General features: G+C 40.7%; 1 protein-coding gene across 2 annotated transcripts; it reads right to left on the bottom strand.

Moving 5' to 3' along the window:
* Positions 1-6,751: 6,751 nt before the first annotated feature.
* Positions 6,752-62,726, bottom strand: GRAMD2B (GRAM domain containing 2B). Of its 2 annotated transcripts, none has more exons than XM_010980868.3 (14): positions 62,186-62,726; positions 31,772-31,891; positions 28,779-28,890; positions 26,347-26,413; positions 24,931-25,034; positions 21,482-21,577; positions 19,090-19,161; positions 18,910-18,990; positions 16,416-16,527; positions 15,652-15,774; positions 14,964-15,051; positions 13,967-14,071; positions 11,009-11,102; positions 6,752-7,998 (listed from the first exon to the last, which is right to left on the bottom strand). In XM_010980868.3, the coding sequence occupies exons 1-14, from the start codon at positions 62,266-62,268 to the stop codon at positions 7,957-7,959; spliced, it is 1,299 nt and encodes a 432-aa protein (XP_010979170.1). In that variant the 5' UTR covers positions 62,269-62,726; the 3' UTR covers positions 6,752-7,956. The 2 variants fall into 2 exon arrangements, with proteins under 2 accessions (XP_010979170.1, XP_010979163.1); XM_010980861.3 differs by having other exon boundaries at positions 14,964-15,054; positions 62,186-62,411.
* Positions 62,727-66,433: the final 3,707 nt, after the last annotated feature.

Raw genomic sequence — 66,433 nt, 5'->3', positions numbered from 1 at the left:
TCTGTCCCAGCTGGAAGCCGGCGCTTCTAGACTCTGCTTTGTGATGCTAATGTTGAGACTTCAAACCATATTTCTGTTTTGCCAGTTGCTCCCTGTTAGATTCTGCTAACAGGAGGCCTTAGGGAGAGCCCATGAGGCTGGAAGTGGTGAAAGGGATCGCTCGGTCCTGTTCGCCCCCTCAGAACTTCCTAACTTCTTGTTCCATTGAGTGTCCCCCTATCCTCACATCTTCAGCCTGGCAATGGCAGTGCGCTTCTGGAGCGGCAGCTGGATCCAATTTGCAGTTTTCCTAGTTTGCAGAACCAGCCTCTTTACACCCCCTCCGCGACGTCAGTGCCACCTGGTGCCCCCTCTGCCGGGTAGTGGGGGCTGGCTTTCAGCCCCGGGAGCCCCTCCTGAACTTCTAAGCTTTGAAAGTTTCAGCCACTTCTCTCCTGTTCTCCCCACACTTGGGGTTGTTTCTTCCATGGTATCTTAGTGTTCTGTTTCCCCTTTCTGTCAGCAAATTGACAGTTCTTTTTTTCAAGGACTGATTCAGAGTCCTTGACTTTAAAGTTTCTCTGGTGTGGGAATTCTATTTCCATCCAAGATGGAGTAACAGGACTAGATTAGACTTCAGGTGTGTCAAAAGTTGAACAACAGCTGAAGTAAAACCAATAAATCACTGCAGTGATAGAATTTTATCATGCACACACCAAAAAGACAGTTCATGATCCAGGAGCACTCAAACCAAACAAGGAATGAGGCTCTGCTTTGAGGCTCGGGTGTATATTGTTACAGAGCAGCTTACACAGTGGGAAGGCAGTGACTCTTTGTCATAGTGATTGGTTATAATATTTAAATTTTCTTAAATGATAGAACTGGTCAGTGTTGACCTCACATCATCCTTGAGAAACAGTTTAACTTTTGCTTATAATTTCCAGAGGCATAAACAAGAAATGACCCAGGGCAAGTGAGTCTTGTAGAATAAACTAAATTGAGCTTTGCTACTATGACTAAACATTTTTTTGCCTGCTCAAGGAATTTTCAAGGCAATCCAAATTTGTTTTTAACACCTGAAACAAACAAAAATCCAGACAAAATATATAAACAGTATTTTTCAAGACGCTCAAGATCAGGTTATGAAGGACAGTTAAAGCCTGAGAGAAGAGAAACAATTGAGGTGAGCCCTCCGATTGCCCCATCTGACTTCCTGGAGAGAGCGTTCAGGCTGTGGCGCAGGGAGGGAGCCCACGGAGAAGGGGGCTGCAGAGGTGGAGGTGGGAGAAAGCCCAGGTGACTAGAGTTTGCAGAGCAGAGTATTCAGGAGGAGGGAAGCTCTCTTTGAAAGACACGGAGAGTGAAAGGACAGGCCACAGTCTGGGAGAAAGTATTTGCAAATCCCATCTCTGATGAAAGACTTTTATCTAGAATATATAATAAACCCTCAAAGCTCAGTAATAAGGAAATAGTCCAATAAAACAATGGGCAAAAAATGTGAACAGGCCCCTTGCCAAAGAAGGTATACAGATGCTGTCAAACAGCACGTGAAAAGATGCTCAACATCAGTAGTCATTAGGGAAACACAACTTACAGCTACAATGAGATACCACAGCACACCTAGAGCGGAAACTCTAAAATTTAAATGACTGATCATATCAAGTTGGTGAGGACAGAGAGGAACTGGCACCTCATACACTGCTGGTGGGAATGTTAGATGGTACACTTTGGAAAAATAGCTTGACAGTTTCTTAACAAGTTAAACATATACCTGCCCTATGACCCAGCCATTCCTCTCATAGGTGTTTACCCAAGAGAAATGAAAGTGTATGTCCAGAAAGAGGCTTGTACAGAAGTGTTCATAGCAGCCTTATTTGTAATAAACAAAAACTAGAAACAGCCTACACGTTCATCCACAGGCTGATGAGTAAACAATTTGCAGTGTATATATACAATGGAATACTGTTCAGAAATAAAAAAGAATAAATTATTGAAAGGGGCAAGAAGTAGATAAATCTGACAAGAATTATTCAGAATGAAAGAATCCAGACAAGAAAATAGATACTGTTTGGTTCCATTAATATAAAATTCTAGAAAATGCAGATATATATAGACAGAAAGCAGATCTGGGGTTGCTTGAGGATGGGGGCTGTCAAGGGGGCACAAGAGAGAACTTGCAGAGGAATTGCTTTTCTGGGTGATGGGTGTGTTTTTAATCTTGAGTCTGGTGATGGTTTCACAAGAACATATTTATGTCAAAAACTGTACATTTTAAACGTGTGTACATTATTGTATATACATTTTACTTAATAGAGGTGTTAAAGATTAGAAAAAAACAAATCGGAATGCTATTAGGACAATGTTTGTTAGACAAAACTGCAGATACATTTCTTTTGGCAGCTAACAAACCTATCCCTCTCCTATTTCTACTGCTTTGGACTGCACTCTAACTAAAGTAGCTTTCATCCTAGGGCAGGCAATCCCCAGCTCTGAGTTCTGGGGAAGATTTTTGTTACTTCCTACTGGCCCATGCCTGTGCAGACAAGAAGGAATAGGAGGCGCAGTCATAATCTTTGAATGGAGAAGGGGCGAAGGGGTAAAGGGATCAGTGCCTGACCAGGGCCCAAGGATAAGGAAGGACAAGAGCCTGCACTGCGTAGGTCCAGAGATGATGACTATTCATAATTTCACCATTTTAACAAGCATTTTTGTTACTTTGTATTCCCTTCCAGGGATTTGTCCTTAAGGCTGAATATTTTTACCTAGAAGTTACCGTATAATTTTTTGCTCATCCATTTTACTATTATAACATTATATATATCTTTGCTGCTTTAAAAAATGTTCTTTGAGGAAATATTCTTCCCAAGAAGACAGAATTAGACCTAGAGCAGCCACTTAGAAGATTAAAAGCAAACACTGAGAATTTTTCCTTAGCAGGAGCAGCTAAAAGCAAATTCTTTTTTTCTTTTCTTATTTAAAACTTGAAGTATAATTGACATATAACATCATATTAATTTCAGGTGTACAACATAATGATTTAATACTTGTGTATATGCTAAATGATGACCACAGTTAGTCTAGTTAACATCACCATACAGTTACAATTTTTTTCCTTGTAATGAGAACTTTTTAAAGATCTGTTCTGTTAGCAACTTTCAAGTATGCAATACAGTATTATCACTATAGTCATCATGCTGAACATTACATAACCATGACTTATTTATTTTATAACTGAATGTTTGTACCTTTTTAACCTCTTCACCCATTCCCACCCCTGCCACTTCCACTCCCTGCCTTTTGCAACCACCAAACTATTCTCTGTATCTGTATTGTTGTTACTTTTTTAAGATTCTATATATATATGAGATCATAGGATATTTCTTTCTCTGTCTGATTTATTCCACTAAGCATAGTGCCCTCAAGGTCTATCCATATTGTCACAAATGGCAAATTTTCATTCTTTTTTATGGCTGAATAATATTCCATTGTGTATATTTTGTGTGTGTGTGTGTATACATATATATATATATATTTATGTGTGTGTGTGTATATATCTTTATTCATTCATCCATCTATAGACAATTAGGTTGTTTCCCTATCTTGGCTATTGTAAATAATGATGCAGTGAACATGGGGGTGTATATATCTTTTTGAGTTAGTGTTTTCATTTTCTTCAGATAAATACCCAGAAGTGATATTGCTGGATTGTATGGTAGTTCTACTTTTAATTTTTTGAGAAAACTTCATAGTGATTTCCATAGTGGCTGTACCAATTTATATTCCCACCAACAGTGCACAAGGGTTCTCTTTTCTCCATCCTCACCAACATTTGTTATTTCTTTTTCATAACAGCCATTTTAACAGTGTGAAATATGGTTTTGATTTGCATTTCCCTAATGATTAGTGATTTTGAGCATCTTTTCATGTGCCTGTTGGCCATCTGTATATCTTCCTTGGAAAAATGTCTGTTCAGATACTCTGCCCATTTTTTAAACAGATTGTTTTTTTTTTTTTTTTGGCTATTGAATTGTATGAGTTCTTTATATATCATTTATATATATTAATTAGCCCCATCAGATATATGGTTTGCAAATATTTTCTCCTATTCTGTAGGTTGCTTTTTCATTTTGTTTCCTTTGCTAAAAAGCAGAAGCTTTTTGTTTGATATAGTCCCACTTAGTTTTGCTTTTAGTATCTTTGCTTGTGATATCAGATCCAAAAAATCATTGCCAAGACTGATGTCAAGGAGTTTACTGCTTATGTTTTTCTTTTAGGAGTTTTGTGGTTTCAGGTCTTAGCTTCAAGTCTTTAATCCATTTTGAGTTAGTTTTTGTGTATGATGTAAGATAGATGTCCAGTTTCATTCTTTTGCATGTGGCTTTCTAGTTTTCCCAACACCATTTATTGATGACGCTGTCCTTTCTCCATTGTATATTCTTGCTTCCTTTGTCATAAATTGACCATATCTGTGTGGGTTTATTTCTGAGCTCTCTGTTCTGTTCCATTGACCTATGTGTCTGTTTTTATGTCAGGATCATTTCTGTTTTGATTCCTATGGCTTGGTGATAAAGTTTGAAATCAGGGAATGTGTTGCTGCCTCCTTTGTTCCTCTTTCTCAAGTTTGCTTTGTTTGGCTATTTGGGTCTTTTGTGATTTCATACAAATTTTAGGAGTTTGCTCTATTTTTGTGAAAAATGGCATTGTAATTTTGATCAGGATGGCACTGAATCTGCAGATTGCTTTGGGTGAAGCTTAGCATCTGGAAAAAAATGAAAGTGTTATAAACCTAGTGGTCAAAGATGCTCCATTTAATGTCTCATTTTTTTTTTTAAAGTCAAGAAGTGGTAGTTTCATCATTATTAGCAGGGATAGGTTTAAAAGAAGTGTATGAAAAGAATATTGTATCACTGAGCTCCTTTGTAGGAAGATCCCAAATGACAGAATTAACTGTTACTGATGAGTAGAATTTTGACTTTGAGAAAATGCTTGAGAGCAAAAATCACCTGGGTGCTCCTTAACATGTTAGTGTCCACGACCTTTAGATCACCAGAAACAAATAAATAAGGAAAGTATCAACTGGATTTAACTGTTCAGGATACATAAAGCAAACCAGCATACAACACAGTTCACATCTAAGTGGGAAACTTTCAGTCTGACTCCAGTGAATTTATGAATTGAGATGAGTTGTGGAAGGTAAGGAAAAGGCATTTTAAAAATGTGTCTGGGATGGTTTCAAAGAATTTCATAAATGAATACCTAGGAAATGCCTTGGAGTGTTGGCGGCATGTATTTTGGAAAGTATCTTAGAGGCTTGAGAGGGCAGTAATAATATTTCTCATTTATATTTGTAAGACTCGTAATTTCTGTTTACTAAAATAGAATGTATTTAAAGTTTTGTTTGTTTTTCTGACTCTAGGAAGGTAACATTCAGTTTTAAAGGGCAAGGTGTATGGTAGGCATTTGCTATTGTTTTGGCCACTCGGCATCTGAAACTCCTTCCTGTGTTGGAATTTCCTGCTTTTGTGTCTAGAAGGTGGAGGGTGAAAAATCCTAGATGCTTGCTTTCTCCTTTGTAGTTAATATGCAGACATGTGACCTGCTGTCACCATTCAGATCTACCTGCACTCGATTTTGACTAGGAGCTAGTAACACAAAAATAAAATAGGCAGCAACATCCCCAAAGCAAAAATAATAACTAAATCTAGAAACGATGAAGTGTTTTCTCTCTTTTTTGGAAGAGTCAGCGGTAGCAGCTGTTGGAAAAAACCTCTAAAAAAAAGTGCCTCTTGGTGCAGGACTAGCGGCAGTGTTGTTTATGGGGGGCAGGACAGGGGGAAGTGCAGTTATAAGATCTGATTCCACTTAATATTTTTAATCAATTTATCTGATTAAAAAGTAGCAGCTGGTCATTATACAAAATTTAGGAACTATAGAAAGTTAATGTATATGTGCTTCCGTGTGTGTGTGTGTATGTGTACACAACACATATGTAGGAGTTTCTTTACTGCATTGGATCATACCCTATAGTTTTATGTTTACTCTTTTAATGCTATTTTCTATGCCATTTTTGGACAATTCTAAATAGTGACATACTTTAACTGCTCAGCTATTGAATAGAGTCTCTAATATTTTGCTGTTAAAGCTTCAAAGAATATTCTTATATATAAATCTTTGACTAGATCTCTGCTTATTCCTTTGGGATACATTCCTGGATAGCAGATTATGAATTCAGTAAAATTTGAAGCTTTTAAAGGCTCTTCATACAGTTGTAAAATTTCTCTCCAGAGGTGGCTGATCCACTGTTGAATCTCTAATGGATTTTAACTATAAAGCACTGACAGAACTTTCATAAGACTGGATTGTCAGACTGCAAACATTTAAAAGAATGAACGTGGTTCCTGTTAGGAGTGTACTACTTGCCTCACATGGCGACGTGCTTTAGAGACATTATCACATTTAATCCTCACAATGGCACTTTCATTGGTACCTTTATCTCATCAATAAAATGGGGGAAAATGACCAGATATTTTGCTTAAGATCACATAACTCATAAAATGACGACTCAGGAATCAAGCATTGGTTTTCTGATTTCAAAGTTCATTTTCATTCCCTTATATCATTGCAACCCAAGACCTTAAATCATTTTGTTTTAAATGAATACTTGGGAGGAAAGATGTATGGGCCAATTGGAAGCAGGAAAAAGGAGGTGAGAAGCAGTTAAAAGGCATGTTGTCTTAGTTAAAGGGATTTACAAACTGACAAAACACAGTGCTGGCTGGGCATTTTAGCCAATGAGCATTTATTCAAAGCCAGGGGTGCACCAGGCACAGTTCTTGTGCAGCAGGCTAGCAAATACAAATGATGTAGCCAATTCACTTGTTAGTTTATCTGATTAAACAAAATACATTTCATAGAAATGATTATAAAATGCATTGTAGATAAACGGAATATCTTTTATATTACAGATCTTAGGGTACCTAAATAATTATTAATAAAAACCAGCCAACCCACATGGTAAATAGACGTTAGCAAACCACCAGTTACATATTTTAGTCAGCAAAAGAGAAAAACATGCTATCATCATGCTGCACTGGGTTTCAGCATTAATTATGGACATCCTGTTCTGAAATGAACATAGTCCATGTACATTCTTAAAAATTCAATGTTTTTCATCCAGTTTCAAATCAGTATTATACTTGTTGTTTTAAAGATTAGTTCTGGTTTCAAAGTAAGTTTAATTTAGTGCTTTACTCTCATGTCTCACAGATTCGTGATCTGGGGAGAATCAGTCCTATTAAGTATTAGTTAGAGGAACAAAACATAAAACGGGATAGTTTAATCTGCTTTGCTTGATATTTTTGCCAATATTCAACTGAGAAGATACAAGGTGACTTAAACCAGAACATAATAGCAGAAGGAAAAAGACCCCAAAACTAAAAATGTTATTTGTTTGAATCAAATCTATCCATTAAGAGCTTTTTTTTTTTTTCTTCACTTTTTTGGCAAGTCATGGCAAATTCTTTCAAGGACCATATCAAGTTTGTTGGCACATGATATATCCTTTAGTTTGAAGGCTGGTTAAGCGGGCTATACGGGGAGAAGAGGAACGTGGGTAGGACTTAAAAGGCACGGAGTGGAGTGTGTTTGCTGACACAGTCACAATAACCAACTGAATCACACTCATCCAAGAGTGTCCACTGGGCCCTTCCTGAGACCTCCAGAGATGGGTCTGTTTTCTTCAGGCAGCAATACTGAAAACGTCCTCAGAGAGTCAAGGTCCACTTTTATTGCACAGGAACCAAAATTGTCCCCCTTTCCCCCTGTCCTGAGCCAGAGACCTCCAGGGGCAAGCATGGCTGGGGTTGCCCGTCCGCTCGCTCCTCCGGCCAGCAGGGAGCGCTCCACCAGAACACCTCGGGGAGCACCTACTTCAAAGGGAAGTGCGAGGTATTCCATTAGCCCAAGCAGTCTGGCCGGTCAGTCCCCATTCTCAAGTAGCTTTTGTAAGTTGTTTTGTATCTTGAAATAATAAGAGAAAAGCTCCTGTTATTAAATAGAATGGAGTATATTAAGGTCATATTTGCTATGGCCTATATAATGCTTCAGATTAATCTATTCTGCCTTGAATAAAAAGCTACACATGGGTTAAATTTAGACCAAGCAAATAAATGCATTGTCATGGAATAGAATTCTATTTGACAATCCACTTTAAAATGAAAAGAGACAAGGTGAAAAATGAAAGAGTGGAACAAAGATGAAAATGTCAGGAGAGACGAAAAGAAACAGAACAAAAGCTCAGGCAACACCAGGTGTGACCCAGATGCATTCAGTGACAATGGGAAGCTGGTTTTGACAAAGTCCATCTGATGGTCTGAATCAGACAAAACACCACAAATAATGAACACCCCCGTCAGATACAACATTTCCCAGAAGACTGAGAATTTCACAGGGACCATGCAATCTTTGGATCTCAAGACCACAGTACAGTGTTGGGGATTGAAAATATGCTTGGTAAATGTTTGTTGGGTAAACGAACTAGGAATTCCCAAGAACCAATATTGTGATGGGAGTAGGGAACCCCGTGGAACAAAAGAAAGAGAACATAGTCTTCTTTTGGGAGGACAGGCACACACAGGGTAAGTGAAGAGGAAGAGATCTAATCAGCATGTGCCGGGAACATGTGTGCCCACCATAACCACACACCACCACCCAGGGGCGGGTTTTATACATGAATCAAAGGGCCAGAGAATTTATGTAACAAGACCAGTCACACAGTGCATAAGCGGCAGAGTAGGGAAAAGAACAGACATCCGACTCCAGAGTTTATGCTCTTTCCTCTGCACTGTTCCACCAGTAATGCCATTTCCAGTGCTAAGAAAGTATTTACTTCTTTACCTGTAGAATGCACTGCCTTTATCACCCACATTCCTACTTCATGTCTTCCCTACCCATACCTCAGGACCAAAGATAAATGAAAAAGCAGAAAAGGAAAGGTAGAAAAAAAAATGAAATAAAAGACATCCAAAATATTTAAAACACCTACAAAGACAACAACCCCAAAAATAAAACAAAGGAGATAAATGGGCAATTTATAGAAGAAAATCCATATGGCCAACAAATACATCAAAACATGCTCAAGTGCAGTAATAATCAGGAAAGTGCAAACAAAAACCATACTGAAATCTGATTTCACACTATCAGACTGGCAGGAGGGGCCGGAACGGAGAATTTGAGGAGACACTGGTAGCTAGATTGTACAGGACTTGTCAACTAATTGGTCTATCAGTGACAAGTGAAAAAGCCCGGAGTTAAAAATTATTCTTAAATTTCCCACGAGGACTGAAAGGACAGTGATGCCATGGACAGAAATCGAGATATTACATGCAGGGCAGGTCATGGGGCTGAGACGTGAGCAGTCCCTGCCGGAGCAGGAGTGGCTGGTATTGAGTAGGCAGAGCCGAGACTTGGCTCCAGCTTCCCACAGCTGCTGTCCGCCCACCGTGCTGGGCTCCTGCGGCACCGCCAGACCGCCTGAGGCGGGTGGGCGTGAGCAGACCCAGCAACAAGAACACTGTGGCCTGTTTTTATGCCAAGATCCCTGTGAGCAATGTGTGCAGCTAAGGACTTTTTACAGCTTCAACAGGTGCATTTTGACCCTAAATCCACTCTTCTGCTTCGGGACCAAGGTTTCTGTTGGTCCTGCCCGCCTCCTAGCTGAGCAGCTGGGCTCCGTCTGAAGCCCTGCACAAGATGGAGCCAGCTGCCTGCCTGCAGTGGACAAGCTTTCCTGTTTTCCAGTCCCTCATTGTGGAATGTGGTGTCCCCACCAGGCCCAGCAGGAGAGTGGGAAGTGCAAAAGAGAGCAGCAGGGTTCCGGGTGCTTCCGGTCCAAAGAACACCACCGCATGCCAGAGTGAGCGAAAGAGAAAACTAACACCACCCTGTTCTCTAGGTCAGCATGGAAGCCAAACATTTCATCAAAGAATTTTTTTTTTTTAATCCTCAATTCTTAGCAACTAACATTTTCCAAAGGGAAACAATTTTGGTTGCCACCCCGTACCTTCTCTAGGTTGATTCTGGATTTCAAAGAGAAAAAATTTCCAAGGTTACCCACAGATACAGTGATTCAGTGGGAATGATCTGTCATGCTTTGGTTTAGAACAGAAGTTTGCCAACTCCTTTGCTCTACATACTTAACTGGTTACATGCTAGATACCATTCAGTATCGAAGGACAAGTATAACTTGACTCATTTGTATTTCATGTTCTCAAGTGAGCTTAACTGCACTATTAAGGAAAGCCACCAGATACTGGGCTTTGGTGCCAACGATGTGAACAATTCACTGTAAACCTTTCCTTCAGGGTTAAGGGTCAAGACAAAGCCTCAGATGGAAAGGGACAGACATGCTGAAAGGAGAAGTAAGCGATGTTAACTTCGTTTAGCTTTGGAATATTTCTGGCATGCCTACATACTCCTGTTCACCCCACTGTTCAGTGGCCTTATTCTCAGAGCCGGAGGTTGGGTTCTGAGGAGCAGTAAAAGCAGAGGGCTTCTAAGCACAACGTTGGAGTCAGAGCTGGTTCAAATTTCCAGGTCTGCCAGCTTTTGAGGTGTGTCTCCTTGAGCAAGTTAACTTGAAACTTTGGTTCTTTTGTCAGATGGAAATAATGACACGTATGGTATAGAGACTGCATGCAATATTCTGTGTGTGGCACCAGTCAGCCTGGGTGGAGCTGGGGCTGTCCTCTCTGGTCGGGACACTCCCTGCTGTGTCCCTCCCCTGAGCCTTGGGTCAGCTGTCACTTCCTGCTGGGCCCTGTGGTGCAGAGCATTATTTCTAACCGATGCGGAAAACCACAAGATCAACCAACACGGAAAATAATCTTGAAAGCTATTTGTGGAAAATTCCCTGGCTGGGTTTAGTCATTTACCCTACCTGCTTGCACACCAGTGAGTGTGTAACCCCTGACCTACGGCCACGGACAGGTACTACTGCGACTGTCCCCAGCACGGGAAAGAAAGCCGTCACCTTTTCTAATCTCATTATGTTAGCTGTGAGCTCTTGGCAGAGGACCTCCACATTCAGCTGTACTTGTGACCCCAGGCCGGATGGTGCTGTCTGTCTGTAAGAACAAAGAGAAGAACTATTGTGGGCAGGGAAGGCAAAGAAAGAAGTGGGATGAACACAATTTAAATTGATTCGAACAGAAACCTAGGTTAAAATAGAAGACAGTAAGCATTTAACGTCTTAACATCTGAAAGGCCCTGCAGTAATCCACAAGTCCAGATGAGATGTTTAGGGGACTAATTCTTCAAAGCTCAGCTGGAAATCCGTCAAGCTATTTTTGTTTAAGTGGCGGTGTTGTGCGATCAGACAATTATTCTCAAGCACGCGGTTTCTTAGATCCTATTTATTAACTCCTGGTATCCTCTCTCTGCCCACAACAGCACACGTTTGCAAGGATTTTGATCTTCTCAGTCATATACACAGTGCTTATGGGGGAAGCAACCATTTACACTAGAACTTTCATAACATTTAAGAATGTCTTTATCTAATCAAATGTCTATTGACCTGTGAGACATTTGTAGTTCCTTCTTTGAGACCTGCTGTACAAACAGAATCGCCCTTGTAATATAACTGATGTACTCACTATTTGCCATTTGACTCTTACTCTGGGGTGCACTGAAGTCCTATGCCTGCTAAAACTAGGAAATTTAGAGATGTGTGTACTTTTTCCTGGAGAGTTGGTCTAAAACCCTGTATTAGATTTTCTTTTTTTAGGGGGGAGGGTAGTTAGGTTTATTTATTTACGTACTTATTTTATTTTATTTATTTTTAGAGGAGATACTGGAGATTGAACCCAGGACCTTGTGTATGCTTAAAAAATAAGCACATGCTCTACCACTGAGCTAGACCCTGCTCCCCTTTATTAGATTTTCATTTTATGGTTAAGAACCATGGTCTGTATCTCCTCTGTATTTCTCAGTTGTAATTTAATTTTAGCTGTCAAATTTTTAGATGGCAATGACTGGTCTAATTTATTTTACATATGATCTGTTTTTAAGATATAGGCACTTGGCAACTTACTGTTGATTATCTTAACTGTGAAGACAGTGGTCAGATGTGTTTCATTGTGTAGTACCAAGACAGTTTTTTCCTTTATCCTTGATCTATAGCATCAAAACCTTAGATTCCAAGAAGGAAACTGAATCTAAATCTTCTGGTGTCTAGATGAGGGATCTGAGACCCAGAGTACTAATTTATCTACATGAAATTCTGACGGACTCTGACGGTCTGTAGGCTGTGAACGTACTAACAAAGCTAGTACCCTGTATGTATTCAGACAGATGTCTCTGCCTCTGCAGTAACAAAACCACCAGATTACAACTGTGGCTTCAGCTACCTGGGCAACATGAGTGGATGACCCTGGATGAAGTAAGATACTGAGGAAGCTCGAGTCCTGTTAAATTACTTTATTAACAGACCTTATCATCAATATGCCCTGACCTCCTGTCATATGTGACATTTGTGATCTTTTTCTTTTCAATGCTGTTTTTCTTGTACCCCCTCCTGGGCTGATTATTTAAAGAGCAGAAGAAATAGTCCATTTGCCTTCCATTAGTGGAATTTCCTCCTCCTCATCACCAAGTTAATTAATTAACAGGACATGAGGTACGTTTTCCTAATAAAATCCACCCCTTAAATGATAGTGAACTAAAAGTCTGCAATAATGTAGTCACCTTCTAGATCTAAGTCTATTAACATTATGAACAAGATGGCAGAAAGTAAGGGCAGGGTATGGATTTATTCCAAACCATTCTTTAGAGTTGGGTATTACTGCCTCAGATACATATTTGTGGTTCAAAAATAACCTGTGCACCAGCATACTCATAAGTCACAAAAGAAGACTTTACGATAACTGTTAAAGAATGTAAAAAGGCCCTAGAATGGTATAGTATAATAGTTATCAAAGCATAGACCCCAGGACAGCACCAGAAACCGGGGACTGGCCCTGCTGTCTGTTTTAAAAAGCCGTTCAGATGTTTGCCATGCACACTGAAAAGATCCTGACCCAGTTCTAGGCCGTTCCTCACAAGCAGGGAACCACTGGTAGACTAGAAAGCCCAGGGTCTTCATAGTCATAGAGATCTGCATTTGAATCCTAATTCCATCACAAAAGAATTCTTTCTCTGAGTCTGTTTCCTCATCTGTAAAATGGGAATAATTGCTATCTTATAACATTATGATGAAGATATAATGAGAAAAAATTGTTTGTATTGGTGTATGAACGTGTCTTTTCTAATACAGTCTCTAAGTTATGGTATATACTCTGTAAAGAATTATATCTAATTTTGAAACTTGGGCTAAAAGTATGCTTTTAACATGAAATTATTTTACCTTTTAGGGAATGTGTCAAAATCCTAATGTAGATAGGTTTAAAAGAACGACCTTTGTCAATAGATTTAATTAGGTTAGGCATGTTAAAAATACTGTGGTAGAAAATCTTCACAGACACATTTACCTAATTACTAGTCACAAGGATATTTACGGTGATCAAGAGTTTTGTAAATAAATGAGTTTATATAAAGAGCTATATAGGATGAAATGTGCTGAGTTGCATGAATTGTTTTTTTTCTATAACTGTCTTGACTCACTGCCATTTTATGAAGATAAACTTGAATACTTTAATAAATGGGCCAAGGTCACAACCAAGTCTTAGGATAAAAGAACAAGATACTGTCAAATTAGGCTTGTTTCTTGCCTTATCACTGGCAACACTATAGCAACTCAAGAACATGGAGAGTCAGGTCACTCATTTTTTTTGGACCCTCCTGCCTCTTAACTTCCCATATACACAGTTAACAAAATGTCTCATGCAGAATGTATCCTCAATTAATGTTTGCTAAGAAGGATGCTAAGCTTAGGTTGAATTTTATACTAACGTGAAGAGCACGCAGATGACAGCACAGGAGAGAACTGTCTTACTCAGTCTGATGAGTGTCCACGATGGAGGTCAGTGAGCCCAGCCGCTCCTCCAGAGTATTAATTCTGTATCTCATGTAGAAGGTCGAGATGATTAGCGCACAGACACTGGAAAGGGATAAAAGAAATTCTCCATAGGTTAATGGCCAGGACCTGATGGTCATAAAACAATAAATTCAGAGGCAACATTATACATTTGAGGCAAGATATTTTTCCAAAATAACTTGGCTAAAGAGACTTTAAAAAGGTTTTTTTTTTTTCAACAAACAGAAGCTTGTCACAAAAGTTTAGAACTAGAGGGATATTACTGAAAATTCTCTAATTCCTCAGTTTACAAATAATGGCCATTCAGCAGCATCACTTGAGGCCAGGCAGGGTAGAGGACTGAGCTGGTGCCCCTCCTCCCACCAGGTACTGTGGGAGGCCCTGGCCAGTGCGGGTCCAGTCTTGTGACTCCCCAGATCCCTGCTTTATCTGGAAACCAAACTGGTGCATCCTCCTTGGTTGTGAGGAACAGCCTAGAACTGGGTCAGGCTATTTTCAGAAGAACAATTGGTTATAGACTGGAAGCTGAGGAGGAAGTTAAAGTCTATGCCTAAGCTTTCAATAAAAGTGGGTGACATTTTAAAGTTGTTTTGGTCTCTACCCAGAGGACATGGGAGAGACGGAAAACAACAGGAACAAAGATGCTTCATAATTCAGGACCCGATTTCCCACCTGAGAGTATCCACCCAGAACTTAGTCCTCTGCTGGGTCTGGCATAGTTTGCTTTTCCTTCCTCCCTTCTCACTATTTATTTAAATAAGAAGGGGACAAATATGAAAATGTGACCCAAGTTTTAGAAAAAAGATGTTGAAACAGGAGACAAAAGTTGCCCCCAGAAGATTTGGGTCACATTAGAGACAACTGAGATTCACAGTGACTCTTGGTAATGTGAGATTATTCTGTAAGTGAAATGAATCATGTTCTTAAGGCACTCATAGTAAATTCATTTACTTACACAACTGCATAGAATATAAGAATATGGTGGAGAGTTGGACATTTCTGAGACTTAACTCTGTGTACGATTCCAATGGTTTCTGGCTGACCTGCTGGGTGGAAAACAAAAAGTTTTAAACTGTTTTAAAATGTTAACACATTTCTTCATGCAGCAGCACTCCTATAGGGAAGAAGCACTGGAGAGACAGAATTAATTCCAGGTAATAGAAATCAGAGAAAATACTAACTGAAGCATGCCGGTTCTCATTTTAACTGGTTACAATTCCTTCCCACGTGTTTCATTCAATAGATATTTGTTGGGAGCTTTCTGTGTCAGGCATTGTGATGGAGGGCTGGTGAACAATACAGACACCATCCTTGATTTCCTACTGGTACAGCTGGTAACCAGTTATTAGACTAATCAGTAAATAATAATTAAATAATTTGAATTTTACTAGTAAGTTTTGAATCACAGTCTCAAAGTATTCAGAACAATGAAGGATCCTCCATGAAGGCTCTTCACCTTTGTATCCCTCATAGTAAAGCAGAGAACTGGGTACTGTTTGCTGAGTGAATAACTGAATTAATATGCCAAGACCTACAGCAGGAAGGGAGGGAATAGGAAAGGCAGTCATAAAGTGAAACCTGGGGACCCTTTCAAAGTTACAAGCAGATGCTCCTGCCACCCCCTAAAACAATCTATTCCTTACCATGCGCAGGGAGGCTCTTGGCTTTTCCTTCAGGTACTCTGTTCACGAGGGCATCTGCCCGAGTTGGTTTTGCTTCTCCCTTGGAGACATTCAGAACTGTCTGGGATTCTGTCACATGGAAATCTATCAAAACAGGGCTGGGTAAGTTTTCTCCCCAGTGTATTTAAACACATAGCATCAACCACAAAGCAAATCAGTCCCTCAATGTGCACAATGGCCAAGAATATAAACGGATGCCCTCACCAGCTGGTTGAGTGTTTTGGGGTTGAAATCCAATTCTCAAGCAAATAAGGAATGAAAAGATATAAGGGCAATCTGTCCTTACCCACTGACTCATGGGGACGATTCAGCTATAGCACCTTATAATAGTACTAAAGAAGAGGTCAGAAAATAGTACGTTTCTCTCTTTCAACCACTGCAATAGTATGTCTATCCAAGAGATGTTTCTTAAATGTGTATAAAGGGAAGTGAGTTTTTTCTTTTTTTAACCACAGAGGCAATCCCTTTTCCTTGAACTTTCAAACTAGCCTTTCTTGAGAGTCCCTTCTTAGTTGCTAACTCGGAAGATGTTTTGTTTTGGGTTGGTTTTTTGTTTTTGTTTTTCAGGGGTGAGATAAGGACGTTTTGTGGAGAATTAATTTTTTTAATGGAAGTACTGGGGATTCAACCCAGAACCTTGTGCATGTTAAGCATATGCTCTACCACTGAGCTATACCCTCCCCCCAAGAATTAAATTTCAGTAAAGATACACAAATCTCCCAGACCTCGCGAGTTCTCAGATTCAGGGGTCTGAGATCCAGAACTGCTGTATCCTTCCATGTCTTGCCTTCTTTGCCGAACCACTCCGTCCAGATCTGAGAATTCATCGTTGAAATCCTGAGCGGAAATAATGAAATGGTGAAAGGCCCATTTTCCCTTATTCAACAGGCAGGCCTTTGTAACTCCTGGCCCTGTCTCTTAGGTCTGACTTGTAACATACGGGCAAGAAAGAAGGATTACCCCACACTACTGGGTTTTCCCAGCACATCACAGAGTGTCTGGTTACTGCAACAGATTTTTCTGGGCAATGAGAATTCTGTCAAGAAACAGTGGCCAACTTGTTTGAAACAAGTGTGTAGAAAAAACTTGGAACACTGATGATTGAAAAGCTTCCAGGGTAAAGCTGGAGAAGTCTCCTGAGCACTTTGTAAGGAGAAAACGTGACTGAAATAGACATATGCAAGAGAAAAAAGGAGCTAGAAAGCTCTAAATGCATGTTCTAAATGCAGAGAAAGGTATTCTCAAATAAGAGCTTAAAAAACGGTATTGGAAACAGAAAAGGGAAAATTAGATACTGGAAGGAAAGTTGTAGCTTTCTTCTTCCCACAACCAGATCAAAATGGGGTCAGTGACATTGCTTCTAAGTGGCAAAAGGGTGACAGAGGAATGGGGGGTGGGGAAAAAAGCAGGGGTGTTCTACTTTGTCACCCAGTGTTGCCCCAAATTACTTAAGAACTGGGAAACACAAGAGGCAACATTAAAGTGTCCCAGTGAAGGTACAGTTAGGCTGAGTTTGTCACTGTTTAGTTAGCAGCCAAGTGAAGAAGAGTGGACTCATCTTGTAAGTAAGTTACCAGCCTTTCACCTTCAACTAGCTGTCACTTGACCACTTCAACAGTCTTTTCAATTTCGTGCAAGAACTTATAGGGAGAGGCAAGTCAAAAAATGCAGGTCTCTTCAATTAAATAATTATTCCTTGAATGCCTGTTACATAGCAGGCAGGAGGCAAAGCTGCACACATGTGACTGCACCTGCTCTTCGCAGGCACGTCAAGAGGCTGGCATTTTACTGGATGAAGAAACTAAGTCAGAGCAGTTAGAGAGCTTGCCCGACGGCATGGCTCAGCTGGGTGGGACCCAGTTTGAAACCAGGTTTGTGGGATTCCAAATCATACGTGTCTCATTCTATTTTGTATCGCTTCCCACTATTTTTTTTAAGATAGGTTTTTTTTTTTTAAATGAGATGAAACTCGCCATTTTAAGTATACAGTTTAGTGGTTTTTAGAATCATCACATGGTTGTACAACCATCACCACTGTCTTACTTCAGGATATTTCCACTCCACCGCCCCTCACCAAAATGAAACGCTTTACCCATTAGCAGTCACTCTCAATTTCTCCCTCCTCCTGTCCCTTGGCAACCACTAATTCATTTTCTGACCCCATGAATTTGTTCAGGACATTTCATATAAATGGAGTCATACAATATGTGCCCTTTTATGTCTGGCTTCTTTCATTTAGCAGAACATTTCCAAGGTTCATCCATGTTGTATTATTATCTGTCAGTAGTTCCTCCTTTTTATGGTCAAATAATGTTTCATTGTATGGATACATTACATTTTAGTTAGCCATTTATCAGTTGATGGATATGAGGGTTATTTCCACTTTTTGGTTATAATGAATAAAGCAGCTATGAACATTCTTGTATAAGTTTTGTGTGAACATGTTTTCACCTTTCAATCCCTGTACTACCACTCTCAAAAAAGATTTGTAGATGTTGAAACTGTGGGCTCATACTGCTTTACCAAAGGTATTAAAACACTGAACAGTAGTCAGTTTGGGAACAACCATTTGAAAAATATGGCTAGGACTCTCTTGGGCCTACATTATACCATCATGGGTATAAATCTTGCACAAATAGGAAGAGCTACTTTCCATTAGAGATTTACTCTGTGCTCAACAAAGTCTAAAGGAATCAAAGAATCTCTACCTTTGACGGGCATTATAGCTTTCTTCTTTTACAGTTATCTCTGGGTATCCCTCATCTTCTCTACTAAGCTGTAAAGTCTTTGAAGGCAAATAACTAGTTTTGTTTCCTCCTGGTGTCCTAGGGGTACACCAGCATGGTGCCTTGACCATCAAAGACATTTGACGACTTGTGGAATGAAAGATGCCCTACCCCAGAAAGATTGGTGAATGCCTCTAAAACAACACTGACAAAAAGACCAAGATTTTGTGAATACCTCCATGGACCAGTAACTCGCCAAGACAGCCTGCTATCATGTTTCTTTCCTTTTGCAGGATGACTCTTCTATTACTTGAAAAAGTTTATGGCCTCTTTGATCCCCTTTTCTTTAGGACAGAAATGTCCTGTTTCTTCAACTTTGCCTGATATCGTGGTCCTAAGTTCCTCCCGCACCCCGGTCGAGGCGTAAGAAGAAGTATAATTGTGAGACATTCTCACTTTCTCTTGCATTTAGATAGTTGTGTAGGCAACTCACCAGAGGCAGAGATGAAGGGCGGTCTGCCCGGAAACTGTTTTCAAGAGGAGATGGATTGGGACTGTTGCCAATACTTGTGTTCTGAAATTAGTGAAACAAAATGAAAAAAACCAGATCAACTATGAAACCGTAAGAATCACAGAAGAGACAGCAACTGAGGCTCAGGGATGTTGTACTCACTTCTAAGTGTCCACAGACAGATTTTAGTAGTTTGTAAGTTGAATCTCTGGAGAGTAAGGAGACAAATATGTACTGAAAAACAAAATAACAATTATTAACAGATACTGCCTGATGAGAAGTGAGAGTCCAGAGTTCAAAAATTTATCTGTATATGTATTTTTCATTTTCAAACAACATAGACTACATTCTTTTTAAAAATTTTATCTTTTACTGAAGTGTAGTTGATTTAGAATGTTTCAGGTGTACAGCAAAGCGACTCAGTTATACATATACATACATATATATATTTTTTCAGATTCTTTTCCATTATAGCTTATTATAAGAAATTGAATATAGCTCCCTGTGATATACCGTAGATCCTTGTTGTTTATGTATTTTATGTATAGTAATGTGTATCTGTTCATCCCAAACTCCTAATTTATCCCTCCCTCCCTTTTCCCCTTTGGTAACTATAGTTTGTTTTCTATGTCCGTGAGTCTATTTTTGGTTTGTAAATAAAATTTGTATCTTTTTTTTTTGATTCCACATGTAAGTGATATATAATATTTGTCTTTGTCTGTCTGATTTTACTTAATATGATAATCCCTAGGTCTATCTGACATAGACTATATTCTATACAGAGTCTATATTCTTATTCTGCTCACCCACACCCACACCTTTTTATTCCATTCCCGGAATAAAACAAATATATCCCATAATAGCAACAAAACCCTAAAATACAATTTAAATAATACAGAAATGTAGGACAGAATGAAGCCCCAATACCCTGACACTGGTTCCCTAAACAAGCATTGATAGAAAAAGACCTGGACATGAAAAAAAAAAGGCTAGTGGTATCTGCCAGGTCCTCTTTAAAGTCTCTCTCCCTCCCTTCCTACGCCCACCCCTTTTTAAAGGTATTTAACGATTCCCGAGGTCAGCTTTGTCTGCTCTGACCTAGATTTCCATTGACAGTTTCCCAGCAGCTCTAATAGGCTCATTCTTTTTCAAGCCACTTCCAGATTCCTTCTTGTACAAATATGGAGACTTTCTAGTGGATGCTTCTAAGTAAGTTATGGGAAAAAAGTAAAATCAGAGCTAGATAAGTCATTTGGAGACAAATAACGTAAGGAAAAATGACTTTACCATAAACCATATGCTGAGAAAATATAAAAGCTCATTCTTTTCCATCTATTTGAGCCACGGGATCTTTTCACACCCCTTTTCCAAAGTTTGTAATTACCCTCTCGCTCACCCATGACAGAACTTGATACACTTTCCAAGCAAATACTGTATTCCAAAGTAGTTAACATTATGGATTCTGGCATTAGGCAGACTGACTTGCAGCTTTTGGCTCTGATACTTACCAAGTGGGTGACACTGGGCAAATGGCTTACTTAATCCCGCTTAGTTTCAGGTTTCTTAACAATTCCTATCCCCTTACAGCGTGGTAGTGTGGAAAGAATGTGTAAATGTAAGAAGAGCATTTTGTGCATGCCTGGTGAGAAGGACCTGATGCCCGTTAGCCATTAATATTTAAAAAACTAAAAAATCTCAGAATAGATATTAACATGTTTCTTAGCTCATCAGAATAGCCTCTTTTATCTTTCTTTCTCTCTCCTTCTTCAGTTATTCAGTGTGGTTAGCCATGAAATGTAGCTTTTATGCTTTCATAGAAATAGGAGGTAAAATATTTAAAAAATAATTTCAAGTCAAAAATGAGTAAGCAAACTATTTCACACCCTCTCTCTTGCCAAGCTGAAACAAACAGCACTCTCCAGGCAAATACTGCACATGTCTGGGGTAGCCCAACAGTCAACGACAACTCTCGAATTGCTGTATCGAAGAGTAGTTAAGGCAACCTGGAAGCAAAGAGGGGCTGGGAACTGGTCCTGAAGCTGCACGTGAATAGCAAGCACAAGTTTGATGCCTTTGGGTTGGCTGTGGAGAGGCTCCAACGAAGGTGGTGGGGCAGGATGGCCATGACACTTCAGGGACTCCTCAGTGTCACCCTGCCTCACCCTGAGAACAAGGTGGTGGTGGTGGTGTTTTAAATAATATGAAAGCAATGAAATATATCCTGTTAGCCTGACCTGACCTAATAGATGTTAGGGAAAGGGAAGTTGGGAAAGAATTTTATTTTTTTGACCCTAGTCAAGCAAGTATAATGAATTCAGCAGGAAATTCAAAATTGGCAACAATTATATTAGAATAAATCACCTTGTCGGGGAAGCAACACACACATCTCTAAGGGCTGTGATCTCATTAATTAGTTTTCATAGCATATCTCCTGATTCACCGTAGGAGATGATGGTATTTATGATTCAGAGTTTCAGTCCTTGGCAAGGGGCCCCTAAGGTAGTGAAACCCTGAGCAGGACAAAGGAAGGTGCCCTTGCCTGTTGTGTACTCACCCTGTCTGTGACCGTCGCTATAATCAGAGCATTTGGCACCAGAAGGGCAGTTTTGGTTTTCTTTATAAGGGTTACTGAGAAAGCCGGAATAGAGATCTGAAACAGAATCACTGAGTTAACACCGGTTTGGGCTTCACAGAGCAGCACTCCAAATCTTCACATAAAGGGAAAATAAAAAAAGATCAATCAAAACCAGGGGCAAGCTCTCCAGCCTCCATGAAGAAAAACGAATCTTAAAGAGTGGCACAGGTGTATCACTTGAGCTCCTCAACGTGGTGTTTACAAAGCTGGAGGATAAATCTGGATCATCAAGTCTACTGAAGGGCTTGGTGGGCAACCTTTATCTGTAGACATGGGAAGACAATGCAAAATGTACACTCATTTTAAAGGTAAGCCCAAGGCTCTAAAGAAGTTAAGTGCCTGTGGTCATCCACTTTGAGCTAATCTCCACATACGTGACTCCCCTCTGACCTTAGGGGAAAACGGTACAATGCCCTGGTGTAGTAGAACTGTTATTGGACAGGAAGTTGAGGACATGAATTCTCAGTTCTTTTACTTTCTACATGACCTACTCAAACTTAAGAGCTATCTTTCCTTGGCCTCAGTTTCCCAACTTGTAAAACAGAGATAGTCTTACCTACGTCCCATAATTGGCTGTGGATTAAATGAGATAATATATGGAAAATGCCTAACACTCAATAAAAATGTCATTCACTTCCTCATTTGTCTCATAAAAAAGAGGATCGGTGAAATGAAAGAAATAAAGATTAACAATGACAGTTATAGTAGCTACCACTGTCAATACCTGTTTACCAGATGACCATGTCCTTTAATTATGACATTCCTATAAAGTAGATATTCTACGAGATAAAGGAGTTTCTTTGGCGAGGTATAGGATTTGTTCAAGGTCATAAATATAATAAGTTACAAAGACAGAATGTGAACTAATCTGATCCAAAATATGGGTTCTTTTTAATACAGTGTGCTCCATGCCACAAAGAATGGACCACACTGTATCAGATACGACAAAGAATAGCAGATGTTCCTGATACTGTAATGCTATGTCCCTTCAACCATGTTTAGTCTCAAAACTGGATCTCATCACTTTGTCACACACCCCTCTCCTGGTGGCAGGAAAAGGACCTGAATCCCTCCGCAGGTGCACTCACTGACTTGAATGTATGTTTTGTAAAAAAGGGTTCACATACTCTGAAAGAGCTCAGCAAGGTCAGTGGGGACGAGGAGGGCCTTGTATTTGTACTGCCAGCTGGAAGGATGAAAACTGAGCTTTTAATTTTGAAAATCTTTAATTTTGAATATTTGCATTCCTATTTAGGTTTATGAGATAGAGTTATTTTACTGCTCCTCAAAGTACCAGATGGAAGACTATGGGAGAATGTGGGGCTAGTTTAAATTCTATGTTAAAGAGAAAAAAACTCTTTTGCCAAAGAACTCTACCCACAAAACTTGTGAAGTGTGGGAGACAGTTCAGAAGTTATAAATTGGGATCACTTTGGAAAGCTCTACCAAGATAGATGATAGTATAAAAATGAGTCTCATTTTATTTCTGAGCAGCAACACAAACAAACACAGTGACAAGGGGCTATAAATTTGGATTTTTGCATAATCTAAGGCATGGAACAAACACCCTTATGAAGTTCTCGATCAACTGCTTCATGAGTATAAAAATGACAACTAGATAACATTTGAGAAATAAAGCATGAATCACTTCTCAGTTTGAGCCTGGATGGAATGGGATGTGTGCATTTAATTTTACTTGCATCTAAAAATACACACGGGCTGACTGAAAGGTCCTGATTGAATTAAGGTTTCACCTTATTAATACTTTTCCTGGGTAGGGAGCTTAGAAAATTCCCTTTCCTAGAGCAAATTGTTGGGTTGCTTTTAGTTCATATTGGATCACACTGGACTAAGTCCTGTTGGCAGTGAGGAAATTTGGCCACTGAGCTGAAGCCCAAGTCTCCCTGACACCATCCTCAGTGGGGAAGGAATGTGCAAGTCACCATCGTGGTTCACATTGTCCCACTCACTTTTGTCTCTTAGATTAGATGCAGCACATGCAAGAGCAATTCCAGCACGTCCATGCCTTTAAAAAACCAGCTCGCTCCTTTAAGCTTTTTGTGGTATGTTCTCTCTAAGGTAGAGGTAGGATTTTGAAACCACTGCTGCAATCATACTAGTTTGAAACTGCACTCACTGGCTTTGTGAATTCCTCATCCCTTAACAAAGACTAATTCTTTGTTCACTAATGTTTTCGACCCCTGCTGCTTTGGTTGGAGGTGTTGGCTCTCTGTATTCCTAAGAATTAATCTTAATCCCACTGGACTGGAGATGAGTACTACTCAGTCCCCTTCCCCACTCCCTGAACAAGTGCTTATAATCCAGAAATCTAGAAATACGGTGCAACACTACTCAATACTGCTTCGCATTATACTGATTCAAATAATACTGTGAATCAAAATGATGTTTACCTGCACATAACCCTACACAATAAAAATCACATGTTTGATGTTAGTCTGCTGATTCAACACCAACCAAAGTAAGGAACTGCCATCATATTTGTTAAGTGGTCTTAATGCATAAGGCTGCCAGTGGCTTTACGGAGAATATTTAAATAAAACATCTCCCATTCAAAACAATAAGAGTTTTTAAATCAGCTACTTCATGAGTAGAAAAGCTGCTTATTCAGAAGCATGAATCAAAATGATTAAAAACTCAGAGGTCCCACAAACCCTGGGTGTTTCTCTGACTCCTTATTCTGGTTGCCTGAATGAACTGTGTGATATCACAGTTCAAAGGGAAGGAATGTCAGTGGGATGGAAGCAGCTTTTTCTTTCTGGTGCCAAAGTCCGAGGTCCTTATTTTAGAAGGTGGTGCCCTGGGAAAGCTGCCGATTCCTTCAGACTATTCTCCTTAATGCAGGTGTCACAGGCCTTTGCGCCTCCAGATCTGTGTTTAGTGAGGATGAGAAGATGTCAATCAACGACCACAGGGGATTGTAGGTATGTGACTCTTCCAGACTCGACCTAAAATGCCTCAATTCCTGCTCATTTTGTGCTGGTGTTTCTTTAAAAAATTGTTTTGGGTTTAATGTATGTCTTTGAAACAAAGTAGGGCACACCCTCCATATGAAGAACTTTGAGAGTTTGCTGGTGACAGCTGGTAAAAAGGATTTAAGGTAGGGTTATGGGAGAGATGCCTGTATGTAAGGAAATGCATGAGAGAGTAGTGTTGAGGGAAAAAGGGAAGTTAGTGTCATCTGGAGGCATTTACAGCCTGTAGTATTTGGAACTACAGTAAAGGAAATTTGCTATAAAAGTATAATAATGACACAAATATTTAGAAACATTGCTGTATTTAAAACAAGTCAGATAAACAATATATTAAAAAATGTGGTTAGCTTTCTTTTAAAAAATAATTATACCAACCTTAGTGTCTTTCCCAAAGACCTTGGAATGAAAACAAATCCAGTTTTCAGATACAAAGAGCTTCCCTTGGTATAATATTTCTTTCTGTAGAGCACAAGTAAAACCTGGGAAAACAAATACACGTATAGCATCATTTAGAATTCCCATTTCAAATGAAAATTGTGTATATATGTTGGTGACCCAGGGATGGGCAGAGAGAATACACGCACATCCGCAAAAGATCTCTCACCTCTTGTTCAGTCCTCTAGTGGAACACAGCTACAGGGACGAGAGTTTGTTTTTAATTCAAAGTCTCACAAGCTTCAGTGTAAACATCAAAATGGAAAGGTAAGCCTGTCATTGTAAATGAGAGTTCAAGAATGATGTTTCAAAAGTCTCCTCTGTTTGGGAAGGTGTGTCACCCCTGTGCTAATCTGAGCAATGATGCCCCTCCTTCCCTGGGATGGCCACTAATGACTCCTTTTGAAATAGGCGGTCTCACTGTGGGATGAGCACGTGACCCACACTCTCCTGTTTGGAGATGGTGGTGGGAATCCAGCGTGTCGCCTGAACATTTGTAGACCGAGGGAGGCTGGGATGGAACCATGGGCCCTGATGCACCTCAGCGGAGCGGAGCAGGTGCTTATCTGGCCCACTGGCCAGACGTTTAGATGTGATCACTGAGCCCTGCAAAGCTCAAGGTTGACACATCTGTCCATCTAGGTCTATGTGGCCTTCTGGTGGCCTCTCTTGCTCTTATTTTGTTATCCTAAAACTCAGTACAATCCAATCACAACCCATTTCAGCAGTGAACATGGGAGGCGATCAATGATTCCATATCATGTAGAGAGATTCAGTTTCCCATTCTACTCCCTTACCTTTCAAGGTGTTTGGTGAAAGTTGAATGAATGAAGTTGGCATTACTGTTACACCATGACTTTCAGAAACCTATTCCCCTTCGTGATTAGGTCCCCAGGCTCTTCTCTCCCCAAATCAATGAGCATCTTTTCAAATAGGTAGCTTAAAAAGTCAAAAAGGGGGAGGGTATAGCTCAGTAGTAAAGTGCGTGCTTAGCATACATGGGGTCCTGGGTTCAACCCCCAGTACCTCTACTAAAAAAAAAATTAAATTAAAAATTAATTAAAAAATATATAAAGAAACCTAATTACACCCCCCCCCAAAAAAAACCCAAAACAAATTTGAGGGGGAGGGTGTAGCTCAATGGTAGAGTGTGTGCTTAGCATGTGCAAGGTCCTGGGTTCAATCCCTGGTACCTCCGTTTAAATAAATAAATAAATAAATAAATAAATAAATAAACAAACAAACAAACAAACAAACCTAATTAACTCCCCCCTAAAAATAAATAAAACAAACAAATCACCCTGTATTAACTCACACAGAAAATTTTTTTAAAAAGTCAAAAAGGTGAGCACTTACTCTGCCTCAGGGGTTCCTCGGTGGGGACGTCCAGAAACAACTTGTGGAAGTGCATGTTTGCCTTGTCCTACAAGAGGGACAGAACACAGGTACCACTGCTCTCGCTTGTGGAAATATCACAAACTGTAACTTCAGTTTAAATTATGTAACAAATTGCCCCTCCCTGAATAAAGTATCTTTAAGAATTCCTTCTCTCTGATCTGATCTCCTCCAACACAACCCTTCAGTGAACAACAGTGGAAGGCGAGGCACAAAGGTGTCATTTTCCAGCAAGATTAGTGACTTGCTGGTTGGACAGTCATCTATAACCATGATGCAGCTGGTGGTCAGCCTTCTGCCGAAGTGTCTGGACAAGGACGTCCCTAACAAGGAGTGAGATGGAATTGTAAGAAATCTCACCAGGTAGTGGATCCCAGGACACTAAAGATACAAGAGAGTACTCTTAGAAGAGGGTAGTGATTAAAAGCTCTGTTCTCAGATAACCCCGAGTTTAAGTCTTGGCCGCATCTCTTCTGTGGTATGTGATTGCGGCCTAGTTACTTAACCTCTCTGGGCCACAGGGTAAAACAGTACCTGCCTCAGAGGGATGCCGTAAGGCTTGAACAGGGTAAGACATCTAAAGGACCTACTCCCTTGTTTTGTCATTTTCCCTAGTACTGCTGTGAAGGCATTTCCTTGGCCAGTGTTGGGGGAGATGACAAGTAGGATTTCACACACAAGACTTAACTCCCTAGGGTGGTACAAGGCCCAACAGTCTGACATGCTGCACATCACTTCATTTTCGAGGCATCTGTTTCCACAGCTGTGACAACTGTGGATAGACAGCAATTATACAGCTTGTAAAATGCTTTCACAGACACCACCCCCACCCCCACAATGACCTGGGAACTGATGTCCCCATTGCATAGGTCAGGACACTGTGTCTCAGGGATACTGACTAACTTAACTGGCACCACACGGCTACCAGGAGGGAGAGCTGGGTCCTCCGTCCACAGGACCACTCTTCTTCAAAAGCATCCTATTGGGCAGAGTCTTATGAGCACAACAGAGAGAAAGCACAAGTAGGCCCTCGATGATTATTATCCAAACTAGAAGTGGTCTCAAGGGCATAAATGTCCCTAGGATTGCTGTAGACAAGAGTTGCAGACAGGCCATGCAGATGATGATTGGTCCCTGCAAGCCAGCTATTTCACAGATGAACGCCTCATATAAAGTAGGGGAGCTCATGCAGCTTTCCAGAAGTACCTCTTTTTAAAGTAATTTTTTTGTTTGTTTTTTTGGGGGGAGGTAATTAGGTTTATTTACTTATTTTTTATTATTATTATTATTATTATTATTATTATTATTATTATTATTATTATTATTATTATTATTATTAATTTGATGTAGATACTGGGGATTGAACCCATGACCTTGTGCATGCTAGGCATGTGCTCTACCACTGAGCTATACGCTCCCCACAGGAGTACATCTTGCATCCAGAAAGTTTCCTTGATTAAAGCTAGGTCTCCTGTGAGGGCTTTACTGAGACTTTTTTTTTAATGGCTACAGTGAGCACTGGTTGCATGCTTAATTTAAAAATATCCTGGGCCAAGGAGTCTTCAAAAATGTGAATTTAGTAAAAATAACATTTTTAAGCAGGTAGGAACTGATCTAAATTAAAGGTGACATGACAAATACATGCAATGCATAGCTCTTTTTTTTTCTTACTGAAGTATAGCTGATTTACAGTGTTGTCAGTGCAGGGCTCATGGTGGGCTTTTAGAGACGGGGGGACGTCCCTCCTGAGACAGTTGTGGAAATTCAAAAATGGATTTTATATTAATAACATTTTTGTATACTTGCTTTTTAGTTAAATTTCTTGGGTGTGCCAAGAGTTTCTTGGTCTAGTTCTTAGGATACACATATTCAAGTATTTAGGGCTGAAGTGTCAAAAAGCCCCAAACTGCTGGCCGCAGGAAGTGTGCCACACTCTACGACACAGAACCGGCTTTGTGACCTGTATCTGGGTGTATTTTGGAGCAGAACCAGAACTGCTTCTGGGGGAGAACCATGACCCTGTTCCCAGGTTTCCTCCTCCGTGTACCAGTGGGAGGCCTTGTATTCACACGGGTGCCCTATCAGACTCGTTAATTGTACTGCAAAGATGTCACACCTCACCTGGTCTTGGCTAATCAACAGACAAGCACAGGCCTCTGGGCTGGTCCCTGCTCTCCGGCACTTGTCAGGTGAGAGGTCACAGCATGCAGTATGTGTTGAAAGGTCAGTTGTGACATGTCATACTGATGAAAGACGCCTGAAGGAACTGCCTGTCCTTTCCGATTCTCTAAAATCTAAGCCTCTGTTAGTCCCTGACCCTGTGTTCCTTCCTTCCATTAGCTTTAATGCTTCTGTCACCCTCTGTGACAAGACACATCTCGTTCCCAAATTACCTGGCTGGAAGATGAGGACTTTTTCCTTTCAATCTTAGAGTCATTTTTGCTTTCAGTTTTACAGTCGTTCTTCTCACTTACTAAAGAGACACCGTCAAAACTGGATTTCGACCTGAAGAAAGAAAATCCAAGGAGTCTATGAGTTTTTTTACACTACTTATTAATTTTATTGTAATAAACCTTGATTATTATACCAGCTCACAAGAAGTCCTGACATTCATTTTTCTCTACTAGACATTAACAGTCACTCCTAATAGTCTAAGGGCATTGACACAGCACGGGATTTAGGAGACGGGGGTGATGTCAGCAGGCTGTAATCTCAAACTGCAGAAACTGTAATTTATGGAGGGGAGAAGTTATCAATGGAGTTGTGAAAGTAACTCTATCATCTCAAAAGTATTTTAAACAGTATGAAGAGGAGTACTAGAGGCTGATTATTAAAATGGCAGCTATAGTTCAATCAAAGACTCTTTGTTTCAGAATTCTATTAATATTTAACAAGTGTTAATTGAGTGGGGCATTGGGTTAAATGCCTTGGGGGGCACAAGAAGCCTGTGTGCACATCAAAAACATCTTTTTAAAAAGGCAGGGCATGATGCAGCACCGAAATAATACGCATCGTAGGCGTCAGGAGGAGGTATAGAGACAGTAAGTCTAACAGGACAGAAGAAAAGAGACAAACAGGACGATGTAGGTTTAATACACGGGGCCTAACAGGGTGAGCAGGAATTAGATGTGAGGAAAAGAGAGACAACATCCCAGAGTGGGAAAACAGAAGTGAAATCAAGATGAAAAAGAAGGACATGTTTGGAAACCTTTCTGTTGTTCTCATAAGGGCAGAGGGCAGGGCTCCAGGATTTCTTTCTAAAGTGATTCCAGTCCTGGCTCTGTTTGAGTACAGTCTTCACGTATCTTCAACCCTACAGTGAAACAGCCATTTCAGAGTGGAATGCAAGCACCGTTTTCAGATGTATGTACATGAACAAGGTTTTGATACAATTATGTAGATTTTTTTGTTCATTGAGGGGAAAATGGCACATGAAACCCATGATTCCATAGCAGGATTCTTTAGGACAAGGCTCAGTTAAAAACAATATTTGGTTCACAGTGAATATAAGAAAAATTGTATGCAATTTGGGTGGTCTGTGCATGTGACAGAGGGACAGAAATCAAGTTAGGGAGACTTTATGCTCTGGTTTTCTCTGCTGTGAAAAGATGGACTACGCGATGTTCTCGGCCCCTGCCAGCCCCATCAGTTTCAGTCCACAGATGCTCAAACCACAGGTGGAATACCTCTCATCAATTCAAGGCACATGGATTTGGATACAGCTACTGGCCCTTGAACCAATTCACAGATATAAAATTCCTTTAGAACCCCAGAAGTTACTTTTAAAAAGATTACGAGTAAACATTTGTACTCTATTTGAAATTAAAGTTGTTTTTACAAATGTCAAATTACCTATTATTTATACTACTGACTAATTTGAATTTATCACCTCTACTGACTCAAATTAATAAATGTTAATGGTACCCTCAAGGCAACAATCAGACCTTTGGAGAACTATGGACTGTAAGCCAGTGTGACAGAAGGGCAGCTGTGCCTTTGATGATTCCAAGAAGCACAAGCAGAAGGGGCTTTTCTGCACAGCACTGGGCTCTGAGGTGGGGCTGGGTGCTTATTTGCATACAATGATTTCTTTGTGTCTTCTCAACGGTGTTAATCTTACTTCCTACAGGTGATGATGAGCAGGCCCGCAAGCCCAGTGCAGAATTTTTATTAAAAACTTTCCAGACAGCGAGAGCTGAGCATTAAACCAAGCACAGGGCTCTTTGCAGCTACAGAGATCACACGCCGTGAAGTATAACAAGCATGCCCTGGCCATGATATGTGTACTGTTCTCATCCGTAGCCTGGGGAAGGTGGAGTTAAACCAGCCATGTTTTCAGAGTGCCTGCAGTAGCCAGTCCACAGTGGTGAAAGATACAAGAAACAACATGCTTGGTGAGTGAGGCAGGATGCTCTGACAGGAAACAGCTATAGAAAGAAAGGTTAAAAGTGAGATGTGTTGAAACAGGCATGCAGAAAAGATGGAGAGAGAATTGGGAGTGACAGTCGGAAAAGAAAATGCTGGGGGCCGAGTGCAGACTTACGCTTGGTCTTGGGTGAGGTATAGGTTTGGAGAGAAGATATGGGCTGGGTAGCCAGGAAGGAAGGGAAAAGCAGGAGTTATTTACTCATCCTTTAGAGAGGACAAAAGATGTAGAAGGCAGCAGTTCTGACAGTTCTAATAAGAGAGCTAGCACCCTTCCACTAGGTGTAGATAAACGGCCACAGTTACCTATAATTGATCCTTGGCTTAACCATTCTCTTTTAAGGGTAAAAAAAGCAATCTGAAGTTCCTACTTCTTCCTTCCATGTGAAAGACAGCACCTAACTAGTGCCCCTGAATGTGATGGGAACCAGAGCTCCCCATCTCAAAACCGCCTATCCCCTGACAGCCCCATGGCCAAACTGAGTCTGTCTTCCAGCACCGACCCAGGAAACTGGTGGCCCCCGGAGACATGCACACCCAGGCAGGGTTCCCCTCTGCTCTTTTCCTGGCTGCCAGGAAAGTGAGACAGCAGGTGTTCACACCCACAGGCTGGGCAGATACTCCAGCCCGGGCGGGCCGCATCAGCAACCCTGCCAGCCTCTCCAGGTGCTTTATAACTGCATGCCAGAGAGGGGGCCACCCTGGGTTTACCACTTAGCAAAATCAGTGTTTTCAGAAAGGGGCAGAAATTCTGCAGAAGGCTGGGGCAGGAAAGTGCAGAGAGGCTGCTAGGAAGAGGTAAGAGAGGAAGGCAAGTACCAGGCCCACTTCTTTCTCGGGGGTCTTATCTGCCTATAGGAGATCTTAATTCAACCACCACAAAACCAGACACATCAGCTCCTCCAGCAACCCCACCTCCCCAAAGGCCAAAAGGACAGAGAGAGTCAGTGCGAGGACTCACCGCAGGGAAATGATTCTCTTCTGGTCTTGGGACTCGGCCTCACTGGTCGGAGCAGGGGACTGGGCTGTTGGCGACCTGCAGGCCTTCTTTTTCTCCTCCACACCATTCTCAGCCTCTGAGCTGGAGAAGAGAAAACGCTTCACCTTAAACATCCAGAGGAGGGAGAATGCAGAAACGATGAAGTAACCTTGCTTTCTGGAGAGAGGAATGATCTTCAACCCCCACGAGAGGCTGAAGTCAACTTGGGCAGCTGTGTCCTTTCCAACTCTCCATTCTCCCCCTCCTCAGCTGCTGCCCCCAGGGGAGGAGCTCCAGGGCAGGCCTGCTTCAGGAACACGTGCAGGTTTCAGTGTAGGTAAATGTCTGACTTTGTGGGGACTTGCTGTTCCCAGTTTGGCAGCCCGTGGGTCCTGCGCTGCCCAGCTCTGCCCTGCCCAGCCACCCGGGACGTGGCAGATCACCTGGAGGCTGGGAGGGCCCCTACGCAGGGCTCACGTGTGGCCTCCTGCCAGGTGTGAGCCTTCCTGCTCTGTTTGCACTTATGTCACTATTCACCTTTTGTTGTAGTTTTCCGGTCCCGATTTGGGTGGCTGTCAATTTCACCAAGCACTTCTCTAAGCAATTTACAGTCTCTAATCCGCACCACCACTCAGGCTAGGTGGGAATTTTTACCCCCCATTTCATAGATATTCACTATCTGAGAGCCTCAGATTCCCTATCTTGCCCAAGTTTGCAGAACTAGTGTCCTTCTGAGATGGGATTCAAACTCAGGTCTGTCCATCTGCCTTTGTGTACACATCCGTTCTCCTTTCTCCGCTGCCACCCAGCCATCCCCCCAACACTCATGTCTCCATCAAGCCCCCTTATTAGCTCTTCAGTGTGGAAGGAGAACCTTACTGATTTTTATTCTGCCTACAAGGTCTAGGACAATGCTGGTAGATAATTGTGCTCAACAGGCTTTTGGAAAACGAGGTCTGACTTGGTCAAAGAAGGAGTAAAGGAGATAGTAAGTCGAGAAGGTCCGCATGCTGAACCACAAATGAATGGAGGGTGGGCAATGCGGTGGGCATAGAGGTGAGCTCCCTGAGTTTCAGGATCAGGGGAAACCGTTTCCATCACGGGAAGAGAGGAAGGAACGTGGTAAGGGACAACACAAGGTGTTATGCACAGATCAGGCCGTCTCTGATGTCAGCCTGCACAGCGGAGGACTCACAAGACATACTTCTAGAATATGAGAACTCCACGGTGGCTAGACACAAAGGAAGATGGCACTGCTGTGACACTTTAGCTAATTCTAATCCTAACTTACCACCCCTTTGGCGTTCTCACTTGCAAACAACTGCACAGGCAGGAAATGTTATTGGTCACTTGAACCTTTGTGGCTGCTTGCTTACCACTTCTCACAGCACATGAAGATTCCAGCTCGCACTAGGAGTCCTATTGTAGTGTCAAAATCAAGACCAAGTACATCTGACAAGGTATCTGAGTAATAATCTCTACAAATGGTTGATGCTCTCATTTTATAGTGAGCATTTCTCTTTTCCTAAGTAGGTAAACATCTGAGGACATGGGCTCAACCTTCTACTTCTTTAATTCTTTTAAAGCACTTATGTACAATAAAAGGGCTCGGTCCATAACTGAGTTGCATTATGTGACAGAAGGTACATGGGAAGCCTTGAAATATTGCTTGGGTTAAAATAGATGATTTCATTTTAATTTAGCATCAAGTTTAATAACTTATGGACTCAAAAAAATTTAGAACTGTTAGCGGCCCTTCAAGCCATCTCTGCCTTTTCTAACCTCCACCCCCACCACACACACACATTACTCCTATTCTTCAAAAGTGTAAGAAATCCACTTCAGAGTCCCTCTTTAAGTAGAGAGATGAAGTGTGTGTGGAACTTCAGTAATCCACCTCTGCATTCAAACATTTACTGAATTCCATGCAGGGCCAGATTAAGACTCAGAGGCAGGGAGGTAGCAGTCTGGTATGGCACTTCTGTGTACTCACAGAGCCACTCCTGGTTAGGACCCTTCAAAGGTACTCTCTGCCTGGATGCAGCTCTGCTGATGCACAGCTTGGCAGAGAAACGGTGCCCCTAGCTCTGGGCAGAAAGAGCCCAGCACCAAGGTGCCAAGGAAGCGCAGCAGCTGAATTTCAGCCCGTCTGTGCCCTGACCTCCCTGTGCAGGGCAGGGCACTGTGCCTTCAGTGCGTGGTGGTCCTGATTCAGGGCCCCTAGCTTTGCATTGACTGGATTGCAGAGCTCGCCTCTATGCCAACCCACCCAATCAGTGTCATTTAATGACAGAGCATTGGGTGTCCTCAGGTTAAAATGACTTCTTTTTAGAGAGTCTCCACCCCTCTTTTCCCTAAACAGGCTCCTCCTCTGAAGGCCTCCCCAGCGAGCACAAGCTCAGGCTCCACAGAGCCTTCCATCCCAGTCACCTGGGCCCTGCTGCTGCTGGCTTTACAACTCACCGGCCCCCTCATCAATTAACACCTCGCACTGTTAACTTTTTTCTCCCAATTGCCTTATCAATACACCTACGAGACTGAGATCCTTAAAAGCAAGGAACTTTTTTTTTTTTTTTTTTGCTGCACTCAGCTTAGTATCTTGCTCATTGTAGTCATTTATAAGTGTTGACTGATGTGGCATTAATTCTGGAGCTTCTCAAAGCGGAAGTGAAATTCATCTATGAGTCAATTCAATTTCAGGTTTTTGTGTACTTAAAGACACCATGGAAACTCAGACAAGTTCATTCCTGACACAGGCAAGATGATTCCTGGAGGTACCCCTGACTGTGGAGGTCTTGACAGCAGCAAACTGAAAGTATGCAGAATCCGAACAGCAGAGACTTTCGCCTGTGTTTGAGTGAGGAGAGCGTGGGAGGGGAAATGGGCCGCTTCCTCAAGGCCTCTTAGTAACTGTAAAGTTACTGTCAGTGAAGCTGAACTCTCGCTGACAAGGCAGAGGAAATAACAGATCTCACTTAAGTCATGAAAATAAAAAATTCAGTTGCTGTTTTTTTTTTTAAAACAAGAAGATAAAGCCCTTTCAGGGACACCAACTCAAAGAGTCAACTAAACAAACCAAACCAGTCCTCTTCTTTCAACAAATGTTTACTGAAGGATCCCTGCTGGCCAGGAGGATGCTCAGAGCTGGGCGGCAAGACAGATAAATGAGTGGCAGTTTTAAGTATCCACAGAAGCAGCAGCAGATGCTGGGAACACGGGATCAACCTTCACTTGGCTTTGGCAGGTTATTTCTTCTCCCATCTCCAGCTCAATTTAAGCCACTTATGGGCCCTGAAAGCTTCTCAGTAGGAATTTCAGAGCAGTGAGACACATAGAAACGCTTACACCAACCAAGCCTGACTTTACCTACCTGGGGACATTTTTATTACCAGCTAGGAAGTGCTGGTTTCACTAAGACACTGCCACACAATGTTCCACAGCCTATAAATAAAAAAACAGGTTGGACAGTCCCTATCAACAGTCCAATATTCGTCACTTCCTTAGACCTTATCAGACTGACGACAACTTGATTCAGATTTCATAGTTTTTCAGAATTAGAATTTTTACACGGTGTCAACGATCATTCCTCCTGGAAAGAGTCTCTGGGTTTTAAGTAAACGCTGCACTCCTTTCTCTTGTCATATCAATCTCCTAGGCCCTTTACCTCTCCTGCTGAGAATGTGTTGGATTCCGGCATCATCACATGTAAGTGATGATTAAGTTCTGTCTCAGGTGAGTGATTAAGCTGTTATCTCGGGTAAATGCAAACAAATGTCTCACTGTGGATCAGTCTAGGAAGCTGTGTTCCTTCCTAATTACAGAGATAAATCTATGTTTGTCTACCTTCAAGTTAAATTAGTCTAAGCTTAGGCAGAAAAAAATGTCACTGACCTCCCTTATGATAGTACAGGTGAGACAATTTTATACCCACTATCATTTATAAAACCCCCTGATGATCAAAACCAGTCTTGACCAACAAAGGTTACGAAGACCAGAGGATCTCCAGAAGATCAAATCCCGGAAACAGGATGGTCATGATTGAGATCAGGTCTGTGAGACTAGAGTGTTGCTGAAACCCTGTGCTGAAAACCAGGCTTCACCTGGACTCGCCAAGACCTGGGGCCTCACAGACTCTTGTTTTTGATGTGGGGCCTGCTCGATGGCTCACCCACAGGGGTGGCTGGCAAAGAAGGGTGACAATACTTCGGAAGCAAAAAAATGGGCTACAGGGACAGAGGAGGGCCTTGGGGACTGCTGGACAGCAGCCATAGTGCAAACAAACATCACAGAAGGTGCAGGAGTTGGTGACGGAGACTAGGACCTCTACAAGGCCCCCCAGCCTCTCCAACAGCAAAGTAAATGCAATCTCCCAAACTAACTTTAAGTCAGGAAGAAGTCTTTCATTTACAATTCTGATATAAATATATCTTTTTCTGGAAGCTTTCTTTTTTAAATTGAAGTATAGTCAGTTTACAATGTGTCCATTTCCGGTGTACAGCATAATGTTTCAGTCATACATATACATACATATATTCCTTTTCGCATTCTTTTTCATTATAGGTTACTAAAAGATATTGAATATCTGTGCTATACAGTATAAACTTATTTATCTATTGTATATATATATTAGTTAGTGTCTACAAATCTCAAACTCCCAATTTATCACTTTCCTTCCCCTTCCCCCCTCTGGTAACCATAAGTTTGTGTTCTATGTCTGTGAGTCTGTTTCTGTTTTGTATTTACAAAGTTCATTTGTGTCTTTTTAAAAAAATTCCTCCTATGAGTGATATATGGTATTTTTCTTTCTCTTTTGGCTTATTTCACTTCGAATGACAATCTCTAGGTCCATCCATGTTGCTGCAAATGGCATTACTTTGTTCTTTTTTATGGCTGAGTAGTATTTCATTGTATAAATATACCACATCTTCTTTATCCAGTCATCTGTTGATGGGCATTTAGGTTGCTTCCATGTCTTGGCTATTGTAAATAGTGCTGCTGTGAACACTGGGGTGCATGTATCTTTTCAAGTTAGTTCTCTCCATACATATGCCCAGACAAGTTAGAGTTCTCTCCATACATATGCCCAGGAGTGGGATGATTGCTGGACCATATGGTAAGTCTATTTTTAGTTTTCTGAGGAATTTCCATACTGGAAGTTCTAGAAGCTTTAAGTTATATTTATTTCTGAATAGGTACTAGAAGCACAGGAATGCAATTCAAAAACAAATCTCCCCTCTAACCCCGTTTTATGGTGGCCCTGTTTCTCTCCAGAGGCACCGTCATAGCATGCTATTCCATACCCTGCTTTTTTCCCCTCACTTAAAAGTATCTTGGTGCTCTTTCCTTATTAGTCCACACAGAGCTTACTCATTCTTTTTAATGACTGCATAGAGTTCCACTGTAGTAGCTGAATTATAATTTAACCATTTCCTTATTGATGGGCATTTAGGTGATTTCAGTCATATCACAAATATAGACAACACCACAAAAAATGTCCTTGTATGTTTACTATGTGTGAATATATGCAGAGGATAATTTCCTGGAAGTGGAACTGCTGTGTTAAAATGTACACAATTTAAAAAACTTACAGTTATTGCCAAACTGCCCTCCACAGAGGTAGGCCACAGACTTATAATACATAGCAGTGTTCACACATTCTAATCAAAGTGTTACACTTAAGAAAAAAAATTCAAATTGCCTAGCAGAGTACTAGCCTATGAAGAAAAAGTATCAGAAGGGTTTTCAATTAAAAAACTGAGTAACTGAACTGCAGAAAATCAAGGTACCTAGTATGGGGCATAGAACCCCAGGGTAAATCCCTTCTTTACCTTCTATTTTGAATAAAGTGGTCCCAAGCTAAGTACCTACTTCCTATCCATGTTCTTCCAAAGCTCCTCTAGTCCTTTAATTTTTTTCCCCAGTCCCGCATTCTTAAATGTCAAATGACAACAAAGGATTGGCAGACCCTTGAAGAAAATCTTTAAAGAAAAGACTAAGATAAACCAACAAGAAAATAAAACCCTTAGAAAACTGACTTCAGAGAACAGAAGAAAACTTGAAATAAACAAGCCAACAAGAAAAAACAAAAAACAAAAAAACCCCAAACCTTCTAGTTAATATCTTCAGAGAGAGAGGGCAGAATTCATAAAATAGATCACAATATTATGGAAAAGGGAACCTTCCTGACTCCTCAGGACTCTCAGAATCCAAGTTCTTACCAGCCTCTGAGGCATCTCATACCTGCCCTGTCCACCCTCCTGTTCTCTCCAGTCCCTTCTCCTCACTCCCGGCTGCCACAAGAAGATCTGGGCACTAGTTATTCACTCTGCCTGGAGCCACGTGGCTTCTCCCTCTCTTTACTCAAGTGTCATCTTCTCAATGAGACCTATTTATTTAACCAAAGTGCTGGAAAATAGCATCAAGATACAGAAATTAAAAAAAAAAAAAAAAAAAAAGAAAAAGTAAGAGGGAGAAAGAAGACATGTTTAAGACAGGCACTTCCATATCCAATGAACAGGAATCCTAAACAGAAAAAAAGATGAAATAAGGGCAGATGTTACTAATTTTTTATTCTAAAAAGTTGGGAGTCAAATTAATTTAAAAGAGCTTTAGGTGGATGTATTGTTTAAAGATGAAAATAGGAAGCAGAGAGAGTGATGTGCCTATTTGAAACTGGGAGCAGGAAGAGGTGGAAGCAGAGAGTTAATATAAGTGAGTTGACTCTTATGTTCCATCAAAACAGGAAGTTGAGAGATAATGTGTAGAATTAGCAAGAAAGAGCAAAATATATACATTTTGTAGATAATGAAGTAACCATCACCACTAAAATCAGGCATAGTTAAAACTACTGAAGGTGGCGAGGGGAGCTGATGAAAAACCTAGCAGTCTGGTTTTCCCTGGAGTAAGGCAGCAGAAAGAAACACATTAGGGTTATTGTGAAGTTTGATTCCCAATGAGAAAGGGCTGCTTTTAGACTTCATCTGGTTGGCAGTAAGGATTCACTGAAGATTTTTAGACAGAAGGAATGAAACGATGAAGACGAGCTATTAAGTGGCTACCTTCTCCCCCGCACACATCATGGGAGGCTGGATGAGACACGTAGACACGTGCTTCTGGAGGATTATACTGGCACTGGTGTACAAGAATGAGGATGGGCAGGGGTGGAGGCTGGAGATAGTGAGAACATGGAAAGGCAGATGGGGGAGGAGTTTGAAGGCAAGAAACAGAGACCACAGTGGAGAGATAAAATTCAGAGGTAACACCAGAATGAGTTAGAGAGCAATCAGTGGAGAGGAACAGCCAAGATAACCCAAAGGTTATCTGGGGAAAGGAGACGACTAGCACCACCACGAGAAGTTACACAGGAACACACATGTAGTTTGGGGGGAGGGATTTTGCAAATCTCGTTTGAGATATAATAGACATACTGTTAGCAGGTTAGAAACTGTATCTAAAAAAGAGAAGAGCCCAAAAGAACAACAAAAAGAGATACTGACTTCGCAGAGGAAGGGTTCTGCTGGTTGGAAGCGATTTCGGTTAAGTCCCAAGCACACTGCATGGCAGACGAGAGTACCTAGATCTCAGCTGCAGCACCAGGGCTGGAGCGATGGCTTAGCACAGGCCACCCACTGGCCCCAACGTGCCTCTTTAACCTGGTCTCATGAGCAGACGTGTGATTCACTCCCACCTTTACATCGACTCCCAATTGTTTTCCTAAATTCTTGCTTTTCTTTCAAAGCCTAAGGCAACTCACAGAACTCCAAAAAGCATTTAAAGTTCAGGAATTTTGATTCTGAAGGGATAGAACCCCAATTCAAACTAGCTTATGTTTAAAAAAAAAACCACCCACAAGGGCTTCTGTCACTGCTTTAAGATGAAGTAAACAGCGGAGAATAGCTGCAGCTGCAGATGTGTCCCCTCCACCTCGGGAACACACAGCGGCCATCTCCAGGGTCCCCCTCTCCAAGTCTTCTGGGACATCAATGCCCGATTCATCCTCCTGAGACACCGCTTCCATTATGTCCTGCCCCTGCTCCAGATCCAACAGTGGCTTTCTATTCAGCATCAGAATGAGGCATCTGGGTATGAGCCAAGACCCTCCAGAGTTCTGCAGTCTCCCTCTACTTTTCAAAAATAATTCTCCATTCCAGCCATGTTGGTCTTCTCACCATTGCTTGGCTTGCGTCATGCTCCATCCTCCCCCTGGGCATGGCTGTTGGTTCTTCTAGCCTGGACTCTCCTCTCTGCTCTATCCTATTTACTCATAACTATCCATTGTTCTAATCCCAGGACATGTCCAGTTATACACCATCTTAATATTGGCCCCCATCTTTATTTCCAATATCTGGTTATAAGAAATCATGCAATTCATACTTCTTGATTGGGCAACTTTGAGTTACCTGCAGTTCAGAACAATAATCAGCATTTGAAAAAGGGCTTGGGCTTAAATTTTATCTCAAGACCTATGTCATAAACTCCTTCCCAAGTGTGACTGACAAGTTCTGTTGAAAGAGCGTCATGCTGAAGGTGGAAGGGGGAAAAAAGGCTATCTTTTCACTTTCCCTTTCACTGAGTCAGCATTGTGTGCAATCTTCTCATTCAAATTGACCATTAGATGAAAAATAATTTGAAATCATATGGAAACTTGACTCAACTGTCTTCACTGTTGGAAGAAACAACAATCGAAAGCAAAATCATAATCAAATTAAGTAACTTCTCAGCGGTGGTATTTTGAGGCCAAGCACGGTTGACAAACAACAAAGGAAAATGACAAGAAAATACATCAAGGAGACAGCAATTGACTTTTCCAATTTCCAGGAAAGGTAGACTGATGCTGCTGATAGTTCCTTTTTGTTATTTACACCCTTAGCATGTAAAGAGGATTTTGTACAGTGCATTGCTCAGTGCTCACAAAGTTTCTAAAAACATGTATTTAATATATCTCCTTCAAACTAGTCATCTTCTCGGGGCAACGACTTTAAACATTTTTTGTATTTCTGTCTCTACTTTTTTTGAAGTTGTTCTTCCACCAGCAACTGCTGAATGTCAGAATAAGCCACTTTTCATACATCTAAGATATGTTAGAGGGAATGTGTTTAATTAAGGCTTTTGCCAGAAGGAAGTGTTTGGGGGAAGAACTGTATTTTAAAAGTGTAATGAGAAACTTACCAAAACAGACAGATAAGAATGCAAAAGGCTAGGGCATGAAATCCAGGAAAATTTTTTTAGAGAAAGTACAACATGAACAAATCTTCAGCTATTACGGAAAATATTCAACATATCATAAACATTCAGTAAGACTGAAAACTACCTCAGGTACTTTAGACTAAGCACATACTGACCCCATTAAAACCCAGAATCAAACAATGTCAAGACCTTCAGTTTGGATTTTTCAGAAGTAAGTGGAGTCCATTGCACAGAATATCCACTTGGAACCCCATTTGAAAGGACCAGAGGACCAAGAACAGAACAAAATTGAGAATTTGAGGATTTCAGGCAAAAGTCGTAAAATTTTACTGTATTCAAATAAGGGGAAAGGAAAGAACAAGTAACCTGCATATTGGGTAATGCCAGTAAGAAGCTATCGGGAGCCTAAGAACCTGAGAGGTGAGTAGAATTACAAGGAGCCGAGTGCCTGAGGTGCGGTAGTTGCAGCTGCAAGGATGAGGGTGTAGCTGAGCAGAGGAGTTCTGGGTTTTTGCGAGATTCCCAGGACCCTGCCATGGTCTCCTGAGATGAGGCTCAGCTTTAGGAAAGTGATACCCCTGAAAAAATTACTGTGTCTTTTCTGCTAGATGGGTACTGGAACAGAGTCATGTCAGGGAGACCCAAATTAGGGGTACTCGTTTAGGAAAGAGAAGGAATGAGGACCAGGTGGTAAATGAGAAAATGAAAAGGGAGGAGGGAGAGACACCCCAAAGGGAGTCAGTCCTGGTAAACTTCATGGGCAGAAGAGTTTTTCATGTTCACAGAAATTCCTTTTGAGTTAGACTTCCTCTCTCTTGTTACCATACCTACGGGAATAACTTTTGTTTGGAGAGAGAGAGAGGATGTATCATACCAGAAATACATGTACTTAGCCAGAAGGGAATATTTTACCTATTAATAGCACAGTAACATTTAAGGTTAAAAAAAGCAATAAAAGAAACCCAGGGCCATTAGAAGCTGACTTGGGAAGAGAGAAACGTTTGCTTTTGTTTTGAGGAGCCCGGTCCCCGTGGAGACAAGCTGCTACTTTGACCCTTTGCTGTTGCAGGAGGCGTTTGGACTTGAAGCATCGGAGATCTGAGCTGTCTCCCATCACCCTGGCTGTCATCTGTGATGACTAAAGTGCTTTCTTTCCTTATACCCTTCCCTTCCTGGAATTCTGTCTTTCTGTTCCATGTAGGGGGAAAAAAGATCAAACGCTAGAGAGCTGAAAGACAGAGGTACGTGGGCACTACAGCAGAGTTAAAGTTGCCACTAACGTCCAAAATAGCACCAGAGACCACTCCAGAAACTTGTCTCTCCTCTGCTGCCCCTACTGGATTCAGCAGTACCCCTTCCTCACCCTCCTGTATTCTGATCCCATGCCTCAGAATGGCCTGTGGATGAGGACAGCTCAGGGTGTGCCACATAGGAATTTCCCAGAAGTCAGCTTCCTATCTTGGCTACATCATCCCCAGTAATCAAAATCCATGAGACGTTATGGATGCCACTGGCTCACATGAAAATTCTCTTTGTTTAAATGCGATGTAGTGTTACTGAAACTCAGGTTCCCTTTCTAATGAAACATTAATGGGACTTAATTTCTAGAGAAGAAAGATACTGTCACTTTCTAAAAATGGGATAACTCTACCTTACAGAGAACAGTTTGCTACAAAAGGATCTCATTTAACCAAAACACTTCCAAACGAAAGGTACTTAAGGAAAGAACAGTTCATGCTGTCCTATGGCAGAAAATAAAAGAGTTTAGGTATTTCAAGTTGTAAGGTCCCAAAGTGTTAATGTACCCTAATTATGAAAGTAAACCTATTAACTGTCTCTTAGATATATTTGTTTTTCCCTGGAATTCATCACTGTGTTTTGTACATATTAGTGTCAATGATATGGAATTATTCTATAATTCCATATCATATATGATATAAATTATATTTAATACATCAGAATATTATTTATATCAAAATATCATGGATATCATATATGATCTATTATTATATATAGCTGGTATTATATGTATCAAAATATGGAATAATTGTAGAACTAGTAACTCTGCATGGCTGTTGAAAAGAAATGTTTACCCCAATATTTTAAAGACCTAATTTGCACAGGATAGAAGAATTACAATCAATGAAATTTGACAATTAATATCTCTTTCAAGGAAATAAGCAGTAAGTCTAATAAATCTTACCCCTGATGTCCCTATTTCCTGCCCTTAATTTCTCCCACCACAAATAGGCATTTTCTCTACCTGTGCTGAAAATATATTGGTTTGGAAAACATCTCTTCTTGGCCCCTTCCATCTTCCTTGCCACACCTTCTTACTGGCTTTTCCAGATGACTTGATACTTGCACTGCCGTTCCCAAAGAGCATTCATGCCCATACCACGATATCATACTAGCCCTTATGCCAGCCTATGAGGCAGGTCTATAAGACAGGCGTTATCCTTACTTCACAAACAAGGAAACTAAGATGGGAGCGCTGAGGGACCAAACAACAATCTGGGTGACTGGAAACTCCATTACTCTCATACCTTGACTACCTGTTTCCTACTAAACCTAGTGAGACACCAAGACCTATGGATTTTACCTTCTTAATATTTTCCAGTTATGTCCCCTCCTGTTCTTTCCCAGTTCTGTTGGGTTAGCTAGGGCCCTCAGTGTCTCCTGCCCAGACCTCTAAACCTCCCCACCTCATCTGAGTTATATGCAACACTTCCTCCTTCCATCTCATACCTCCTTCCATCTATACAGAAGATCACTTTGCCCTGTGATCTCTGAAAAGCCCAAATATGATCTGATACATCATTTTCCTGACCCCATCCCATTTAAAGCCCTTTTGGTTCTCCATTGCCTACAGGATAAAGTGAAGGTTGAGTACAGGAGGCTCTCTGTAATCTGGAACCTCCCTCACTGGCTTTTAACTTCTTGCTATGTTTTGCCCATCCCTGCGCTTGGGCTGCACAAGCCCTTTCTCGTGGCCCCATGAAGCCCTGCTCAGCTTCCAAGATTTAGCTCTGGCTGGGGCCTCCTCCTACAGGAAGCCTCCCCCAACCTTCTTTGTGTCCTGAAGACTGACCCTCCTTTATTTATATGATCTTGTAAGGGTATGACAGCCATGGCAAGTGTATGCTTTAACATGGAGTGTGTTTAAAAATTATGAATGGGTACTATTTGCCTGTCTTTCCCCTCCTTAGACTGTAACCCCCAGAGGGCAGGGTCTTACCACGTCTCTGTATTGAGGTGGGGGAAGGTGCTCTACTTATTCCCCTTAAGTACCTCATGTCCCCACAGCAGCACCAGAGGCCAGGCATCCTGACTTCTAGCCCAGAGCCCTACACTAGACAGTATAAATAGCAACAGGAAGAATGTACTTTACTAGGAATTCCTGGACTTGGGGAGACTGGCATGGGAAAGGCCAGGGAAGTTTTCTGCTGAGGGTTGGGTCATGTTCTGCCAAACTCGGACTAAATATACTAGTCAGGGGCAGTTTCCGTGAGGCAGTGGCCCACCCTCCCAATCCTTTCAGGCAAAGATCTGACAAATCCATCCTGCAAAGATTGTGGGCAAAGAAGAAACATTTCCATTGAGGAAGCTTCGCAGTTTCTTCCCCCCTAAACTGGGTGAAAGGTAGCAGAGTCTGCCTGCGGAAGGCCGCATAAGCTGTCATTACTGCTGGGAGGGGCCATCACACCTCAGCTGACTTTACTGTAAGAGTTTAAAGGGCAATGCTTAGTTATTGCAGATTCCAAGAAACAGGAAGGAAACAGGTTGTCTTTTCTTCATGTTATACCTCTGAACTGGAAAAGCCTCCCTGCGAAGAATTGATTCCATGATCTGTGGCTTCCTAAGAGGAGGCCAATGCATGGTTTCTGGGAGTGGCGCCTTCATAAGAGATGTTTATCATATTTCAGTGTCTTAATAAGAGCCCGGCTTTCTCGCCTCCACACCAGATCCTCCCTCCCACAGCATGTGTTACAGAGCTGCAGTGCCCAGAGCTGCTGCCTGTCACGTAAAACCTGAATTTAGAAAACACATGGGTTTTTTTTTTTTTTTCCCACTTTAAAAAAATTTTGGGTAAAGGAGCTTAGGGGAATGTATTCATTTTGACCAATGAAGTGAGGTGGTGCTGACAAGAGGAACAGGGACAATATTTGAAGATCAGTCCCAGGTTTCATTAGAGAAACTCAGACTGGTCTAGTATGGGGGATTACTACTTAATTTACATCATAGCTGGATGAATAATTAAAGGTACCCACTTATTTTCATAAACGATCACGAAAATGTCCAGCCACTTACTATGAAAATGTAATGACATACACAGAGTAGGCAGAAGAATGATGATCTACTTATGCTTCATCTGTATCTCTGCCCACTCCTCCCACCTCCTATTTAGTTTGAAGCAAATCACATTATCTTCACATCTGTAATTACTGCAGTATGTAGATCTAAAAGATAAGGATTTTTTTTAAAAAAAGATAAACACAACACCAACAACAAACTCAAAAAGGATTAGCAATTGTAATTGATTAAAAAAAAAGTGAGGTCTAGCTCTTCTTCAGAGAAGGTTTAAGCATTGGTGTCATTATTGAAGAGTAGCAGGACACGCCACCCCCAAAGATGCCAATTTGGTATATTCATTTTGAATTGTAGGTACTTGAAAAACAGCAAAGGCAGGGAGAAACTTTCTCTTGGACAGATCCTCCAAAAGGAATTGAATTGTCATAAATCCCCTCCCCAAGTTCCATCAGCCAGGGAAGATTGATTCTTACCATGGAAAGAAGACTAGAAGCCCACACCACAGCCAAATTCCATCACAAACTATCACATCTCCGCTTTATTCTATGGGCCCGTCATCTTCCCTAAAAATCACTTACTCTCCCCTGACAGGCCTAGATCCTCCCTCCTCTTTCTTTATTAAGATAGTATTTAATCCTAAATTCTGTAACCATCTGGGGAGTTACTCATTTTCCCTCCAGGGACTCTCCCACATATACATGAGGTATATATGTTAATAAAATTCTTTTTTAAAATTATTATTTTTATTGAAGTATAGTTGATGTACAATATTATATAAGTTTTAGGTGCACCATATAGTGATTTACAAATTTTAAAGGTTATAATTCATTTATAGTTTGTTTTTCTCTTGTTAATCTATCTTGAATTACAGGGGTCTCAGCTAAGAACTCAGAAAGGTAGGGGGAAAATTATTTTTCTTCCTGTCCAGTATTTAGGACTGGAAAGATTGAATCATCTCTAGGCACAGAGCTGGATACTGAATATCCAGTATGGGATTTGCGAGAGGTCCCATTCCTTGTGTTGGTCCACATGGCTGTCTCCAGCTTGGCAACAGAAGGTACCCACCCTGGTATCTCCACTTGCTGGGCTGCCTTTTTTTCTTGGGAGCCTACTTGCTCTGGCTACTCTGGGGAGAGGAAGAAACAGACATGACATTCCCTAATCTCAACACCTGGGCTAGGTCATGTTCTCTTGAGGGTAAAGAAAAAGAGATTCAAATTATATACGCCAACATGAAGCTTGCTGCAGTTGTGAGCAGGATGTATCCAACTGGATGAGCTACCATAAATCTAGGTGGGATGATGGAGCCACACCTGTATCCTCTGGCCCATCAACACTAGGTCTCAGCGAAGCCTAGGGCTGTGCTAGCCCTGGAGATTGTCTGGGCTTTCCCACAGACATGCCTTTGAGAATTTGCAGAGTTAGCTCAGATGTCCAGAACACAGAAAAGTGATTAATTCTACACTGGTGTAAAAAGCAAGCAGTATGTGGGTCTGAAACAAAATATGGAGTTCCAGGTGCAAAAATCAGCACTCTCAACAGTATTAGATTCTCAGAATTTGTCAATCATAAATAAATGCCACAAATGGTACCTGCCCATGTATTTCTGCAAGAATTCTGCCAATTTTTAGAACAAAAATCTACAGAATTCTGTTCAGGAAAAACAGCTCTTATGTAACAACGATTCCTACTCTCTCCTTGAAAGTCTTCAGCTACTGCACAGGCAGGTTATCTTCTAAAGGAAACAGAGGAAACATCTTTCCTAAGCTGGAAAGACAGTTTGTTTCAAAGGCAGCTATCTGAGTAGTATGATTTGCTCAACAGTGTGAGATCCCGGGCAGGGCCCCACTTTCGTTGCATCCATGAATCTTGGTACCACAACCCCAGGTGTCCCCACCCAATGTGCTCTACCTATATTTCTTTAGAATAATCTTTGAAAAGGGAAGCCAGGATTGGGGAGGGGACAAGTGTTGGAAGGCATCTCTAGCTTTACTGTTATAAATGTAATACCACCAATACATGAAGTAACTGACAGCATCCTTCCCTCCTTCCATCACAGCTGAGTTGAAGCTGGTGTTTCAGAAGGGAGACAGAAAAGTTACTGTGCAGGAAAGTTATCAACTGTGTCAACACCTCCACTGGGACAGCAGCAGGTGATTGAGTAAAGGGTGCCTCTGGAGACAGAGGGGGAAGGGAGATGTGAAAGAGGATGTGGGAGGGCTCTGTGCCCTCGGGTTTTGCCTGGAGCCTGTTTTAACTAACTAATGGGACCTCCGCTCAGGACACAGATACACAGACTGAAACCACACATAACAAAACCAGGTCTGAGAATACAAATCAGGCTGAAGAACTCTTCTCTCCTTCAGGATGGGGATTTTGGGTGTTCTTGAGCCACAGGGTTTCTGGTGAGATCAGTTTGTGAATGCCACAAATGTGTGGTCCTCAAAGTGGGGCCTAAGGCCTTTCCATGTCAGAACCACTGGGGTTGGGGGGGGGGGCTGTAAAAATGCACATTTTTAGCTCAACTTCAGAGATTTTTAAGTCTTATACCCACTAAAACCTTGAAACTACTGAGCTGAGTGTCAGTCAAGTCAGTATTATTGAAGCAAGTGGTTTAACTTTTGTTTCTTTCACCTAGGAATCATATGATGAGGGCTGGAGAGTGGTAAATTTTTTAGCACAAACCAGTGCTTCTGGGAAAATAACCCTGGTAATTTTGAATATGTAATGCTATGTTCAGGAATGAAGTGTCTACATTAGTTAAATGCACTATCCAAAATAAAAATACGAACCATGTTTGAGTTTCCTTTAGGAGTTACAATCACTGGTGGTTTTTGTTTTATTTTTTGCTTTGATCTGTGGTTGTCAAGGTTACTACAATGAGCTTCTTATAATCATAGATGTTAATCTGTTTAAAAGTTATTTTAAAAATAGAAGAAGGAAAAAGGATGACAGTGGATTCTGAGACACCAATATGCACAGTATCTTAAACTAGAGCAGATTTAAGTAAAGGTTTGAGGGATTTTTTAAGCAGGAGGCTCACAGGGAAATCTAAAAGTATTATAGTGCATAAATTTGAACACACCTTGGAAAATGCATTTTAAATAAGGTTCTGAATGAGTTTTTTTCAAAATTATGACTGATGTAAATAAATATTCAGGTAAAGAAGGTTGTTGATGATGAGATTAGGAGTGAATGGTTAATGTGCTAAATTTAAATCCTATAGCTTGAGAATACATCATGATAAACCACAAATCTATCTTTTATCATTTAGATTTAAGCTGAATATTCTTACATGCTTATTTTTTTCAGAAGAAGTTTAGAATCATTCTGTAATGTTTTTTAAGAGTTATTGAGGTTTTGTTCAGTTGCACTGAACTTATAAATTTAAGGAACACAGCAGCTATCTTTATGATCTGCAGTTTTCCTTTTAAAGACGGTAGACCTCTCCATTTAAGTTGTCTCTTTTAGTAGGTGTATTGTTTCACTTTAAGTCCTATTAAATCTGTTTCTGGGAATTTTAATTTTCTGTTGCTTGTCAGTACCTTTTCCTCCAACTTATTTATTTTGAAAATTTGTGTTGTTAGTAAAAAAGGTAATTGATTTTTAAAATTTGTCTGATAATCAGTCAACTTATTGAATCCTCTTGTTTCTAACTTTGTTAGTTCACCTGAGTTTAAAAAATAAAATTAATCTTCATCTAGACTCAGCACAGAGTCCAGCCTCCTGTGGGTTCCCCTGGCCAAGCTTCATTTCATGTCCCTTAGTGCCTTCATCCTTACACACACTGATCACACTCCCTTCTTGAGAACACTGACACCTGGATCCTTCGGTGTCCAGGTGGGTGGCATCCAACAACTTGGCATTAACTCCAGTGATCTTTATTTTCACTTCACATAAATCACCGCCAATGCCTGGCTGTCATCGTTCCCAATGCTCCACTAACATTTCTCTGGCAGAGTTCATTGGTGTTCTCTATATTGCTAAATGTGAAGGGTGTTTCAGGAACTCTGACCTTCTGGGATGTTTTCTGACATCAGCAACCAATTCTCTACACACCAAATGGATATCCAACAATTCAAGTCAATTCTGACACTAACTACCCAGAATTAGGGCAGACACCATAGGTTAAGGGCTCAGTCCCACAAGACTGCCCCCACATCTGATGACAGCTGCAAGTTGCAGGCTAACTGGTTTTAAACCAGGGGTTCATCAGGTTCGATAATTTGCTAAAATGGCTCACAGAACTCAGGGAAATGCTTAACTTACCTGCACCAGTTTATTATAAAAGATACAACTCAAGAACAGCCAGATGGAAGAGAAGAATGGGGCATGTTGAGCTTCCATGCTGGCTCTGGGTGCAGTGCCCTCCTAGAACCTTGATGGATTCACCAATGAGGAAGCTCATCAAATCCTGTTGTTCAAGAGTTTTCACACTGCTTAATCTGCTGGCCCTCCCAGGAGGTTAGGGATGGGACCAAAAGCTCCCAACCTCTAATCACTGGAACTTTTTGGTGACCAGCCCCAGGCTGAGGCCATCTAGGGGCTGTACCCTACACCAGCTCATTAGCATAAACTTAGGTGTGATCCAAAGGGGTCATTAGGAATAACAAGAGAAACTCCCTCCTATCACTCAGGAAATGCCAACTTCAGGAGCTCTGGGCCAGGAATTGGGTACAAAGACCAAATATGTTTCTCATTACAGCACAGACTTTCATTCCAATGTCAACTTTGATAAAAGGGAAAACATTGTTTTAATACCCCAAATCTCCTTTTCCTTGTATGTTCCATGGCTTAATTAAAGGCATCACAATCCATGCAGCCTTCCTGGGGAAAGAAACTAAGAGTTACTCTACTTTCCTCCCTCTGTCAATCCAACCCATCACCTGATTCTTCCAATTTTATCCCCTTGACATTTCTCAGATATATTCTCCCATTTTTCCTACTAAAACAATCTCATTTGGATTGCTTCACAGTCAGCTAATCCCTGCTTCCTATTTTGTTCTTTATCAAGTCTATCTTAAACCTTGCTACTGGAGTCATTTCTAAAAAACTCAAACCTGACTTTAGCACATCCCTGGGTAAACCCCCCCTTCAGTGACTCCCCATGTCTTCTAGGTGAATCTAAGCGCCTTCTCATGGCAAAAAAGGGCGTCCTCTGTGACCTTCCTCCAATCTACTGCTCCTGACTCAGGCGATGCCAATCAATATACATGTTACATTTTACATTCCAGGAATATTCTCCATAATCGCCAGTCTGCTTCACATCACTGTGTCTTCATTTAGGCCATTATCTCTCTCTTTTTTTTTTTTTGAGGGGGGTTGTGCCTAACTCCCAAACCTCCTTCAAAATTTAGGTATCATCATTTCCTCTAAGAAGCCTTTTACTTAATCCCCACACGGGGCTGGTTTCTTCTCCACATTCTCTTAAAATGCTTGTACATATCCTTAATTTACCACAATAGATTGAAATTTGTATTTATTGCCATAGTAAGATACTGCTCAGGTTACTGTGAAATCTGCTATAATGTTCTTGAGGGCAGGGTCCACATCTAAAACCTCCTAATATCCTGGTAACATACTGTAGTGCCTAACAATAGTAAATCCTCAAAAAATGTGTTAAATTCCAACTACTGATATAAATAAAAGTACTTGATGAAACAGAAAGTGCTATAAAAATTCTACAGTCATTATTAAGTTGAAATGGTAAACCAGTGTCCCTGACTTCCTCTCTGAGGAAAATGGCTTTTTAACTTTAAATTGTATTCTGTAGTCAAGTGTAATCAAATTATATATGATTATTTTCATACCAGAGAAATTTGCAATTCTACTGATAATGAATTTGCTCCCTATTTGTGTTTTAGGCTTTACCTTAAGTTGATTAGACCTTTCTACTCTGAGTTGTCCGGAAGGCATTGTGTTCCTGTCACCCGCAGCATAAGGGCAAAGCAGGGTTGTCCCCATGCAACATGAATGCTGATATGTATCTGTAAATGTGTAAGAGGACAGTTGTGGTATGTTTCAGAGGCGGTCTTGCCACAGCCAGGGGTAAGTTTACCAAGGGGAAGAAATTAAAAAAATGAAAGAGGCCAACTGAGTAAGAAAGCAAGGATTCTATTCATATTCAAAACACTTTCCTCAGTTTGCTCCGTCTGATAGAATTCTGTATACAAAGGCTACAGAAGAGAGCAAATAAGTAGGGCAGTTCCTTCCAAGACTCATACTCTTAAGGTTGGAAGGGATCTAACAAATCAGGTCACTCAGCCTTCTCTCTTTACAGAGGATGAAACCAAAGACCAGAGAATGACTTCTCTAAAGTTTCAAAGAATCAGTAGCAGAGCCAAAGCCAGAAGTGATGCACAGGGAACCAAGCAGTGAGCATTCTCACTGGGAGCTCCAGGTTCTTCCATGTTCTACACTCCTACCCCAACCAGTCCACCAGTCCAGCCACAGGAGACCCCCTAAGTATTCATCCAAAACACACATTTGAACTTCCCAGTATCCTATCCTTGTTCTTCTCTTACCTGGAATAACTTTTCCCTCCAGCTAAGGCCAAATTCTTTCTTAATCATCAACCTCACTTCTGATCTTATCTCAGCTTGCCTCAAGAAAAGCAAACCGCCTATGACTTGGTTCCTATGAGTACTTCATAATTATCGTGGAATTCTTATCATACGGTATTAGTTGTGTGTGTGTGTCCCATTTTCCTCTCCCCAGACTAGGGGTTCCGAAAGGTCATTGCTCACATCTCAAATTCAGCCGGTTATTCCCAGCACAGAGAAAATGGCAGGGAAGCGCTTGCTGAATCACCCTGGATTAGAGAAGAGTGGAGATATGTCACAAAGAAGTTACCACACAATTGAGGGTGAAAGTCAGATCTGAGATATGCTATGCTAATGAATCCATTCTGACCAAAAGTCAAGAAAAGGGAACAGGAAAGTCTGCGTGTCCTTAAGCAGGCTCCAGGACTGACCAGACAGTAGACCAACCATCTCACAGATACTAACTAGGAGGTGACACTCAGAATGGAAAAAAGTGGAAAGTTTCACTAGCTTCATAGCTAACTGATTGCCATCATATGGGACAGTAAGGAGTAATGCCCTGCAATACAGTGGGAAAGTCCATCAGGTATAAAACTAGGATATGGGGAGGGAACCTGGAGAAGTGTAATTTGCATGCAAATTCCCATAGTGTGTAATGAAGTAGAAGAGAAGGCAAGATGATTGTGAGAGCTGAACCTTACTTCACTGTCATGGGAATTTTTTCAAAAATTGTTTTTCATAACACATACGGTATACTCTTCAGGAAAAGGCATCACATGTTACATCTGCATCCTCGAAGTATTTTTTGATGCTTATGATATGCCCAAAACCTACTTGGATATATTATAAACACTGAAAAATGATTTTAGGACAGAATAATAACTGTTTAACATTTTACTGTTTTCCTAATGAGGTTACAAAGCAATACAACCTAAATTAGAAGTGTAGAAATTGGTTTGTAAGGATCACCAGAAACTTAATCTTATTATTTTACATATTTTATTTTATCTTGTTTTGGGGTCAAAAATGACCATATCCATTGAATGGTTTAAAGGTATTTAAACTATTCTTATCCACATTATTCACCAGATTTGGCTTTAGGCTGTTTTCAAAAAATTGAATTCATTCTCAAAGAAAGAGGATATGCCAGCCTTATGACTATTCAAAGAATGAGCTCCAGGCTTTCAAAGTAACTCGCAAGAAGAATTCCAAAAAAGACTTTGTGCAATTGCAGCATTTTTGGAAAAGTTCTTGGGTTCCTTCGGTGACTACTTTTTAAAAAAACAACATTCACATGTTTTTTAAACAAACTGGTCACATTGTTTATGGAAACACTCTGTCCTTGTGCAAAGAAGACCCCAACTATGGTTTTTCAAAATTGGAATTATGAATGACTGCTGTGCAAATCACCATGTAAAGCTGCAATTGAAACAATACAGTTCCCTACGGCCAGGTCTGAGCACGGATAAAGACACAAGTATCCAGAGAGACACCTGTGTCTGACAGCACCCAGAGAAAGCAGCAGTGCCCGGTTAATAGCTGAAGGTGCTCTCTCTACTCTGTCCTCTATAGAACATTAGAAATCCTTTCACTGCTAGAACCGCAGAAAGGAAGTGAACCTTAGTTTTATTGACGAAGCAGGCCTACAAAAGTTAAGAGATCTACGCAGGGATACACAGACACCTGATGGGGGCCACTCTGCCTTCTGCTATCTTTGTTCTTCTTAAATCTAGTGAGGTTATACAATCAGTGATTTTAGGAGCCTGGTTCAGATTAGACTGCCTGCTTTGAATTGTGACTCCAAAACTTCAACAGCTGTTGCCACCTTGGGCAAGTCACTATGTCTCTGTTAAGCATAAAATGTGATGATAACCGTACCTACCTCATTACTTGCATATAAGTAAAAGCACCTGAACAATGTCGAGCATGTAATGATGATATTACCTTATCTTATCTAAATAGATCAACTGATACATTTGGTACATTTTCTGGAGCTACCTAAATTCTTCTGTGAAAGAAGATCAAATCTCAGAACAAAATATTCCTTTGCTCTACTCTGTTTTCCTTATGGGCCAAGGCCTTCTTCATCGTGATCGCCATGACACCCAGCGGGGTACCCAGCGCCAGAATTAGTTAGTAAATGTCAGTGGACAACATGAACAAGTCTCTCTGGTCATTATCACCTGTTAAATACTGCCTTTCTCCTAGCTCATAAGCCTTTATCATGCTCTCATCTAAGGTTCTCATGAAAGGCATGACATTTTGTGATTTCAGAATTTGAGTTTAGAAAATATGTTGTGATTCTTTGTAAAATTTTCTGAAAATATTCTGATCAAACCAAGAACAGGTATAAGAAATCTACCAACTTCACGCCAGAAAAGTCCAACTTTAGAAGAGAAGGACACGACGGAGGGAAAAAATATTCTTGACAATTCATATAGGCTCTCAGAGGACTGCATTACATGTCATATGAAGCACCCAGGAAATACTTAAGTTGTTAGGATCAAGTGAGGAGTTATTTTCCAATGAATTATAGAAACAGTATAGTGATAAAGCTGTCATGATGAACTAGTTTTTCTTTACTGTTGACACAGAGCAGTTCAACTCACAGTATACCTTTTACAGCCCTACACACAAGGGATTTCAAAATAATCTGTATGATCACAAGATAACCGTTTTCAAATCACAATCCTTAATAGTAAAAGACATAAAAATTGGAATATTTCTGAGGTTCTTCCCAGTTGTTAACTTATTGCACAGGATCAAAGACATAATTAGAAAAATCTGGGAGATAACAAACATAGATATAATTATAAACCTGATATATATGGACTTTAAGAAAATACCAACATTTATATACAGATGAGTATCTCCATTAGGGAAGAGGAGGCCCATGAGCCACGCAGCTCAGTGCCTGTGATTTCACTGCCTGGACCTGGAATAGCACAGGGGGAGAAGAGGAGGACCACCTGCCAGGACAGAAGGGAGCATCACATAGGTTAGCATTTTTTTCTTCATCTTTCCAATATGACTCAGTATCCACCCCCCCTCTTTCTCTAAGCCTTCTCTTCCCTCCCCACCTCCCTACTCACTGTTTCCAACTTCACATTTCCATTTCACCACTTTGGTCTCTGCTCTTTTCAAAGAGGTCTTACTGCTGTGACCTCTACCTGGCTGTTCGCAGGGTGGTCGCAGATTTCTTGCGACCTCATCTGACTGGGGTCCTGTCTCGGATCATCTAGTTAGGAAAGGGGGACAGAAGAGATTAGAAGGTGAACTGGTAACTTGAGGGTGACTCGGTCAGAAATCAGCCCTTCCACCTCACACTCCAAGTCCACCTGACCAAGGGCACTTAAGCTGTGCTCTGATGGATTTATTTATCCATCAATATGGAAAGTGTGTAGGTCACTGGTAGATCACTATTGTGCAAAGAAGTTTGGGGAAAAAGTGGTTTATGACAACAATGTCTGCCACTTATTGAGCTCTCCTCTGGTGTCCAGTACAAATGCTGTATAATCATACTTAATCCCATGCCTGTCTCACGAGGTGCTTCGTCTTGCCAAGTTCAACACACTTGGATGCGTACTGGAAGGTGGATATTCTAAGGAAAAACAAACCAATAAAAAACTCGTTTCTGGCCTTAAATAACAATAGCACAAGGACAAAACCCAAACCCTTGGCAAGTGGTTACCTTTGAGACAAAGAACTATCGGGAAGGAGACAGGAGGTAGTCCCTCAGTTTTCATTTTGTACCTATTTATATTGTTTTATTTTTCTAGCTGAACACATGTATTGCTTTAAAATATGGCATCATGGATGGGGGAAGATTATGATTCTGTTTAAAAATTTCTTCTTATACATGCATCTCTCAATGTTCACTGCAGCACTATTTATAGTAGCCAAGACATGGAAGCAACCTAAATACCCATTGACAGATGACTGCATAAAGAAGATGTGGTATATATACACAATGAAATACTACTCAGACATAAAAAAGAGTGAAATAATGCCATTTGCAGCAACATGGATGGACCTAGAGATTATCGTACTAAGTAAAGTCAGACAGATGACAAAGACAAATATTATACAACGTCGCTTACATGTGGAATCTAAAATATGACACAAATGAACTTATTTATGAAACATAAACAGACTCACAGACATAGAAAACAAACATACATTTACCAAAGGGTAAAGGGGGTGGAGGAAGGATAAATTAGGAGTGTGGAATTAGCAGATACAAACTACTATACACAGAGCAGATAAACAACAAGGTCCTATGGTATAACACAGCGAACTATATTCAATATCCTATAATAAAACATAATGGAAAAGAATAAAAAAAACTTTCCTTTGTATTATTCTGTCATTAAAAAAACAGTAATAAATGTTACATGCAGAGAATTTAAAGGATTATAAAAACAGTACCCAAGTATGACAGCCTGAGTTATCCTTAACATTGAGGTTTGGGGGAATTTTCAAAATCCTAAGTATGATTGTCACTCATTCAGCAATTTAACAGATATTTATTATATGATAAAGTGTAAGGAAATGACCTACGTTTAAGGTGCTTACGATCTTTTTTCCCTGCTATGTGAAAGCACTTTCTCTTAACTTTATACCATGGGCCTTCATACACTGCTGGTAGGCATGTAAAATGGTATAGCTGCTTTGGAAAACAGTTTGCCAGTTTCTCAAAAAGTTAAACATAGAATTATCATATGACCCAGCAATCCCACTTCTAGGTATATGCTCAAGAGAAGTGAAAACATATGTCCACATGAAGACCTGCACAGAAATATTCACAGCAGCAGTATTCATAGTAAGCAAATGGAGACAACCTAAATTTTCACCAACAGGTGGACAGACAAAATTATATGGTCTATCCATATAATGGAATACTATTCGGCAATGAAAAGTAATGAACCACTGACATACACTACTTCACAGATGAAACCTGAAAAACATGATGGTAAGTGAAAGAAGCCAGATACCAGAGACACCCATTATATATGATTCCATTTATATGAAATGCCCAGAAAAGGCAATATACAGAGAGAAAGTAGAGCAGTGACCACATGGGGTTGGGGGTGGGAACAGGGATTAATACAAAGGGGCACAAGAAATCTTATGGTAGTGGGGTGTGTTCTAAAACTGGGTATGATGATGGTGTACCACTCGGTAAAGTTACTAAAAGTCATTGAATTGTACACATGAAATGGATAAATTTTATGATATGTAAAATACACCTCGATAAACCTGCATCTTGGGGGCATCATGTCCCATCGTGAATATGGGAACCTTTGGCACATGGGTGACCAACAAGAACATATTAACTAGTTTACCTTAGGGAATGGAGTCTTAGTTGGTTCTGCTTCTCTTCTAAGGGCAAATAATCAAATTTAAGTGTGGATAAAAACACCCTCTTTACGGAGGAAGAACAGTCACTAAGGTGGCTGTAGAGGAGCCTCTCTCCCTGGACCTGTGCTTTAAGCCCTTTGAAAATGTGTGAAATGCCTAAAGCTGAGCATTTAAAGAATTAGAAAGATGCTGAAGGAGAGTTTTATTGGAGTTCAGCAAATGGAAACAACTCAGCAGTTTAAAGATGACGAGCCAAGAAAGAAAAGCTGAGTGCCAGGCAGCAGGATATAGAAATCAATGGATCAGAGATCAGATGTGAGAATTCCAAATCGGGAAGTAGTATTTAAATAAGCTGGTAGGTCACTAAATAGTTATGGCATGAGGTCCTTTTAGCATAAACTAAAAACCAAGCTGCCATGTTAGATTCATGGAAAAGCCCCGTGGCTGTCACAGGTGCCCTCAAGGCCGGACTGATGGAACGGAGGCTCACTTAATAAAACACTGGTGCCTGCTACTGTAAGAGTTAGGCCTTTTGAATTCTGTTTTGTTACGTTTTATATCACCCTCCCATGCCCACCCTATAGCACGTCCCAGAACTTCAACAGTGAGGACTGCCACAGCTATGGCTCATGGAGAGCTGACAATGTCAGGCACAAGGTGAAGTGCATTTCTTACACTTCCCATTTAAACTTCAAAACAAGCCTCTGTGAAACAACTGACTTTATCATTCTTTACAGATAATGAAGCTGAGATTTAGAGGTGCTAAGTCACTCGCCAGGGTCACACTTTTAGGAGATAGGAAAGTCAAATTTATTTCATATCCTGGCTTCCTAGAACCTGCATTTTTAACCTGTTTATGTACTGCCTTGGTACATAAAGAGGTTAAAAATTACCAGTACCTTGGAAATTGGTAACTTCCAGTGGTACTACCCTCTAGCCATGGAGCTGATTTGGTTCATTAAATTCCTTTTCAAAACATTTTAGACCAGGGAACATTGTTTATTTTTCTCCATTTTTTCAAACTCCTCAATTGATTGTTTTACTTTAATCTTAATATTTTCTAACATGTTAGAATTTTGTCTTCCTTTCCCAAACTTTATATTTAGAAGCACACTGGCTAACCTGTCAGATTTGGTGACCTGGAAATTAGAATTTTTAAAAAAAGAGAAAAGTATACACCTATATGTACAGAAAGATAGATAATACAGAGAGGTTTTTTTTTTTTCCTAGATAGGCACTTTCAATGTTTGGAGTTAAGCAAGCTCTAAGAGATTGAGCTATATTCAATAATTATTCATCTTTGCTCCTCTTGCTTCCAATGCTAGATCAGTTCCCAGCTGCAACCCTTAATTCTGTTTGTCAAGTATCCTCAATATGCACAAAGACAGCATAGTTGGATGATAAATGCTGTCATTGCAGGTAATGTTGTTACTTGAATTCACTATTTAAAGTCAAAATATGTCCCTAGTATCATTATTACTTCTTGATAACCCCAGAGAGCTTCCTTTTAAGGTAAATTGCTTATGTTACCCACATTCACCCTCTCTTTCTCCATATGTATATGAAATTGAACACATTTCTAGAATTCTTAGGTCCCAAGTTATTGAAATTTAAATGTTTAAAATTCAAATTGCATTACCAGTTACATGTGATGTAATTCATTACTTAAAATATGAATCAATTGCCCAGAAATATATCAGCATTAATGTTAGGTATTTTCTGAAAGTCACGCAAATACAAGTAACCAGGCCATTACTAAGTTAGATCCGCCAGAGACTTTAAGACTTTTAAAGTGTATCTCATAAAATGTGTGTGAAAAAAGTTAGGTTATATTAGAAAAGTCTATGCATTGCAAACATAAAATTAAAAATGAGAAAGATAAAGTGGGGGAAAACCAGGATCTCAAAAGGAAATATTCAACTAAACTACCAATTCTTGATTAAAAGGGGGTTATTTTTTAAATCAAATATGTATTTTGGTGGTGAGTAAATGTGCAATCTCACTTCTAGCACAAAGATGAATAAATAAGCCACAGCTCTTAGGCAAGTAAGCTCTACTGCTACTGATAGAAAATCTGATTTAGAAATTTTAAGAGTAAAATTTCCCCTGAGATGGTGAAACTGAAAATCAGCTTAAGCATATTAAATACCTTAATTAGGGAGTTTGGGGGGGATGTCAGCTTCCACAGCTCACCAACAGATAGTTATTCAAAGTGATTATCTGTTGGACCCTTTGAGAAATTCATTGAGAAAAAATGTGATCAGAGTTGGTAATCTATTTTAGGGAAAGTTAACTAATATACACTGGTCTAGGGTGTGAGTTAATATATGTTAACAACTTAAAGCAGTACTTTGTATATACTAAACGTTACATAAACATTCATTGTTAATTAATAGTAATAACAGTAGCAGCAAAATTCTCTGGGCTGACCATGTACATACAAGGTGAGCACTGATAAGAAAGAAGAGTGTGGCCAATGATAAGGAGAGGCTTTATTTTATTTCTTTTTTTTTTCCCAGAAAGTTGTTATTTTTTGTTTGTTTGCTTTTTTGTTTTTTTTAAACAGAGGTACTGGGGATTGAAGCCAGGACCTCGTGTATGCTAAGCATCAGCTCTACCACTGAGCTATATCCACCCCTCCAGGAGAGGCTTTAAATGAAGGAAAGCTTGAGTTGATCTTTGAAGTTTATCAGGAGAAAGAAGAAAGGGAACTGCTGAGCAAAGTAACAGAGATGAGGAGAAGGAAGAGGGAGGGAACCTTATTCAGTACTATGTTTGGGACACTTGTTCCTTATTCTTCTCATTATCACCTCTGAATTACGGGGTGGCTAGTGTGACAGCTTGGCTATAGAAGTTGTGCATGCTGACTGGTATTTGGGAAATGAGGTTGAAGTGGTCCATGTGGGTCCAGATCAGTAAGGGTCTTAAATTCTTGGCAGACGAGCTTGTTTTTTAGAGAAGGCCATGGAGGGCCATCATAGATTCTAGAGTATAGAAGTACAGATAAAGATTCAAGTTCAGGCTCTAGAGTTAGGAGTCCTGGACTTGAAGCTGAGCTGCTCTCTTTCTGTCCCTGCCTGCCTAGTTGCTTAACTTCTCAGTTTCAGTGGTCTTATTTGTAAAATGGGGATAGTGATAGTATTACCTGATTCTGTATGAAAATGCATGCAATGTATTGAGCAACCGCCTGCCACAAAGCAAGCATTCCCCACAAATGGCAGCTGTTATTAATTAAGAGGCTAAGGTTCCAGGTGACAGGGCCTACATGGTGATAGGGCCCAGTTACAGATGCACGGGTTGGGGAGGAGCAAGCCACTCTAACATGCTTGAAGAAAATGTTCATTGGGACACTCTGACTTCAAAAACTTTGAGCTTAGTGATAATTAATCTAAGATATGAAATTCAAAACAGAGAAGTTATTACACTGAGTTTCCAAGCATAAAAAGGTTGCGACTCAACATGATTTCAAAGTTGGAATTATCAAACCAATATATCACTGTGATAATGTATTCACCTGTGTCTTTAAATTACTTTTACTCTATTACCAAAGCAAGAGTTTAAGAGCTCAGAAGAAAAGAACACCTAAAATCCTTAGACTGAATCAGAAGCAACTTCGGTAGGCCTGGGAATTCCCACTTTGCAGGGAAAAACAAAAAACCCAATTAACAAAAGACTGCTGAACGGATAAACATCCTAACTGTGGAGATGATTCAGTTACAGGCCAAACTTTTTATAATAACTTGTTTGTATGTTTAATGGGGCACTGGCCACCAATGTCCCTCGAAAAACAATAATACATATGTGGGCCTCTCCTCAACACTGTTCTTGGGTTACAGAAGACAGATACCAAATCACACTCATTCCTGTATTCCCCACCATTATGGAACAAATAGTAGGTATTCCAATAAATGCTGAAACAATGAATGATGGGGACTGAATCTTTACTATTAATACATTTGTCATCTTTATATACTAGTATCAAGAAAGCATTTTAGATACCCAACAGCTTGGTACCATAAAAATTAAAATTGAACTTATTTAGATGTTTATCTTAATCTCATTTAATGTTATAGTGATATAGAAAATAAGCAAATAAAGATTCCTTTCCTTTTTAAAAGAAGACTTTGGGAATAACAACCACGTAAATACATACTTCCGGATTTAAAAAAAAAGTACGTATGGTAAATAGGTTTTATTATAGGAAGCTAATCCTTGGGATCAAATATTTGAGTTTTCAGTTTGCTAAACCAGAAGCGTTTACAGGTCAAACAATGTGCAAATCCTATCACACACATGAATCTTTTAAGAGGACAGTCAACCCAATATTTGATGTGTTTTATTTTATTATATGTTCCCTGTGCTCCCCTACTCCAGCCTACACCCTCTCAAAAAAAAAAAAAAAAGTGTGTAAGCCTGTGTTAAGTACCCAATAAAGGCAGGCAGTCTTTGAAGACGAAAGATAAAGCATATTTCATGTTTTCCACTACTTTTCCTCTCTCTTGAGGGAAAACAGTGAAAAGGGAAAGGTGAAAACACCCTCAGGCTCTGAACTGAATAATAAAATACGCATCATTGTGAAGCAAATGACCACATGACGTATACAGGGCAGCTGCATCTTTACACACGTCATTAAGAAGAAAGACAAGTAAAACAAATGATAAGCGCTCTGTTTCTTGACATGGCTTGGAAATCTGAAAGGTCGCCCCAGACCACCCTTGGGAATTATAATTAAACAATCGTGCTCTTGGCTCAAAAAGTTCACATCCCCACCGGACTGCAAGCGGCAGGGCATTCCTGAAACGCTGCAGTCCGTGTCTTATCTCTACTAGAAGAAGTAGGGAAAAAGAGACCAGGCGCCACAGAAAGAGTTCAAGCCCCAAGGCTGACCATGTTAAAGTTCCAGAAAACCGTTTCCACTCCCAACTCGTTCCTGGGAGAGCAGTTTGGGTAGCGCGCGTCCTACCGTCCCGGATGGGATCCGGGGGAGGATACTTACTGGGCTGAGCCAACTCTGCTCTCTCTCTTGCCGAGCACTTTGGCAGACTTTGTGTCGTCCACATCTTGCTGTAGTTCAGTCATCAGGGCAGCGTCCGGAGGGCACCTTCAGACCCGGGCGCGCAGACAGCCTCCTCCTCCCGCTCCCCCAGCTCCCACCGTCCGGGGCGCAGGCCCAGCCCGCCCGCCGCGCCCTCCCCTGCGCCCTGGGCGGCTCGGCGCATCCGGGCCGCCCGCGCCGCGGGCCGCCAACCTGGACACGTTCGAGCCGGCGCGATTGGTCCGAAAGCGAGCGGGGCAGAGCCGCGAGGGAGGGAAGAGGAGGGTCGAAGCGAAATGACAGCCTCTTTCCCCAACCCGGGAGGGCAGAGGAAGAGAAAAAGGAAACCTGTTGAACTAGTCTTTCTGGGAGAGGAAGCTAATTGGCCAAGCAGGTGAAATATTTGCCTATCCAGGCGCCGTATAGAAAGCCTCCTGGTAAACTGGGCTTTCCCCCCACCCTCCTCTCTACTCGGACGGTAACTAGACTTGATAAATGGGCAACCAGCTGTAGATAAAGGAAACGATACGACTGAGTGAGGCTCTCTTGCACAGATGCACCGTGAGGTCTGGCCTGTGCCTCAGCCTAAATTATTCAAAGAGGATGTAGCCTCATTGAGGGCTGCCTGTCAGGGCTTAAACAATAGGTCAGTTCAGTGACAAAAGTAATCAAGTAGTTGCCTGGTTAATCCTTCCTAGGTAGGGGCGGAGCAAGGATGGAGACGCAGTCCTCAAACCTCACCAGCATCTTACTTCCTAGGCACCCAACCCATAAAACAAATGCCTCTTCTTCCTGCCTTGCTGGTTTTGTCTTAAGTTTTGTATTTGAAGCACCATTTATTAATTTAAGGAACTTTGTTAGCTACCATCTTCCAGGCATTATTCTAAACATCCACTTACTATAGTGAGGGAGGAGAAAAAAACTTTTCCTCTGACTGTCTAGGTTCTTCCAGCTGGTCTAAGAGTTAAACTGATGCAACATAGATTAACAGGAGAAAACCAAATTTAATTAACTGCGTACAGAGGGCCCAAGGACAAATTACGCAATTGACGCCTATATGCCACCTGAGACAAGAGAAGGGGTCAGGGGTTTGGGACTTCAAAGAGAAGGAAGGCAATTTACAGGAAGACGGAAAAGAGCAAATGTTTGGTTAAAACAAACAAAAAAAAGTCTGCTGGGCCATATAGAAACAATGGGACACAGAGAGGAATTTTAACAAATAGACTTTGCTATGTTCCTCCCTGCTTACACAGGGAGTTCATATTACACTGTAGTTATCTATAGTGATAGCTCCCTTCCTGGGACAGGTCCTCTGTCTAAATTTTTTAGGCTCTTATGGGAAAGGTCAGAGTCTTTTGAGCTTGATTGTTTTTAGCTTGAAGTAATCTGCATGTCAAAGAGACAATTTTGGGGTGGAAAATTTTGTTCCCCTACAATAGCAAATAATGTATGTGTTGGTAGATTTCTGATTTGCTACAAAATAGTTGAGAATGAGAACAACTAATATAAAATCTTATTGTTGGAAGCCTAATTTTAAAACAATTACAAGTATCAATAGCTGAGCCTGACATGGCTGGGGAAAAATTACTAACTCTATGTTCTGGGGGTACCTTCGTTTTTTTCTTTTAAAATTAATTTTTTATTTAAAAATAATTACAAGGAATATGCAACCATAGTATTTATGTTGTGAAGGAACAATATCGCCTTCCATATGAGTAAACAAAGGGTGTTGCAGCCATCAAGCCATCAGTCACTGCAGCCGCCCCAAGTGTGCACCTTGAGGGGATTCAGGATGAAGAAAAACAAGGTACTGGCCCTAAGGTAGTTCAGGTGCTTATCAAAGGAATGCTTTCAGTAAGCCCAGGCTCTTGCATCTTCCCATATATAGAAAAGTGCTGAATTAATTAACATGATATGTCTGGTTTTGTTTAATTAATCTTTTGATGTTCCAACTACCTGGTTTTTTGTTTTCAATGACTCCTATATATCCTGGCTTCTCCCATACCTCTTCAGAACAGTCCCTCAGATCTATTTGAAAGGCTGTCTTCTGGGCTTAAGTCCTTAGTATGTCTGCCAAATAAAACATAATTCTCAACTTTTAGGTTGTGCATTTTTTTTTCAGTTGACTGTGTGTGTGTGTGTGTGTGTGTGTGTGTGTGTGTGTAAAAGAAAATACCTACCCTTCTAAATAACCTCAAACATTTTGGACATGCAAGTCCTTTCCAAAGTTTTCTTATTACATCTCTGCTTACTAGCTTGTTTATTTGGCTGAGAGAACAAAAGCATCTTTTGTAACCTGCTTGCTCCAAAATTGACTCACATGACTCTAGAAAATAAGTAAAAGAAAAAAGTTTACAGAAATTCCATTTGAGTTGGTCTGGTCAGGTTGCTCTCTGTCTCCACCCCCCCCCCCCCCCCGTTTTTTTCCTATCTGATCATCAATGACCCCCTAACTGCAGAAGCCTGGCTGGGCAGGGTGGACCTGGGGAGTTGGAAACTGTCTCTTTAGCTATCAGTTCTTGGGGATATTACTGATGCCTTCAGCCTCCAGATCCCTTCTCTAGTTCACTATTGTACTCAGGATGAAGGTGGACTTGGAATATAGAGGAGGTTGTCCCAAACTCTGGGCAGTGACTCTCTCTTTAAAACTCAGATGCCCTTCAAGCCACCCTCGCTGCAAAACTCAGATCAGAAATCACTTTTTTTGGTCCCCTAAGTAATTTTTTTTATTGTGGTAAAATATACATGATATAATATTTATCATTATAACCACTGGTAAGTATACAATTTAGTGACATTAAATACATCCACAATGTGTGTAACCATCACCACTTTCTATACCCAAAACTTTAAAAAACCCAAATAAACTGTAGCAACTCCACAATAACTCCTCCTTCCCCACATCCTCCCAGACCTTGGTAACCTCTATTCTACTTTCTGTCTCTATGAATTTGTCTATTCCAAGTACCTCATATAAGTGGAATCAGTCAATATTTTCCCTTTTGTGTCTGGCCTGTTTTACTAAGCATAACGTTTCCAAGTTCCATCCAAGTGGTAGCATGTATTAATACTTCATTCTTTTTTATGGCTGAATAATGTTCCATTGTATGTATATTCTACATTTGTTTTCCATTCATCTTTTGATGAACAACTGACTTGTTTCTACCTTTTGGCTATTGTGAATAATGCTGCTATGAACATTGATGTACAAGTATCTGTTTGAGTCCCTGCTTTCAACTGTTTGGGGTATATACCTACAAGTGGAATGCTGGGTCTTACAGTAGTTCTATATTTAACATTTTGAGAAACCATGGACAGCCTCCTTTGATGCATGAGTAAGAGCAAGTGCTTATAGCTTCCCCAGTATGGCTTACAACTCAATTAAGGAGCACTCAGTTGTCCTAAAATTTGTTCTTCTGTGTATAGGATGAGGACTTCCAGGAGTGTGGTCTTAAGTGAGAAAGGGAGAGAAAGGTGGGGGTGGGGTGGGGTGGGGTGAGGGAGGATTGGAGAAGGGTCTAGTGGGGAAAAAAGACAATAGTCCTTTCCTAGAATGGGGGGGAATTAGAAAGGAACTAGTAAACTACATTATTTTATTTAGTGACATTTGCTTAAGTTTAAAAGATATTATCAAAAAGCTTCCTAACTTGTTTATTCTTGGGACTATTATACAATAAAATGGAATGTGGTACTTAAAAGGTAGAATACAAATGACAGAGGAAGCTTCATTGTAGTGTGATAAAATAGAGGCATAAGATTATGTCTAAAATATATTTTGGAGAACTTTTTGCTTTAGTACCAATAAAAACCCTACCCTTTATTTTTCTTCCTCCAAGCCTATGGGAATATAATTTCTTGTTTCTAACATCAAAGAAAAGTACTAGCTGATACTTTTCCCAGTTATTGAAGCAGGTCGAGTAGAAAACGCCTAACCTATCAAGAGGTGGGGGCTTCTATCAACAGCTTAGAATACTGTAGACAGGGAATGTTGCCTCCCATTCCAGTAAACAAACTATGTTCCCAGACATTCCATTCCTACAAAGATCAGGCCATTAGCCTGGCAGGTGCCCACTGGTGGTGTGCCCTATGGGGAATTCAGGATGGAGAAAACCAAGAAGCTTTCTGTGCTTTGGATACTGGCCCTGGATATTAGATAGTTAAGATGCATATATAAGGAATAATTTCAATGAACCCAGATTCTTTTATCTT

The sequence above is a fragment of the Camelus dromedarius genome, chromosome 3 (genome assembly GCF_036321535.1).
Source record: "Camelus dromedarius isolate mCamDro1 chromosome 3, mCamDro1.pat, whole genome shotgun sequence".
Lineage (NCBI taxonomy): Eukaryota > Metazoa > Chordata > Mammalia > Artiodactyla > Camelidae > Camelus > Camelus dromedarius.
Note: the sequence above shows the minus strand (reverse complement) of the source record. Positions and strands in the feature narration are given on the sequence as shown.

Excerpts from the sequence above, each read along its gene's own strand:
- GRAMD2B (XM_010980861.3), bottom strand. The coding sequence starts at position 62,268 with ATGACTGAACTACAGCAAGATGTGGACGACACAAAGTCTGCCAAAGTG. Across the intron at positions 19,162-21,481 it reads TAGCGACGGTCACAGACAGG|TACATATTTGTCTCCTTACT; the intron begins GTGAGTACACAA and ends TTTGTTTTTCAG. Across the intron at positions 7,999-11,008 it reads ACATAATGAGATTAGAAAAG|ATACAAAACAACTTACAAAA; the intron begins GTGACGGCTTTC and ends TATTATTTCAAG.